General features: G+C 36.2%; 1 protein-coding gene, 1 long non-coding RNA gene and 1 pseudogene across 9 annotated transcripts; 1 reads left to right on the top strand and 2 right to left on the bottom strand.

Moving 5' to 3' along the window:
• Positions 1-24158: 24158 nt before the first annotated feature.
• Positions 24159-47985, bottom strand: SULT1B1 (sulfotransferase family 1B member 1). 8 transcript variants are annotated; one of them, XM_077137027.1, is made up of 10 exons: positions 47928-47945; positions 47713-47832; positions 43193-43245; positions 40688-40874; positions 40304-40432; positions 38192-38289; positions 33847-33973; positions 33012-33106; positions 27759-27939; positions 24166-24582 (listed from the first exon to the last, which is right to left on the bottom strand). In XM_077137027.1, the coding sequence occupies exons 4-10, from the start codon at positions 40833-40835 to the stop codon at positions 24449-24451; spliced, it is 912 nt and encodes a 303-aa protein (XP_076993142.1). In that variant the 5' UTR covers positions 40836-40874; positions 43193-43245; positions 47713-47832; positions 47928-47945; the 3' UTR covers positions 24166-24448. The 8 variants fall into 8 exon arrangements, with proteins under 8 accessions (XP_076993147.1, XP_076993142.1, XP_076993140.1 ...); XM_077137025.1 differs by having other exon boundaries at positions 47713-47985; XM_077137029.1 differs by lacking the exons at positions 47713-47832; positions 47928-47945 and adding an exon at positions 47278-47330.
• On the top strand, positions 47413-51638 carry LOC143663306 (uncharacterized). Its single transcript, XR_013165898.1, has 3 exons — positions 47413-47603; positions 51311-51395; positions 51525-51638. It is a non-coding gene; the product is annotated as an uncharacterized LOC143663306 (long non-coding RNA).
• A 5660-nt stretch (positions 51639-57298) lies between these two features.
• On the bottom strand, positions 57299-60472 carry LOC143663417 (tubulin alpha-1 chain-like; annotated as a pseudogene).
• Positions 60473-66480: the final 6008 nt, after the last annotated feature.

The raw sequence follows: 66480 nt of genomic DNA on the forward strand, positions 1-66480 counted from the left end.
GTAAGTTCTTTGTGACTGTCTTCTTCCTGTGGTTAGTTTACAATTTCTTATTGAGTAAGTATCTGCTATGCATTTGCATCCACTAATGACAAATGATTTTTAAAATTATCAGTGATTGTCAGATGGGTATTTTAAACTTATGAATTCTGGTCTAAATTTAGAGAATTCTTATACTCTACAAAGCTGACTGTGGTTAGCACTAAAGGAAATATATCACCTCCTAATTCTGCATACCCATGTTCATTATCTAACTGGTCCCAAAATATTTCTTGCTTAAATATTCAGCCTTTAATGTGGCTAATTTAGTTTCATGTATACTTACATTTCCATAATAGAATATATTCCTGTCCCTCTCATGTGTAGAATCACTCAGCAAAAACATGGCAAGCATAACACTAAGTAATAACAACAAAATATAAAGCCTTTTATAGAAATTAGATGATATTCCCCATGGAGGTATTAATAGTTTCCCTAAATGGAAGCTACTCTGCCAACAGTCTTTCTAGAAACCTTTGGATTTCCTCAGTTAGTGGTTCTATCTATTCTAAAATATGAAAGGCCCATTGTGTATCATAGGTATCAGCTCATTCACTATAGTTTGTGAGTACAGAAACCACATGGGTATCAAATTTGGGTTTTAGTCACTCAAGTCTTGAATACTGCCAAAACAATCAGAAATCGTTCAGGAAAGTCAGTCTCAGTATCTTCAGTAGTGGAATTATCGAAGTCTTTGGTGCCCTATGTTGGCATTGGACATTCCCTGTCACTCCATTCAAAGCCCAGCGGTACTTTGCCACAGTTGATGCTTTGCTCTATGGTTTCTCTTAACAGTTCTGAATTTATTGTGCTGTAGGACTAGAGCATTAGAAGGTATGTGTATAACTTCAGATCCAAGAGAGGTAAAGTTGTTTGGTGGTGTGACAGATAGTGATGTTGTACAAGTCAGAGGATGGAATAATTGCCCCTGATTCCTCTCCCATTCTTGCAGTATATTTAGCTTGCAGTATGTTTATCAACTAACATGCAGATTGAAAAAATTAATAGATTAACCAGGATTGCAGGAATCAGTACCCTGCTACACATCTTGCAAACTAGATACGCATGGTGTTAATTTGTTCAACCTGAACTAAACATCCTTTTCCTAGTGTTAGCCAGTTAAGTCTTGCATGAGGTTTGTGCTATAACTTCTCTAATATCCATAGTTCCATCTGTGCTTCTAACAACTTTTCTTCTATTTCTTTTCTAGTCTTTTTTTTCTTTCTTTCTGCATTACCTAGTATTTTTATTTCAGTCGTGGTGTTCTGATCTTATCTATAGAGCTAGGTGATTTTAACCTTTTCCTATTATTAAGGTTTAGTGGTCTTCCAAACTTGTTTAGACTGAACTTGCAGGTCTGCATTATTTGTTAAGATTCTCAATTTTTCTTGTAATAATTCATTATATCCATCTATGCTTCCCACTGCTGTGAAGTTGTATGCTAAACGGAAATTCCAGCCTATTATTTCATTCTCTGCCTGTTTTTGTACTTCTTTTCCTGTAAAATGACTACCTTGATTTGATTCCATGATTAAATAGTTTCCAGAACATACTATCCATGTTTCAAGAGCTTTAATAGTTGACTTCTGATCGTTTGTTTTATGTGGAAAAGACATTTCAATTCCCAGCCATGTGTCTACTATATTAAGAGAGTAAGCTTTATTTTCTGGTTGTGGCATTTGATCTATAGTCCAAATTATGTACTCAATACTCAATTTGTATTATTTGAAATGTTGTATCTCATTTATGTTTGTCAGTTATAATGCTTTTATGTTTCCATGCTTTAAATTTTATACAGATCTCACATTTATGAACAATTTATCTTACAATGTGGGCAGATTTTTATTTTATATCCATTTAATTACACCATGTTATCCTTGCTGTCCAGTCCATATGCCCATTCATATATTTTCCTGCATGGTTTAAGTCATCTCTTTGTATTTTCCTTCTGTCTCTTCTTTCTTTATTATTACCCTAGGTATACTTGTTCTTTATCCTTTTTCTATCCTAGTTAGCCTGTAGGCTGCACGATTATGTTCTGTTGTCTTAGCTTTGCCCTTTTCATGTGCTGATACATGTGTGATCATAATATCTATTTTCAGTCAACTACTTTTTATTTCAAATATCATAGTTATTAATTTGCCAATTATTAAGTTACCATGATCCAGACTATATTGCAACCCCATTAACTACCATTCATGAAAATCTATAAATATTTATGTAGTTTGTATACAATACAAAATGCATATTTTTCTCTTTAAGTTCTGTTCAATTGCCAGCCTAATTGCTACTAATTCTCTACATTGTGCTGAATGCCCTGTACCCTCACCAGTTAGGGTCTTTGTATCCTTGTATCTCAAGGCCCTAGCTTTCTGGTGTACTCCAGAGGAGATCATGATAGCTCGGTTATCTGTAAGCGCATGCATTCTTGAGTGCCTTGGACCATTGCACTTGAGTTCCCATTTCCCACCTTCTTGTTCTTGGATTGGCTCACCCTTCAGAAATTCTAGCAAGTCCACATTTGACAATCTTGGCATTTCCCAAGTTAATGCAGACGGCCAACTGTCCATGTGAACATCCTGGTTAGAAATATATAATTTCTAATTGAGAAACTGTTAAGCAGATACAGATCCTTTGGGTTCATTTGCTGTTTAATTAATCCATGCCAGTATGAGCTGTGGGAGTCTTAAACAATATGCTTTGTTTTCTGTTAATAGCTCTATATGTTTCAGTGCTTCATACAGTTCCCAGACATTCTTTTCTAATAAAGTATATTTAGTCTCAATTCATGGAAATGTTTTAGTCAGAAAACTACTGAATAGAATTTAGTCTTTTGGTGCTTTGGTCCATAATGACCACATGGCAAAGCTTTGTATAACTGCACATTCTAGTCTAAATTTGGAAGTAAAATAAAGTTTAACAAGTGTGGAATACAGGTCTGATGTGGCATCAGATCCATGGTGGGAGGCAATACTCTGTCCCCAGGGAGTCAATAAAAAAAACAGCAGATCTCATAGTATGGCACTGCTGTCAGGCTTTAGAGATCTTCAGAGAAGTGCCCATCTGTTTGGCATTAAGCCAGTCCATATCATTTATTTGCACAAATATCTGTTTTTCACTTATCACAAAAGCATATTTTTCTCAATTTGTTTACATTGTATTTCTGGTCAAAATGCTCACAGGTTTTGGGATTCAAGATCATTAATATCATTTCAATATATAATATAGAGTGCCTTTCACAGCAGGGAAACTTGAAGAATAAGGAAAAAAGTGTTCCCTATTAATATTCTTTCAGATCCTTTTTGCTCAGCTCATTGTGCTTGTGCATTAAACTATAATAAGCTAGCAGTAGGGTAATTCCCCTTGATTAATCAGGAGTGTCCTGCTACCAATTTCGCAGGTCATTCCTTCAATCCCAGCAGGTAGGTTTTTCCCATAGAAAACTATAAACTGACACAAAATAGCATATTAATTAAATCAACTCAAAGGCCATTCTATAATTTACTCCTTATTCTATTTATCAAGTAAATTATGTCCAGCCCTGGGTGGTGTGATGGTGGCACAGTGACAGGATTCTCACCTGCCATGCCTAAGACCTGGGTTCGATTCCCAGTACCTGTTCACGCAAAATAAAAAAAAAATTAAAAAAAACCTTATATATATATATCCAGCCCTGTTCATCAAAACAGGTAATCAGAGACTCTGCAATGAAAACACATTACACTATTAAGACAAAATGCAAAATTATTCCAATACTTAAATGCCACCAATATAAAAATACCCAACTCTGAAAAGGATCTCTCTCTTTTTCAAATTCTTAGGGGAAAAGTCAAACATTAACTCTCCTTGAAAGTCCAAGACCAAAGATACTAAAAGTCAAAATCAAATTTATTTGATTTTATGAATTAGATGTTCAGAATCCAAAATTTCTAAGATATCTTAATGTGTTATATTTCCCTCAGTTTCCTAATTCTCTTCTTTCACAGACAGATTGATTCTTGGTAATTAGATCGATTCAGAGTTTTTCAGCTACTGCCTCCTAAATTTGTACTCAATAGAATGAGCTAGATCCTTCAGGGTCTCAAAAATTGGAGGGAAAGTTTTTGATGTTCCCTATGATAAAAAATTGAAAGAGTTAGTAAGACTCAAGAACAATCATAATCCTGCTACCACCCCCTATTACGTTTAGAAAAGAAACCGTTCCCTTAAGGACAAAATGGTGTTTCCAATATCCAATACTTCATTCTCAAGAGCATAGCAGAACCTCAATGTATCTGAGGAAAGAACAAATTATTCCTGGTTTTAACCTTTCCAGGATACTAATTGGTTTACACAAGCGGTCCAGATACTGTGAACTGTAAACTTAAATTCAGCTGGATGTAACTGCCCAGTAAGATGTTTTGACTAAAATTATTTTGATTCAAGGGAGTATTTAGAAGAATCCATCTATGCACCACCTGATTAACAACTGAAGGACAAATTTAAGGCTATGTCATGATTGGAGGGTATCTTTTGAAACTGTATTCAAGGCCACTTGAGTCCAAAGTTATCCTTTTGACAGCTCCATCCTTGGATATACCGAATAAAATACAGAATGAAATTTGGGTTAATAGTTCTACTGATGTTTAGAGTCTACTAGTGACTAATAGCATTCTGTAACACAGGAAACTCAACTGCTTTGCAGTTTTGAAGCCTATCAAAGCTTAAAATTTACCAATGCTTAAAAGGTCTTAAAGACTCTTTTCCTTATATTGATGTTTACCTCATGTGCTCTAATTTAGCAAAGCAAGAACTGTTAAAGGTCCTCAGCACCATACTTTGTTGAACCCCTGTCTTTAATGTTCTCCTTGTTTCTGAGCCTATAATTGAATCCTTGGCTCTTCTAGGATACTTGTTTTATTTTTCAGTGTTCTCAGTCCTTGCACAAATGAGGTTTTGGGCCTGCAATTACTAACACACACTGCTTCCTGGTCCAGCTTCTGGACTATTTTAAGGATTAAAACAAAAAGTTGAAGATGGAGCAAAGTTATCACCATTATTGACAGAGGCCAGGCTGGAAAATATGACTGCAGGTCTCTTAGCCAATTATAAACCCTGCAATGAGACAGAATTTACCTCATGAGAAGTGAACATAGCCTCATTTCCTGGAGAAGAGACTAGAGATGAATAAAATATGTAAGCCATTCTCCCAAATTTACCATGTAGATAAGACATTTCACCTTCCCAGGGCAGAGCAGGTAAAAGTCAGAAGAGTGCTTCAGAACTAAAACAACATCGCATCCTTCATGAGAGAAAACCCCAAGAGAAGCATTCCCATTACCACTGAGCAATGCATAGCTGTTGCGTCCCCCAGGTGGTTAGCTTTCTTTTATTTTGTATCTGGCCAGATCTCAATGATGGCACCGCCTCAGTGTGAGGAAGTATTTTCTGGTTCTTAGCTGCAAAGTACCAGGAACATTGTAATGATAATTGTACAGTTGGGCAGAATTCTGAAGTTAACATGTTCACTTGTTACTTCTTCATCCTTGTAAGGTTTTATTTATAATCTATAATCCAATCTAAACATCATACTTAAACAAAAGCAGGTTTTAAGAAGAAAGGAATAGAAGAAAAGGATAAGGTTTATGAATTTCATTCTCAGGCATAAAATTAAGTGTCAAACAGTTCTCCCGGAGAGCATCTAACCCGAGAATTCAAATAGAACTTAGGCAGAAACTATGAGAATGATATGACATTTCTTGAACTGGTTGCTTTCTTTGCTATTCCTATCTGTTCCATTGTAGTAATTATTTTTAAAAAAGACAAACACATTTAGTCAAAAATATCAATTTGAGAAATTGTGAATAATAGTAATGATAATAAATTGAGAGCATTTGGATACAATCTGCATCTCTCATCTATAACAGATGATTTACAAGTGATATAAAAATGGTGGTTATTTTTAAAGCTGTGTTAGGTTCCTTTGAAGATGAATTATTATTTCTCAGATGATAGTTCTACTGTATATGTTCAGATTCTCTTTTAATTCTGAACATAAATCTAATTACAAACAATTGCAAATGAACAGAGAGTGAGAAAATAGAGTCATAAATTTACTATAGGTGAGGTAAGTAGAGGTTTGCTTGTTAGATAGGTCATTTTCCTCCTTTCTTTTATGCAGACTCCAAAGAGTCTTGAAAATAAAAGTCATATTTTCACTGTGGAAATGCTACTTAAGAAAATAACTTCAGGCCTCAAATGCTCTTAATATGCTCTCTGACATATTAGACAAAGAAAGTTATTATTTCTACATATCATTTTACAGATAAAAACAAAGACATAAACTAGTATCTGTATAAACATGTGAATCCATGCTTATATATTTCAGTTATTTGTTCTTCATAATAATGCAGAATTGGAAATTGATACATTCTAATTTCTTTTGGATACTTTTATCCTTGTTGGTCTACATTCTGTCTGAATAAAATTATTGTATAAACAACAAAAATACAAAAACATATACACTGACAGATATGTTCAGAACAAGGCACACCCTTATTTTCAAATTGTAAGAATTTATTATTATTTTTCAACAGCATATATCTACTCTGTCTATTTTGAGCTGAAATGAGTTTCATGAGAGGCTTAATTTTCTCAGAATCACCTGGGATGGGGGTTGGAAATGGAGAGCCAACCATGAGCCTGAAAAAATTTCCCAAATCATTCCATAGAACTATTGCCAAAATAAAGTACTGGTACTGGATATAATGGCTTCAGTGTAGAGAAGTTTATTTCTTCCCTGTGAAATCATTCAGAGCAGGGAAGCATATTAACTTCCTAATATGAAGTTAAATCGTTTGATATTTTCCCACAGGTTATTGAAGCTCTCTTTTCCTTTTTATCTGTCTGTGCGTCAGTTTGGATAACTTTACTCTTTTTTGTGTGTGGTGTGGAACAGTTGTAGGTTTTTAGAAAAGTCATACAGAAAATACAAAGTTCCCATATATCTCCCTTCATATACACAGTTTTCCCTATTATTAACACTTTGCATTAATGTGGTACTTTTGTTATAATTGATGCATCAATCATATTATAATTATATGATTAGCTGTAATCCGTACTTTACATTAGGGTTCACTTTGTCTGGTGCAGTTCTTTCTTTTTAAAAAATATTTATTCTAGTAACATATATAAACCTGAAATTTCCCAATTTAACCACTTTAAAGTATACAACTGAGTGGTTTTAATTATATTTACAATGTTGTGCTACATCACCACATCAATTATCTAAATTTTTCTATCACCCCAAACAGAAACTCGTTTCCCATGCCCACGCCTGGCAATCAGAATTCTAATTTCTGATTCTATCAATTTGCATTTGCTGATTATTTCAAATGAGTCAGACCATATTTGTCAATATTTGTCCTTTTGTGGCATGGTTTATTCCATGCAACATAATGTCTTCTACCTTCATCCACGTTATAACATATATCAGAACTCCACTCCCTTTTATAACTGAATAATATCCCATTTTATATATACATACTACATTTTGTTTATCCGTTCTTCCAATGATGGACACTTGGGTTGCCCCATCTTTTGGCAATTTTAATCAATACTGCTATGAGCATGGGTTTGCAAATACCTGTTTGAGTCTGTTTCCAGTTCTTTTCAATTCTTTCACTTCTATATAATTAGAAGCAGCATTGGATTCTTTTCCTCTTAACTCTAATTTCACTGATTTCTTCTTCTGTAGTGTCTAGTCTACTTTTAAGTCTATCCAGTGATATCTCTTTTAACTTCATGTATTTTATTTGTTCAGTTCTAGGATTTTTCATTTGGTCTAGGTATAGTTTGGAAACCTCCGTTAAATTCCACATTTCTTCACCCAGGATATTCTTCTTTCCCCATAAAATCTTTGGCATATTTATGATGTTTATTTATAAGTCCTTGCATAATAATTAGGTTTGGAACTATATTGAAGCAAGTGAGGTGCCTAGTGCACAGCCCTGCACTTGCCCAAATCCTGAGGGTTATTGTCTCTTTAAATTTTGTGCTCTGACTAACACTGACCCTGCTTTTAATTCCAAATTCTGAGTAATCTGTGAGTCTCTTTATAATGTTTAATTTTTCTTTTAATATAGGTCACCTTTTCATACTTCTTCAATGTCTAGTAATACTTTTTTTGTCCCAGATATTAGGGAGATAGAAATGTAGAGACTCTGTATTCTGTTAACTTCCTCTGCAAAGAGTTGAGCTCCAGTTATAGCTGGAAATCAAATTGTTTTCAGATACCCTTAATCCTGTGGCAGCTTTAATACAGGTTTGGTATGGTTTGTAACTTCAATTTTTCTTTTAGCTTATAATCTATAGATAAAATGGGTATCATATGGAAACTGACAAGCCAATTCTAAGAGGTATATGGAAATGCAAAGGGCCAGTGACAGACAGGGGATCTTGATGAAAAATGATGGTGGAAGATTTCTGCAATCATTCACTTCTATAATTAAGCTATATTAATTAAAGCATTATGGTGCTGATGCAAGAATAGAAAAGAAAACCAATGAGAGAAAATAGAAAATCCAGAAACAGACCCACATACATAAAAACAACAGATGTATGACAAACATGGCTGCAGTACAGTGAGGAAAAGATTGTTCGTTTAGTAAATTGTGCTGAGATAACTGGGTATCTCTATGGACAAAAGACTTATCTGAAGTCCTACCATGGAAATATTCTTTCCAGATGGATTGTAGTTCTATATCTGAAAAACAAGCAATATATTCTTTAGAAAAAAAGTAAAATATCTTCATAACCTAGGAAAAAGTAAAGATTTATTAAACAGAATGCACATTGTTTACAATAGAGTGAGAAAATATAAATTGCACTATTTAAGTCTGTTAAAAGACACCATTGACAGCTGAAAAACTCAAGTCATAGAGACAAGGAAGATCTTTGAAATACACAGAACAAATGGAAAACATAACCAGAACACACACACACACACACACACACACACACACACACACATGTATGTATCCTTCAAATCAATAAGAAAAAGACAATGCATAGACTATTAGGCAAAATATTTGCACAGGCACTTCACAAAAGAAAATATCAAAAAGACCAAGTAACTGGAAAAGTTGCTCAACTTCATTAGTACAAGTTATAAACATGAGCGATACACACTCACCAGAAAGACCAAATTAAAATGATATAATGTAATAAATTAGAGAATAATGTAGAACTGAAACCCTCATGCACTGCTAGTATAGTTGTATATTGGTATAACTTCTTTGGGGAAACTGTTGATATCTCCTAAAGCTATGCATGGTCTATGGTCTTGTAATTCAATTCCTAGTCATTTACCTAAAGAAAATGCCCCAAATTATATCCACCAAAAATATGAAAAACAATGTTCATGGGAGTACTATTCGAAAAAAAAATTAGAAACTCTTCACAAAAGCCATCAAGAGAAGACTATATAAATAAGTACTGCTATATTCCCACACTGGAATACTCTATACTAACAAAAATGAAAGTATTACGACTACATTCAGCAAGTGTAAATCTCCCAAACATAATGTTCATTGAAAGGAGTCAGAAAGCCAAAAGGGTCCATCAGTATCATTTTGTTAATATAAACTTCACAATCATCAAAACTAAGCCATAGTGCTAGGAGTCAGAACTGCGGTTTTCACTGTGGGGAATATTGACTGAAAGGAGACACAGAGGGGGCTCTGGTGTGCTGGTAATGTTTCGCTTCATGAAACAGGAATTGATTGCCCAGATATGTGTACTCGGGAAGATTCATCTGGATACCTATGATTTGTGTTCTCTTAGGAGTGTTATCCTTCAAGAAATGCAAAAGTGCACTGACAATGAAAAATTCAGAAGTTAAGATAGAATTTTTGCACCCCTCAAGTACTGTACCTGTTCCACCTGGCTGCTTCGACCAGTTTTTTCTTTATATCTGGAAAAATTATCCTTTCTTGACTCTTCCTGGCTTACGTTCCTTACCTTTGGTTCTGTTGTAGAGGTCCCATTATGTGCTTATTCTAAGACCCCATTATATGACAATAAGAAAAATTCTGGCAAAATGACAGGGCATACAATTTTTTGCACGTCCTAATCTATTCAGAAACATAACTTTTATACAAAAGAAGGAATTATTACTCAGGAAATAAGCAAAAATGGTTTCAATGAAACCCAATCTACATTATTTGTTTAAGTTAATGACTAGTTCACACACTGAGCAAACTGTACTGAGGAAATTAGTCATTTATTTTATTTTAAGACACAGTGTACATTTGGCTACAGGCCCAGGGTTGAGCTGTGTAATTCATTTAACTTCCCTCTTTCTTTCAAATTTTACTTAAACTGTTGGTTTTTAAGTTTTACTTGCTTATTTTTCTCATTTCCAAATATGATCTGAATCAGTATAACAGCAGTGCCTTAGAAAATATTACATCTGTTGATCTATCATATTTTCTATATGGCAGTTACTAGGATTACAAGAAAGTTAAACTTCATCACTTGGAAATAACAATAGCTTTTACAGCTGTCAAACTACCTTTGGTGCTTATATAAGTGTATAATCTGAGGCTCCACTCAGTTTTCTTAAACAGAATTTTCAGAGAGAAACACAAGAATCTTTCTTTACAAATACTACTAATTTGTCAGGACTTTCAGTATACCTGCTATAAGTACTGGAGGAAGGGAAATGATTTAGGTGAATGAAAGTGATGAGGAAATATTTTGTTCTCTCTTCTCATTTTTCTACCATATACAAAGTTGCTCAGAAAATTTCTCCATAAGATTTATGACAGCTTGTTCTCTTCCTCCCTGAATAGCAGAGAACACGGCAGAGTACAATCAGTCCCCAGCTTATGAATAGTCTGCATTGCCAAAACTATCTTATTAGTCATTTCTTTGGGACCTTATGCATTTTACCATAGACATCACTTTCTAATTGGTAAGTTTTAAAACAATACTTCAAACTAAAATTAACCTAGATGAGCTGAATCGTGCTACTTCCATTGTGTTCAAACTGTAAATAAGCACCGTTTTGACATAGTTCATGTGGAAAAAAGCATTCAGAAATCTAACCATCGCAGGTTCTCAGTAGTGTCTCCACAACAAAAGGGCTCCAAGAGTAGACAGAGCTGGAAACTTTATATACTCACCTTAGACACCATTACCTAATTATTTCTAGAATAATATTTGTTCTATAACTAACATATGAAAGAGCTTATTTATATATATTCTGCATAGTGCACTGTAATGGTTAAAAATGCTATTTTGGAGTCAAATTTATGTTTTAATCCCACTGTAAGTCTCAATTTACCTACTTTAAGATGGATATATTTGTACTTCTATAAGATTGTCTGACAGCTAATAAATTACCAATAAAAATAATAACATGATACAAGTTAATAATTACTATAATGGATATTAGTTTGCATAACATAATCTTAATTACTCAGTTTATAAATAGGCTATTTTATTATCAGATAGCATAATTATTAAGAATATTTCTTTTTCTAAACTGATGCGAGTAGGCTGTGGTCAACAAGAGGCATGACCAACTGACTTGGGAGAGATGAGAATGTAAAAGAGAGACCTTGGAAATGTTTAACCATTTCCAAAATCTATACCACAAAATTTGTGATTGTCACAGAGCAAAGAAAATGGGCAATTAAGATCTTCATGCATTATAAAAAATATTTTCTATGTATCACTGAAATTTTCTGTAAAACACTAAAGGATAATATTTCCCAATTGTTACCAAGATGATTCTAAAGTTTTATTACAAGAATATAATATTCTCTCCAAAGACTAACTTTAAAATTATATACTCCTCGTATAATCAAAGTGTTTCTGTGCACTAGCAATGAACAATTGGAAGAAGAAACCAAGAAAAAATCCATTTACAACTGCAACTGAAATAATCAAATATCTAGGAATAAATCTAACCACATATGTACAAGCCTTACACACAGAAAAGTAGAAAACATTGCTAAAAAAAATCAAAGAAGACCTAAATAAATAGATCATCCCATGCACATGACAGAAAGACTAAATATTGCTAAGATATCAAGTTTGCAAACAATATGCAGATTAAATGCAATCTTAATAAAAATTCCAACAACTTTCTTTGAAGAATGGAAAAGTCAATTGTCAAATTTATATAGAAAGGTAAAGGGTCTCGAATAGCCAAAGACATCTTGAAAAAGAAGGAAGTTGGAGGACTCACTTCCAGATCTTAAAATTTAAAGATAACCCTAATAAAAATAGTATGGTACTGGTAGAAGGACAGACCTATATACAATGGCATTGAATTTAGAACTCAGAAATCAACCCTTGCATTTATGACCAACTTATTTTTTAAGATATTTCTTTATTGTGAAACATAACATATATACAAAAAAGCAATAAATTTCTGATTACATTTTAACAAATAATTATAGAACAGATTTTAAAGTTTAGTATGGATTACAGTTCAACAATTTTTTGTTTTACTTCTAGCTGCTCCATGATACTGGAGACCAAAAGGAATTTAAATACAATGATTCAACAGTCTTACTCATTTGTTAAATCTTATTTTCTCTGTTATGCTTCTCTTTTTCTCATTTTTTTTTGTGATAAATAACATATATACAAAAAAGGCCTTAAATCTCAGAGTGCATCACGACAATTAGTTGTAGAAGAGATTTCAGAGTTTGGTATGGCTTATAATTCCACAATTTTACTTCGAGCTGCTCTAAAGTATTGAAGACTGAAAGAAATATCAATATAATAATTCAGAAGTCAACTTATTTTTGACAAGGGCAAAAAGCCAATCAAATGAAGAAGAATAGTCTCTTCAAGAAATAGTTCTGGGAAAACTGTATATCCATTTCCCAAAGACTGAAAATGGACCTCTACCTCAAACCCTATTCAAAAATCAACTCAAATGGGGTCAATTACTTAATTATAAAAGCTAGACCTATTAACTCCTAGAAGAGAATGTAGGGAAGCATCTTTAAACCTTGTATTAGGCAGTGGTTTGTTAGACTTTACACCAAAAAAACACAAGCACAATCAAAATTAAAAGCATTGTGTCTAAAAGGACTTTGTTATGAATGTAAAAACTACAACTACAGAATGAGAGGAGGTGTTTAGAAGCCATATATCCAATAAGAGTATGAATTTATGAGGAAATCCTACAACACAACAATAAAAAGATAAGCAGACTAATTAAAAAGTAAGCAAAAGACTTGAATAGATACCTCACCAAAGAAGATATACAAATGGCCAGAAAGCACATGAAAAAAAAATCAACATGAGTCACCATCAGAGAAATTCAAATCAAAACCACTAAGAGGTAATATTTCAAACCTACTAGAGTAGATACTATTAAAAAAAAAAAGAAAACTAATAAGTTTTGGAGAGGATGTGGAGAAATAGGAACATTCATTCATTGCTGGTGGGAAAATGAAAGTGTGCCGCCACTGTGGAAGGCAGGGTGGCAATTCCTCAGAAAGCTAAGCATAGATTTACCGTATGACCTGGCACTTCCACTTCTAGGTATATACCCCAAAAAATGAGAACAGGGACTTGAACAGATATTTTCACATCATTATTATCAATTCCCAAAAGATGGAAGCAACCCAAGTCTCCATCAGCCAATGAATGGATAAACAAAATGTGGTATATACATACAATGGAATATTATTTAGCCATAAAAAAGGGAACAAAGAACTGATGCATGCAACAACATGAATGAACCTTGACGGTATCATGTTGAGTGAAATAAGCCATGCACAAAAGGACAAATGTCATTGATCTCACTGATGTGAAATAATTAGGATAAGCAAATTCATAGAGTCAGGAGTTAACACAGGATGGGGTGGGGGTAGGGAATAGGGAGTTAAGGCTTAAAATGAACAGTTTCTGTTTGGAAATATTTTGGTAATGGATGATAGTGATGGTAGCAAAAACGTTGTATTGAAACATATATTTCAGCACTGAAATATATATGTCTGAATGTGGTTAAAAAGGGAAATGTTAGGTTGTATTTATAGTACTAGGATAAAAATTTAATTTAATTCCATAGAACTGTACAAAACAAACAGTGAACTCTAAGTTAAACCAGAGACTATAATTAACAATACAATTATAAAAATGTGCTTTCATTAATTATAACAAATATCCCACACCAATGCAAGGTGTTAATAACAGGGTGGTATTTGGGAATTCTGCATTTCATGCATCGTTGTTCTGTAAACCTATAATTTCTCTAATAAAAAAGTGAAGGACAAGTAAACACTTTCCCAAACAAACAAAAACTGAAGGAATCCATTGCCAAAACTGTTCTGCAATTTAAGTTCAATTTTTTTTTCTTGGAGGAGGAACATTCTAAATGCCCAACTTCTACTTACATAAAGAAAGAAAGAGCATCAGAGAAAGAATAAATGAGAGCAAGATAAACTCCTTTATTTTCCTTATCCTCAATTTTTCTAAAAGACAAATGTCTACAGTAATAGTGTGCTGGCTAATTGTCTCATATGGGTACGTGAAATAATAGAAATGTTACTAGAGTTTACAAAATGCATTTTTACTAATCTAACTCTACCTTTGAGTAACGTTAATTGTTTCATGTAAATGTACATTCCTCAGTGATAAAATCCAATCTAAAAGGCATGAATGGTATAATCTCAATTATATGACATTTTGGAATAGACAAAACTATAAACAGAGCAGTGGTTCCCGGGTTTTTTAGGGTAGTGAATATATTCTGTATAATTCTGCAATGGTGCATAAAAATAATTATGTATTTATCAAAAACCATCTAACTTTACTTCACAAAGAATTAGACTAAATGTATGTAAAATTGAAAATATATATTTCAGACACCAGGGACTCTCAGGATGGATTGCAGAGTTTGAAAAAAGAATCTAAATATTACAAATGAAGCAATCTCACTGGAGGGGGTGAGAAATAAGATGCTGACCTAAGTAACTTTGGAAATATGTGTAAACTGTAAGACTAAAGACAAAAGGAATCACACAAAAGCACTGTACTCTAGGTGATAAAGTCCCCCACCCTGGGGATATAGATTAACAAATCTGAAATTCCTAAACATGTGTACTGGAATTAAACAATTAATGAATGATGACCAGTGATAGACTCCAGGTTTTTCACTGTTGGAGTGGGACATTACATATAAGCAAGAGATAACAATGTATGATTCATGTGGTAGTGGCTTAGATTTGGAGGTGTCATCTTAGCTTATTATAAAGGTAAAATAGATAACTACATACAGAAATATTTTTAAATATGTGTGTTATGGCCAGGGTTCATGTGTCAACTTGGCCAGGTGGTGGTGCCCAGTTGTCTGGTCGGGCAAGCACTGGCCTGTCTGTTGCTATGAGAACATTTCATGGACTTAAATCATGATAATATTGGTTGCATCCACAGCTGATTGCATTTGTAGTCAGCTAAGTGAAGTGCCTTCTGCAATGAGTAATGTTTAATATGATCACTGGAAGGCTTTTAAAGAGTATTGAAAAGAGACAGTCACTTTTCCTGCTTCAGCCAGTGAGCCTCTCTTGTAGAGTTCATCCAGACCCTTCATTGGAGCCACCAGCTTCACAGCATGCCGTATGGATTTTGGACTCTTCCATTCCCACAATTGTCCAGCCAGCCTCTCCTGAGAGTTCATGGGGTATCTTCATCAGTGTTGCCAGCTTGTGGCCTTCCCTACAGATCTTGGACTCTACATTCCCATAGTTATGAGACACATATAAATTTTATATCTATAGATAGTTCCTCCTGATTCTGTTTCTCTAAAGAATCTAGCTAATACATCTTGGTACCAGGAGTTGTTTTTTAAAAACAGAATCTTAAAAATGGGTTTTTAATGACTGTTTTTCTACTCTGACTGGACTCAAAGGCCCTAGGGACTCTGTTTCCCATAATCAGAATGACACTGCCAATCCTTGGGGTGAGCTGTCAAAAGAGATAGTCAAAGTATCACCATCGGATTCTTCTAATACTTTGCTTATACAAAGCCAGGCTCTGGCAGATAATGTTTTTGACACCTTTATGGAGTTTTGTGGAAATAGGTGATTAAAGATGTTGGTTAGTTGTTGTTGGATATGCTGTATATATTGATGAGTGAAAAGGATGAGATAAAATCTTCAAATGAGTGTACTGTATGAGGATATAAAGGTTTCTATGAGTTCCCTGAAGGAAAATCTTATTTCCCATAGCTGCAGACTTGAGATCTCTGAAAATGAGACTCAGAATCTCATTGTTAGGGTACAACTTTACAAAGTAAACTGAAATCTCAATATTGTGTGGTGTCTGCCATTAAAGTGAGGACATTGATTGGAAAGGAATGGAACCCTGAAACACGGGATAGTGATATATGGATTGATAATGATGATAGTAGAGAGGTTGAAGCCCTAGATCATGCTGAGTTATTTCTAGATAACCCTGTAATAGCATTCCCTGAGGAGTTGGCCACCCAACATCCACCTAGAGGAATTAATCCTAGAGTGGCCACCCAACATCCACCTAGAGTGATTAAGCCCTGAAGCAACTGGCTTGGAAGATACTTCTAATTCTTTTTATGACACACCCTCACCACCTTCCATTTCTTCCAGACCTATAACTAGACTAAAGTCCCAACAGGCCCCAAAAGGTGAGGTAAAAAGTGTCACCCATGAGGAGTTTGTATGTCCCCTAGGAAAGCCATGTTTTAATCTAAATCCCATTTCATAAAGGTAGAATAATCCTTTTTCAATATTGCATGTTTGAAATTGTAATCAGATGGATACAACCATTCTGTAGCTATTTCCCCAGTTCCAAAATGCATTATTGGAAAAGATATGCTGAGCAACTGGCAAAAGCCCCACATTGGCTATCTAACTCACAGAGTGAGGGCTATTACAGTAGGAAAGGCCAAGAGGAAGCCACTAGAACTGCGCATACCTAACAAACCAGTAAACCAGAAGCAATACCAGATTCCTGGAGGGATTGCAGAGATTACTGCCATTCTTAAGGACTTGAAGGGTGCAGGAGTAGTGATTACCACAATATCCCCTTCAACTCTCCTATTTGGCCTAGGCAGAAAACAGATAGGTCTTACAGGATAACAGTGGATTATTGTCAACTCAACCAGGTGGTAACTCCCATAGCAGCTGCTGTTGCAGATATAGTATTATTGCTTGAGCAAATCAATACATCCCTTGGTACCTGGTATACAGCTATTGCTCTGGAAAATGTTTTTTTCTTAATAGCTATTAGTAAGGACCACCAGAAACAGTTTGCTTTTAACTGGCAAGGTCATACTTTTACTGTCTTATCTCAGGGTTATATCAATTCTCCAGCCTTATGTCGTATCTTGTCTTCAGGGACCTTGATCGTTTCTTCCTCCCACAAGCCATCACATTGGTCCATTATATTGATGATATCATGTTGGTTGAACCTAGTGAGCAAGAAGTAGCAACTACTCCAAATTTATTGGTAAGGTATTTGCATGTCAGAAGATGGGAGATAAGTCCAACAAAAATACAGGGCCTTCCACCTCAGTGAAACTTCTAAGTGTCCAGCGATGTGGGGCATGTCAAGATATCCCTTCTAAGGTTACTGCATCTGGCCCCTCCTATAACCAAAAAAGAACCGCAATGCCTAGTTGGTCTCTTTGGATTTTGCTAACAACATATTCCTCATTTAGGTGTGCTACTCTGACCCACTTATTGAGTGACCAGAAAAGCAGTTAATTTTGAGTGGGGACCTGAACAAGAGGAGGCTTTCTGTCTGGTCTAGCCACTGTACAAACTGTTCTGCCACTTGGACCATATGATCCAGCAGATCTAATGGTGCTTGAAGTGTCAGTGATGAATAGAGATGCTTTCTGGAGACTTTGGCTGACCCTTATAGGAGAATCACAACACAGACCCTTACAGTTTTGGAACAAAGCCTTACTACATGCTGAGATAACTACTCTTCTTTTGAGAAAAAGTTTTTAACCTGCTACTGAGACTTAGTAGAGACTGAATGCTTAACTATGGTCCACAAAGTTATCATGATACCTGAGTTGTCTGTCATGAGCTGGTTGTTGTCTGACCCACCAAGCCATAAAGTTGGGTGTACACAGCAGCACTGCATCATAAAATAGAAAGGTTATTATTCTAGTTTGCTAGCTGCTGGAATGCAACACACCAGAGATGGATTGGCTTTTAATAAAAGGGGATTTATTTTGTTAGTTCTTCAGAGGAAAGGCAGCTAACTTTCCACTGAGGTTCTTTCTTACGTGGAAGGCATAGGTTGGTCTCTGCTGGTCTTCTCTCCAGGCCTCTGGGTTCCAACAACTCTCCCCGGGGTGACTTCTTTCTTCATCTCCAAAGGCCTGGCTGAGCTGCAAGTGCTGAGATGAGGAATGCCGAGCTGCTTAGGCTGTTCTACCTTGCACTCTCTCATTTAAGCACCAGCCAATTAAGTCAAACATCATTCATTGCAGCAGACACGCCTCCTAGCCAACTGCAGATGTAATTTGCAACAGATGAGGTTCAGGTACCATTGGCTTATGTCCACAGCAACAAAACTAGGTATGCTCACCTGGACAAGTTGACAACTGAATCTAACTAACACAGTTATATACAAGATGGGGATAGAGCAGGTCCTGAAGGCACAAGTAAGTTACATGAAGATGTAGCTCAAATTCCCATGGTCTGCTCTCTTGCCACATTACCTTCTCTTTCCCAGACTACAGCTATAGCCTCTTGGGGAGTTCCTTACAGTGAATTGACTGAGGAAGAGAAAACTCAAGCCTGGTTTACAGATGGTTCTTCACAATATGCAGGTACAACCCAAAAGTGGACAGTTGAAGCACTACAACCCCTTTCTGGGATGCCCCTGAAGGACAGCAGTGAGGGGAAATCCTCCCAGTGGGCAGAACTCCAAGCAGTGAACCTGATTGTTCATTTTGTTTGGAAGAAGAACTGGCCAGAGATGGGTTTGTATACTGACACGTGGGCTGTGGCTAATGGTTTGGTTGGATGGCCAGAGACTTGGAAAGAACATGATTAGAAAATTGGTGACAAAGAGGTCTGGGGGAGAGGTATGTGGTTAGATGTTCCTGAGTGGACTAAAAACATGGAGCTATTTGTGTCCCATGTGATACCTGAGGGTGACTTCAGCAGAGGAAGGTTTTAGTAGTCAAGTGGATAAGATGGCCCATTCTGTGGATACTGGTCATCCTCTTTCCCCAGAAACTTCTGTCATTGATCAATGGGCTCATAAACAAAGTGGTCATAGTGGTAGGGATGGAGGATATGTATGGGCTCAACCACAAGGACTTCCACTCACCAAGGTTGACCTGGCTACAGCTACTTCTGAGTGCCCAATCTGTCACACTCCAAGACCCACACTCAGCCCATGATATGGCACCATTCCCCAAGGTAATCAGCCATCTGCAGGGTGGCAGGTTGATTATGTTGGGTCACCCCCATCATGGAAAGGGCAGTGATTTGTTCTAACTGGAATAGACACATACTTTGGATGTGGGTTTGCTTTCCCTGCTCACAATGCTTCTGCCAAAACTACCATCTGAGGACTTGCAGAATGCCTTATTCATTGTCATGATATTCCACACAGCATTGCTTCTGATCAAGCAACCCACTTCACAACAAATGAAATGTGGGAATGGGCACATGCTCATGTAATTCTCTTGTCTTACTATGTTCCCCATCATCAAGAAGCAGCTGGATTGATAGAATGGTGAAATGGCCTTTTGAAAACTCAATTATGGTGCCAATTAGGTGGCAAGGTATTGCCACCTAATATGTTGCAGGGCTGGAGTGATGTTCTCCAAGAGGCTGTATATGCTCTGAATCAGCATCCACTGTATGGTGCTGTTTCTCCCATAACCAGGATCCATGGGTCCAGGAATCAAGGGGTGGAAATCGAAGTGGCATTACTCACTATTACCGCTAGTGACCCACTAGGAAAATTTTTGCTTCCTGTCACTGTGAGCTTGAGCTCTGCTGATCTACAGGTTATAATTTCAGAAAAGGGAGCACTTCCAGCAGGAGAAACAACAATGATTCCATTGAACTGGAATCTAAGACTGCCACCTCGTCTCTTTGTGCTAGTCATGCTCCTGGATCAACAAGCCAAGAAGAGGATTATTTTACTGGCTTGGGTGACTGACCCTGACTCTCAGGGGGAAATAGGACTGCAACTACACAATGGAGGTAAAGAAGTGTTTTCCTGGAGTATAGGAGATTCCCTAGGGTGTCTTTTCGTACTACCATGCCCTATGATCAAAATCAATGTAAAACTGTAATAACCCAATCCACACAGGACTACCAATGGCTCTGAAACTTCAGGTATAACAGTTTGGGTCACCTCACCAGGCAAAGAACCACAGCCAGTTGAAGTGCTTACTGAGGATAAAGAGAATGTGAATGAATATTGGAAGAAGGTAGTAATAAATATGACTACGACTACAGAAATAAGAACTGCAATACTGTTTTGTTCATGTATATCAAGTTTAAGAGTTAATATTACCCAAAGACTTGCACCTTATTCTGGAAATATTTAATGCATTTTTGGCTGTATGTGGAACAGTTGAGTATTGTTAGGCGAGGAAAGATGCATCTGTTATTGTTTTCTATTTAGAGATTAAATGTGGTATAAGGTGATGTGCATAGCTGACAAGCTGACAAAGGGTGAACTTTGGTCAGGGTCATGTGTCAATTTGGCCAGGTGGTGGTGCCTGGCTGTTCTGTCAGGCAAGCAGTGCCTGTCTGTTGCTATGAAGACATTTCATGGATTTAAATCATGATCACATTGGCTGCATCCACAGCTGATTGCATTAGTAATCAGTTAAGGGTTATGTTTTCTGCAATGACTCTTAATCTGATCACTGGAAGGCTTTTAAGGAGGATTCAGAAGAGACAGTCATTCTTCCTGCTTCAGCCAGCTAGCCTCTCTCCTGTGGAGTTCTTCCAGACCCTTCATCAGAGCTGCCAGTTTCACAGTCTGCCCTACAGATTTTGGACTCTTCCATTCCCACAGTTGTCCAGCAACCTCTCTTGAGAGTTTGTTGAGGACCCTCATTGGAGTTGCCAGCTTGTGGTCTGCCCTACAGACCTTGACTCTACATTCCCATTGTTACCTCAGACACATTTATAAATTTTATAAATACGGATAACGCTTGCTGATTCTGTTTCTCTAGAGAACCCTAGCTAATACAATGTTTCTTTACATGGGTAAGTATGCACACATATAACTCCTTCCTCTGTCAGCTGAAAGGACCTAAAATCAGTTTAAATCCCAGTAGCGAAGAGCACATCTAGGACCCACATCTTGGACCCACATCTTGGTTTCTAAAACCATTCTCCAATAAAAGGAACTAGGGCTCCTTGGGAAAATGGCAGATTCTAGGACTGCGATATTGAATATACAAGATAGGCCTGGAGCATTTTGTGGTGCCAGAAAGTAGGAAGTGCTCAAAAAAAAAAAAAAAACCACAAAAACAAACGGAACCCTTGATGATGTGAGCATGTCAAAGGGATACCAGAGCAACTTAAACAGCTCCCACTGGTGAAAATTGGAAAAAAAAAAAAAGCAAGAAAATAGAGTAATACTGCATTGTAACCAAAAGTGTAAAATAAATAGCCATGAGTTCATATTGATGTAAATAAGTGATTACAATAATGGCAAATAGACAAATCTCTTGTCAGAGAAACTCTATGTAATTTATGTAAATACTTTTCCCTTCAGGAGTTGGAATATAACTCATTTGTTGAGTGTGGACTATGCACAGTGACTTAATTCTAAGTGTAGAGTTAGAAATGGAGAAAAAAAATAGAAGGAGTAACTTTGCAATTGAGAAACCTGACAAACACTACCTCAAGCCAGGTTATCAAAGTTAATATCACAGTGATAAGCCATATTGCTAGTTTGTATTCTTGATGGATGTGATGAGACTGGTATTTTACTCTGTAGTCTTCCTTCCCATGTCACAGCAACAGGGTGTTGGTGAGTAGATGTTCCATTCTCATTGGAAGGTTTAGATTCTTACCAAATTCCCATTTCGTCATAGGACATTGATGATTTTATTACAAAGGGCCCACTGAGTGGGGAAACAATCTGATTCTGCCCCTCACCCCAGGGCTTCTGCTGGAAGACATGATTGAATGGATTTATCATGCCCTCCTGCATAGAGCAGGGGTTCCCATACTGGGAAAATGGCCTCCTTGGTGACTGGCAGGGGAACCAGGCTAGCAGGCTGTGGGCACATCCCTGTTTAAGATCCCTGATGGGTATTAAAACTTGTGGGATAGGTCAACAATAACCCCTTCCTCTCAGGGCTCTATTTGCAGTTTTATGTTCTTGTGGCTACTAGAGCAAGGTCTCAAATGACACCATAGATGTGATCTCTAATGAAAGAATTTTAGGAAAAAATATAAACTGAAAGGAGGTGCTCCTGCTGCATACCTTTCCCAAAACCCCTAGATGTGGGACATAGAGGAACAAAATCTGCAGATCTCCTGCCTCTCCTTTCTATCAGAGCTTGAATGCAGAAGTGACCAGTTTAGCCCCCATCATCCCAGACATTACATTATCTGCACATGGGTATCAGCGTATTTCTCATCTCAGTATCTGTTGAAAACCCCACTATAAAGATGAAACAAAAAGTGGGTGCTTTCCAGTAAGGAAGAGAAGAGGACTGGACCTTGTAGGAGGTAAAGGCAGTTGTTTTACCACCCTGCCTCTGGAGCTTTTGGAGCTAGAGTTTTCTGAAACCAGATCCATGCCAACTGGTCTCTCTGACAGGAGGCGGGAGCAACAGGAATTCATATACCCCTGGATTTTTGGATCAAGAAGCTACCAAACATAGCTCCATGACACTACCCATTCAAGAGACAATTTCTGGTGAGCTATTGGACCTTGGTAGAAATGGAAAAAATCACCAAAAGCTCTCAGGTTCTCTTGGGACAGAAATCGCCATCATGTCTTGGGTCCTAGGTAAAGAGTACACTCATCAAGGCAGTGCCCATAACAAAGTTTCATCAAATAGAGGTGGTATTTGTAGAATCATGCTACCTGGGCCCCCAGGGAAAGATATTCTTTCATGATCAAGTGGTAGAGGCTCTCCTCAACTCTGCTACTGTTGCAACACTAGATGAGCACCTTTCTCTCCCTGCGCTGGCATCTATTGTATCTGAGCCAGTTCCCATGACATACTGTGTTGCAATACACTCCATAATTACTATCTCTAGTTATGTCTCAAGGGGTCTATAAGGTATCATAACTCCCCTCCAGCACTAAAAGGAACTCTCTAGCCATGCTTGAATTCTGGAACTGGGGTTTGACATGTAATTTGGTACAAGACATATAGTACGGGCAAAATATTTTGCTGCACCTGGTGATTTAAATTACTGTTTCCAAGGCAAAGCTGGAATTGAGAAACAAAAATGTTCCAAAGAAACATCTACCAAAGAATCCAAGCATATAGAGATAAGTATGGGTCAACCAACCAGTAAATGGCAGGAAATTAGGTCAGGAAGGTACAGATTCAACCCAGGAAGTCTCCTTAAGGCACCAGAGTGACAGAATTTTAACAGGAGCTATGGCCTTATCTGGAGCACTGAAGGTGTGACTAAGGAATCCAAATCTGTTCAGACTCAAGATGATTTAACTGATTTTCCTAATTGGCCACTAGACCATAGCCATAGGAAATTTTCAGGAATTCACAGGAATTCTACTGTAATCTAGAAGGATTCTGCACAGTTAACATGTCCTAGATTTCAGCCCTGGCTCTCAGAGCTGGGCTCCAGTTCCCAGTGAAATGCCTTAAAGACATAATACAGGTGTTTCCCACTTGGAGATAGGACATTAGATGAGGTATAGAAACAAAATTTCTGAAATCTGAGCTACATGACCTAAGACATGCACATGTTATCCAAATAGAGGCACTACAAGGAGGATGAACTATGACTCAAGAACAGCTTGAAACCCAGCAGACAGCAGTAGAACACAGTGTCCTGAGTTCAGATTTCAGCCAAGATCAAAGAGGACTGAGCTAGGAAATACAGTCAGTGGGTGAGCAACAGTTCTGGGGTCAGGCTAATAGGGAGGGGGATTTAATTCTAAACCAAAATATATACGAGATTGAGTAGGATAAATATTTCCTTCCTTGTTGGCACTTGTCTAGGAAAACAAGGGGTTAGCTTGAAAAGGGATAACAAATTGGTCCTAACTGGAAAATCTGGAAACTGAGAGTCAGAGTTACAAAAATGGACCTGATTAATGACACTGAAAAAAATAAAAATTTTAAAACCATATTTTCTCTTTTATAAATCTGTTTGATTGCCCAAGTCGTGACATAACTGCTCCTGATTCAACAAACTGCAGGTCATCTGTTCTTTTTTCAAATCTGTGACTTAGTCCCTTTAATCTCCGTGCAGAACTGAAGTGAGGTTCCAGACATTTCGTTCTTATAAATGGTATCAAATTTCTCATTTTGGGCCACTGTGAAGTAATTCTTCCAGTCACCTGTAACTCCTAAAAATAATAAATAAGAAAACATATGAAAGAATATACTATTTCCATTTTGAATGAAAACTAATAGATACCAAGAAGAAAAGATTAAAGAAAGACTTTTCTTGTATTTGGATACTTATAAAATGCTAGGTTTATATGTTTTCTTCCTATTTAGGTAAAACAAATAACATTGAAATCAAACATTATATAACATGCTCGACCATCTTTTTAAAAGTAAAACTTTGGGAATATAAAGTTACATTTAATCACCCATACTTGGATGCTTATAAATATTCATTGGAAAAGTGAAAAACTTTTAATGCAATACCAATGTAACTAGAGTAAAATGTTTATATTTTGTTAAATATTCAATTCATCCTATTGGTTTATAAGCTATACTAATCCATGATGGTTGGACGATTCTAAATTCTTTTAATGAAAATCATTCCCATAGACAACTTGTTGTCCTGGCAACAACTAATTTGTCCTGGCAAATTATACTTACTTCTATGTTCACCAGACGGTAATAACTCTTCATAATGTATGTGAGGGACCAGCCCAAACATATTCAAATGTCATTAAAGTCAGAGGTAAACACAAGTTATAATAGAGAATTATATATGAAACCATTTCAATGATCTTGTATTTTGAGTATAAATTGCACAATAGTACAAACATGTTTGGTTCATAGGCATAAGAAAAGTATGAAAACTCCTTTTGATAAAATAAATGCTGACCAAAGCCCAGAGTTTTCTGTTTTTTCATAATTTAGGACAAACCTTACTGTTGTGTGACTGATGATGGCATTGATTTATCCAATTCAGCATCATTCAAGACTGCATGTGCCTGGCTCTTTGTTCATACTTCCCATCCAGCCCTTAGCTTCCATTTATATGCATGCCTCTTGCATTAGAATGTCAGCTTCTTGAGGCAGATATATGTGTCGTTCGTATTTGCTTGTTAAATGATATGTGCTATATACAGATGTTCATGAAGAGCTTTATCAATAGGTGAAATGAATGCATGAATGGATAGTCTTCAAATGTAATTTTTATTAGATGCTTGATTAAATGGATGAATCTTGAACTATTTAAACTAATGATAGTTTCTACTTCTGTATGTATTACTGATGGTGTGAAAATATCCTAAATATGCTAAATGTCATTTAGCATAATCCTACCCTAAAACTTGGACATAGGTATCATTATAATTTTCTCCATTTTGTCAGTGATGGCTAATAACCGGATATTTGGGAGTAACATGCCAGTGGACAGGATACATCCCATATCTATCTAACCACAAAGGCATGCTCTTTACCACCTCCAGATATGATGGGAAGACAGTATCCATTATTAGAGCAAAGTGTATTATTTTCTCTTGAAACTGAAGCCAGCCACAGAATCCAGATACTAAGCTTGTTTTTTTCTATCTGTACATCCTAGTAAGTTATTGTGTTAGTTAGATTCAGTTGTCAACTTGGCCAGGTGAGCATACCTAGTCTTGTTGCTGCAGACACAAGCCAATGATACGTGAACCTCATCTGTTGCTAATTACATCTGCAGTCGGCTAGGAGGCGTGTCTGCTGCAATGAGTGACGTTTGACTTAATTGGCTGGTGCTTAAATGAGAGAGCACAATGTTGCACAGCCAAGCAGCTCGGCAGGCATTCCTCATCTCAGCACTTGCAGCTCAGCCCAGGCCTTTGGAGATACAGAGGGAGGTCACCCCAGGGAAAGTTGTTGGAACCCAGGGGCCTGGAGAGAAGACTAGCAGAGACCATCCTGTGTCTTCCACGTAAGAAAGAACCTCAGTGGAAAGTTAACTGCCTTTCCTCTGAAGAACCAACAAAATAAATCCCCTTTTATTAAAAGCCAATCTGTCTCTGGTGTGTTGCATTCCGGCAGCTAGCAAACTAGAACAGTTGTCATGGAATGTATCAATTTTCATATGACAGAATTCCCCTGGAAGTTACGTTCATTGATCTGGCATAATGGAAATTTGCTGCAATTGATAATGGAGAGATTTTTTCCTAATTCTTCCACCAGGAAAACAAAGTGTGTGTGTGTGTGTATGTGTGTGTGTGTGTGTGTGTGCACACTGACATGTGAACACATGCACATACATACATATACATGTGCATATACACATAAGTCTTCTTTGTTCAACTTTATAATGCACGATTTACACATACACTTTTGTCTTGCCCTCTAATACCAGAAGCTGTTTTTGAAAAGTTCAATACAATGTTTTTGGGAAAAAAAGACAAAATTTGAGAACATTAGGAAAATTTAATGTTTTAGTAAATTGTAGAGGAAAAGCTTTTAGAAACAAATTAACCATTTAACTTTTCAAAATTGAGATTTTTGATTGACAAGTTCATGTACAGAACACATTTCCAGGGTTAGTTTACTTCCCAGAATATTAACAGGAATTCTACTCCTTTCTCTCCAACTCAATAAAGAATATTGAAAATAGAGGCGGGCATCATTAAGCAGATAACTGCTCAAATTTATTTGTTAATAATTTTTTAAATATATTGTTTAATTATTAATGTCACATTTTTGGAACACACCACATACTTTAAACGAAAGAACAGAATTTGCTTAAATGAAGGTTAACTGGTATTTCATTAGTTAATGCCGTATTCGTCATCTTTCTGAGTTTAATTGGAAATATGTTTCCTATAACACAGATTTTTTTTAGCAAACAAATACTTTCTACAGGGTAAAAAAAAAAGTTTCCTCCTTTTGATGATCCTTAATAAAATGGCCAATGCTTTCTGAATGTTGTAGAGACTTTAAAGGAAATGGTGCTGGATTGAGTGATACTAATTATCAGTAAGGAGGTGTGGAAACCCATGCCAATTCATACAAAGCTTTTAGGGAGCAGAGATGACAAATTCGAGTGACGTGAATTGTTGAAACAACTTCCACTTAGAAGAACAGTAAAAAGGAAAATAAATATTTCTCAAAGACTTAAGGTATTTTGTCAACAGCTTTATATGAATTATTTCATCTAATAATTCCTAATCTATTTCAGCAATTTTTTGTAATAGGTATTTTTAGTGTCCTTATTTTACAGATGGAGAAATTGATGCTTAGACAGGTTAGTGACTTGGTGGAGACCATCAGCTAATCCTTATTGACTGGTAATTCATAAGAAAGTGAAAAGAGAAATTAAACTCAGAAAAATATTCACCTTTGCGCATAAAAGGGGATTTGCTGTGATCCATCACTGTACTTGGTAAGTGTGTATAATTCACCAGAGGGTTTTCCTTCATCATTTCAAATGAGGTATGATGGATAATCTTATCCAAGATCTCATCATTCAGATTCTTCTCTAGAAATTGAGTAATCTTCTTGATTTCCTGCTTTGGATTCTATCAATGGTTAAAGAACATGCCAAAGAAAATGGTAAACAAATAAGTTATTAACACAATTGTGCTGGTTTGAAAGGAAGTATGCCCCCTAAGAAAAGCCATGTTTTAATATAAATCCCATTTCTTAAAGGTAGAATAATCCCTATTCAATACTGTATATTTGAACTGTAATGAGATCATCTCCCTGGTTGATGTGATTTAGTTAAGGATGGTTGTTAAACTGGATTAGGGGATGGAATGTCTCCACCCATTTGAGTGGGTTTTGATTAGTTTCTGAAGTCCTATAAAAGAGGCAACATTTTGGAGAATGAGAGATTCAGAGAGATTCAGAGAGAGCAACACTACAAAGCAGAGAGTCCACCAGCCAGCGACCTTTGGAGATGAAGAAGGAAGACGCCTCCCGGGGAGCTTCATGAAATAGGAAGCCAGGAGAGAAAGCTAGCAGATGACGCCGTGTTCGCCATATGCCCTTCCAGCTGAGAGAGAAGCCCTGATTGTGTTCGCCATGTGCCTTCTCACTTGAGAGAGAAACCCTGAACTTCATCGGCCTTCTTGAACCAAGGTATCTTTCCCTAGATGCCTTTGATTGGACATTTCTTTAGAATTGTTTTAATTGGGACATTTTCTCGGCCTTAGAACTATAAACCAGCAACTCATTAAATTCCCCTTTTTAAAAGCCATTCCATTTCTGGTGTATTGCATTCCAGCAGCTAGCAAACTAGAACAACAATAAAAATTATAAAATATTTATAATCCATTTTCTTAATTGCTGACCTTAAATATTGAAGGAAATCCATTTTTTATTGGACCCATCCCTCATAACTTTTTTTTTTTTTTTTTTTTTTTGGCATGGGCAGGCATCGAGAATTGAACTCGGGTCTCCAGCATGGCAGGCAAGAACTCTGCCACTGAGCCACCATGGCCTGCCCCCTCATAACCTTTTAAGAAATAAATAATAAAAATTAAAATGAAGAATTTCTGTTTAGCCAGAATAGGGATATCTTGTTTAATCTAACTCCCATATTTTAAATTTACATTCAAAGCCCAATAAGAGTAATTCATGTCCTAAATATTAAGAGTATTTAGAGAGAAAATTTGTTACAGTAATTTTAAACTCAATTTGGAGTCAGATTTGAATTGTGAATATTTTAGGGATCTAGCATCTTTTTATTCTCCCTGCCCTTATTCTTCTGTTCTTAATAAAAAATTCTTTGTTGTTTGTTGATGACAGTATTCTAAGAAAGCTAATAAATTCATGGAAAACTTCACATATTTTTGTTTTGAGATATGAAGGCTGTTTAGACCTCGCTTGAACAGACTGTTAAAAAAAAAAGAAGACTCCAATGAAAGTGCAAATGTATTCTGTCCTAAATTACTCATTAACCATTGAAAATAAAAGGAACCAAATCTGGATAACGGATCTTTTTCAGATTCTAACGATACAAAATTTAATATTGTAGCTTTTTAGGAAGTAGCTATCTGCATGGATATGTCCAGAAAGATTTGTGGGGCATTGACACCTAAGCTGAGTTGGAAAGGAGGAGTCAGAATTTACAAGGATGTATGGAGTATTCAAGTGCTGGAGAGTGAATATCTGTAGAGGAAATAGAAGTTAAAATGCTTGAAAATAAGGAGTCTTAATGTAAGAAAAATAACATTGGTAAGGTTGTGTTCTTCCTAGGAGTGAGAGAGGCTACAAAAGTGGAGCGATAAGTTGGGGCAAAGTTGAGAACATTCTTGAATTCTTACTCAAGGTTTTGAACTATGTAATTTATACAGGAGGGAAGCAGCAACATTTAAGCATGTATATGATTAATATGGGGTATATGTATATATATGTTCATGTATGCCACATTCGTTTTGACAAGGGAGTTCCTTGTAAGAGAATTTGTGGTAATGTTTTATGTATCAGACCTCCGTGAGAGAAGGAGATGGCTATTTAAAGGATGTCAGTGGTTATAATTAGTGAGAGGGCAGGAAAGAGTATACTGATGAAGTAGAGAAAGAAAAGGTAATAGTGGTACTAGGAAAATATACAAACCAACAGACGAAGAAGTAATTTTTGTTAGGGATCCAAAGTATTTGGAGAATAAGACTGCCAATGCCAAAGTTTCTAAAATGAAGGTAGTCTATAGACCAGCAGAAAATAAAACAGAGAGTGCTGGTGCCTGTTGAATTTTTCTTTACCTCAGGAAATAAGAATTTATACAGATACTCATAAACCTGATGCAAATTATTAGAATTCTTTCTGAATTTTGTTCTGAATGTGTAATCTATAATTTTGTCTTTTTGTTATTTAAACTTCTTTACATAACTGTTTATAAACTGTCCTGCATGACAGCAAAAAATATATTGTCTATCACTCTGAAGTGATGTAAGTAACTGGCTTGAGTGGAATCCAACAAATCTAGACATGTTGATTTCGTTGTTTAGGCCAGACCACAAATCACTGCTAATGAGTTCATTGTAATAAAGAATTTGGCTGACTATGAAGAGAATTGTTTGGATAGTGTTATGTGGGAGACAGCATGATGTCTGCCTCAGAATTTGGATACTAGCCTAGCCGGGGAAATTTATTTTTCAGCCCAATGGCGAAAAAGAGCAATTGCAGATTCTGAATATAGCTTATGGAGAAAAGAAGCTATAATCAGAATCTGCAATTGCTCTTTTCATGAAGCAAATAAGTATTGTGTTGGTGTCTGGGAAAATAAGTAGTTTTAGAGAAGAGTGGCAATTTTCTCTTAGGAAGAATTCACAGCATGACCCTAGTTAACCAAATACTCAAGGAACATCACCACTTTGCTAATGTGGTTTCACAAAACCATTAAGTTTTGTAGCTGTCTAGTGCCAGGAATTTGACATTAATTGCATTTAAGCAAGCCCTGGGTCGTGGGACAATGGCAAGGTTTAATAGTACAGAATTTCTATTGGCTGCAAATAACTGTTATGGAGGACAGGAACCTAGGCAGAGCAGAAGAACCCAGAGCAGTTTTTTATAAGATGTGAGAAATGCCCTGGGAATTTCTCAGAAATACTTAGAGTAAGGGTAATTTGCATGGAACACAATTGCTGTGTGATGTAAAGTGAAATTGATGCCTCTGAAATGTTGGTTATTACCATTCACTTACTCCTTCTCTCAAGCAATTAATGAGTCTTGCAATAAATCATTAGCAAATTCCTCTTTATGCATTAGTGCTGTATTAGTATTAGAAATGAATCTACAAAGATGATAAAAATTATGGTACTATGGATTCAAAAGCCTAAGAGGTATCCTCATTTATATTTTCATGCTTTTACAACTGGAGGAAATTGATTTTCCAATTTTTTTATGGGTTGCTTTTTGCCAATTTAGTTAAACAGCCCCAAAATAGTGGCCTGGAAATTTGTGGTAATAATGAATTAACATTGGTTCATACAGCTAACCAAATGAATGATTACCAATGCCTGAACTAAGAGAGTGTGAAAGCTAAGGGGTGGGGGTGGGGGGACGACATATTTCAACTACATAATAGATGGGATATGTGAATTAATTGGATACAGAATGCAGGAGAGGAAGCCAATGAGGACAATTCACTTTCACACTCTGAAAAACTGAATTGACAAATAGCAGCATTAACTAAGATTAAAAGAAGAAACATACCATGTGTTAGAGTAAAAAATAAAATAAAATAAGTTTCGTTTTGAGCATGTTAAAATTTGATGGTTGTTTTAATATGAGCATGAATTCGAAATTTGTGGTAGAAGTCAAAATGTTGAAGTACAGATTTGGGGGTCATCAGCATATAGATGGTTGTGGAAACAGTAAACATGGAAGTGATCACCCAAATGTAGCACACATTTCAAAAAGAAAAATGACTAAGGGAATGGATACAGATCCCCAGGAGAACCATGAGAGTGTGATAGCCTGGTAAATGTAGGGAAGAATTCCAAAAGGAAAGGGTGGTTAAAATACTCAGCAGGGAAGTTAAGGGAGAAGAGGAATAAAACTGTCACTGATTTCACAATAATGAATACGTTAATGACCTTAGCAAGATCTAAGGAAGTAGACCTGGAGGCTGGGCAAATCAAATCTTTTTTTTAATTTTGGGTGCATGGTCCGGGAATCGAACCCAGGTCCCCTGCATGAAAGGTGAGCATTCTACTCCTGGACCACCCGTGCATCCTGGGCAAATCAATTTTATCATTTCAGACTCCATATGACTAAATTTAAAAATGAACATTAATCATTTTACTTCAGAATATAGCTGGGAAAGAGAGCTCTAAGCCAACCTGGCAGGTGAACTCACTGCTCTCCTCCCAACATGGAACATGACTCCCGGGGTGTAAATTCCCCAGGCCAATGAGTCAGGACTCCTGGAGATGAGCCAGGACCTGGCACCATGGGACTGAGAAAGCCTTCTTGACCAAAAGAGGGAAGAGAGAAAAGAGACAAAAGACACTTTCAGTGGCTGAGAGATTTCAAACAGAATATAGAGGTTATCCTAGAAGTTATTCTTATGCATCATATGGATATTCCCTTTATAGAGTATGGCGTTTTGAAGTGGCTAGAGGGAAGTACCTGAAACTGTTGAGCTGTGTTCCAGTAATCTAGATTTTTGAAGACAACTGATTAAAGATATAATGTTTAATATTTTATTAACATTAAAATATTATTTTCATATATTGTGAGATTGTGAGATTGTGAGAACATTGTGTCTGATGCTCCTTATATCCAGGGTATGGACAGATGAGTAAAAAAATATGGATAAAAATAAATAAGAAATAATAGGTGGGAAAAAGGGTAAAATAAATTGGGTAGATGGAAACACTAGTGGTCAATGAGAAGGAGGGGTAAAGTGTATGGGAGGCATGAGTTTTTTCTTTTTTTCTCTTTACTTCTTTTTCTGGAGTGATGCAAATGTTCCAAAAATGATCAGGGCAATGAATACACAACTATGTGATGATATTGTAAGTGCCACTGATTGCATATATTGGATGAACTGTATGTCTGTTAGATATCTCAATAAAATCTTTTTAAAAATAGATTATAGTAGGGAAAGAGGATGATCTAGAATGTATTTCTAGCATTTTACCTCTTTCATATCTTCATAGTACAGGAAAAGTATTGGGTGTTCTTCCTTTTTGTTCCACCAGTTCTTAACATGATTAAACCAGGAGCCATAGGTCACTAAAATCAGAGAAATATTCTATTTCTATAAACATTCATCAAATTAAGAATGTTTTTAAACAATAGGTAAAATTTTAGAAACATTGTGGTAATGTATTAAACAAGGGAATTGAGAACATTGGGTCATTTATTAAACAAATAAAATCAGCCATTATTTTAAAATGTATACTCATCAGATAAAAAATGCAAAATAAAGTGGCAGCATTTCAGATGAAAATGCATTCAATTCTAATTGATGATACTCAGAGCTTCATACAGAAAAGGCACTAATCTCTTTTATAAAGTACACATATTACGTATTAATCCAAGGACTACAAATAAAACATAAAAGATTTAACTAATGATTTGGGCGTATTATACCCTGTCTATTGTGAGAAGGAATTGAGAAAAGATTTTAGCAACAAAAAAGGGATTTCATAATACTTTAATTAGCCCAATGATTAATACCTGATTCATAAATATCACACTAAAACATTAGATATATTTGATTTAATTTTCTAAATGATTTTTTAATGTACTTTTCACTGACTGGTAAAAATAAGTGTTTTTTGTTGTTTGTTTTTGTTCTCCTTTTTTTTCCATGGGCAGGCACTCAGAAAAAATAAGTGTTTTGAAGGGGAAATGAAAATCACACCAGGAACAGTTAACAGTACTATTTAAAAATAAAAATAATCTATTAATTTCTATAATCTATTAATTTAAATTATAGATTATAAAAAATAATCTATTAATTTACATACCATTTCCAGTCATGAATTTCTCCAGATATTCTTCCCAAGAGCCAGGAAAAGGTTCTAAATTATTCATTAGGTCAAAATGGTAAAATGAGACAGCAACATCCTTGGCATTTCGAGCCATATAAATAATCTGCATGGGGGAGGAAGAAGAAAACTTAATGTAAGGCATTTTATTTAGGCAAAAATAATTGATATTAAAAAAAAGCCAACAAAGCACTTTTAACCTGGAAGCTGTGCAGACTTAAAGGCCTCTCCACTAGCACCTCAAATATGAAATCAAATTAAGTGATTTTCATTATAGCAATGATTTTATGAGAATAGAGAAACAGAGATCTGTGGGTTCAAAAAGAAGGTGATAGTTCCTGATTCCCTTAAGACTGTGAATCAAAAATAGACAATGTCTTCACAGAGAACCACACAGTCCTAGAATCTTCCTTATTATCAAGAAGATGACACTATGACTAAAGAAAATGTGAAAAAAAAATTGGGAGGAACCAAAATTTGAAGGGAAAGAAAGCCTCACTTCTATCAATTAAATATCTAGGAAAACATTAGACGTTAAAAAAATCTAAAAGTTTCCAACTCTGGAATAAAATGGCATAGACTCATTTTTCCCAGCTTTTCTCCTCTCCATGCATTTAAATAGTCTGGAAATTTATTTAGCAATGATTAAACTATCTCCTACAGCTAGAAAGAAGGCGGCAGATTGAATAGGGACCTCATGACTTAAGAAATGAGAATACAGTGTGTTCCCTGGGCCTTCTTTTTATTTCTATCTCTCAAGGCTGTGCTGCAACTCATCTGCCACCCAGAACCAACAACCGAGATAGCCAAAAAAAAATCCCAAAATACCTCTGTTCTCCCGGGTTAATCCCAAAATATGGCTGTTCCCCCTGGGAATGAGAAAGCCTAACAAAGACGTAGTAGGATTCCCTACTCTACAACTGCCTGTGCTCTACAGCTGCGGGCCTGCTAATATCGTGTTAATAAAGCCCTGGGATGTCCACGACCCAGTCCACAATCAGAGCCCCTGTAGGCAGTCCCATTTGTCCAGGGTGATGGCACAGCAAAGTCTCGTTGCCCCCCTGCCCTCCACCCAGGGGCGTAAGGAGAACTTGGCCCAGCAGCTTCTGTGCTCCATCCCAGAATGTCACCCAGCAACAGCCAGCACCCCAGGAAACAGTTTATGGCCCTGCAGAACATAGAGGGCATCAGCAGAGATGGAGCAGAAGCCCTAAAGGCACCAAAAGAAAGAAGCAGACCAGAATAACACTGCAGGGGCTCAGAAAACTAAACTGCCGTAGGAAAGTACAGTACAAAGATAAAGGTCAGAATCTACATTCGCAGCCTAAGCAGGGTGACAGCCTGCTAAATTTGATGATTTAGATAGGATTGAGAGTCTGTTAACAATTCCCAAAATATCCAGAATACAAGTGAAAATCATCATACCAATAATTAAAAAACCACAATTTCAACAGAAACCTACATCAAGATGAATCAGATGTTAGAATTACCAAGGAATCAGATATTAACTATTAATGCAGCGGTCATTAAAAAGCTTTACCCATCGTTTACAAAGAAAAAAATCAAAAAACAGGTAAATTACTCAAACAAATGAAATAAAATAGGTAAATTTGGCAAAGAGAGGTTATAAAAAGAACCAGATGGAAAGTATAGAACTGAAATTTACAATAATTCATATAGAAAACTTACTGGGTGGGGCTAATAGTACATGGATGGTGACAGAAGGTAGAATGAGTGGACTTGAAGACAGATCACTAGAATGCGCTTAATCTGAACAACAGAGTGAATGTACACTAAAGAAAATTTAACAGGTATCTTTCAGACAATAACAAAGAATCTAACATTTATATCATTAGAGTCCCAGAGGAGAGCAGAAAGAATGTTTGGAGAAAAACAGCTGAAAATTTCCCAAATGTGTTGAAAGATATAAATACACAGATCTTAGAAGTGAAGTGAACTCCAAAAAGTATAAACCGAAAAAATCATCAATTAAAAATCCTTAGAACAGCCAAAGATACAATGCATTACACCCAAAAACATCAATTTAAAGGCAAAAAATTCCTCATCAAAAGCCATGAAAGCAAGAAGTGATAGCACAGTATTTTTCAGGTGCAAAAAGAATAATATTGTCAACCCCAAATCCTATATCCAGTGACACCATCCTTTAGGCAATAAGGGAAATAGGGACACTCTCAGATGAAGGAAAACTAAGGGAATGTGAGACTAACTGACTTATTTTAGAGAATAGGTGATGGAACATCCCCAAACAGAAAGAAAATGATAACAGAAAAAGGCTGAGACCTTCAGAAAAGAAACAGCAACAGAATGCATCAAAGTAGAAGTAAATATAAGTGACTATCTTTCACTTATGAGTTTCTTTAATCATGTTTTAAGGTTGAAGTAAAATTTATATCACAATCAGATATGGTGCTCAATATATGTACAGGAAACACAAGACAATTATGTTTAAAATGTGGGGAGTGTACAGGGACTTAAGGACAAAGGACACTTTGTCACTAAGGACAAAGAGGAACATTACCTAATCATAAAACAATCCACGTACCAAGAATATATAACAATCCTAAATACGTATGTTCCAGAGTTTCAAAATACATGAAACAAAAGCCAAGAGCCAAAATTAGCCGTAAACAAACTCAGAGTTGTAGCAGGACTTTGGAGCCCAACTCTCAGAAATCTATAAAACTGAATAATACCATCAAACAAAAGGGTCAAATTATAACATCCCACCCTCAAACAGAAGAATGCATATTCTTCTCAAGTGCCAGGACAGATTAACGAAGTAAACCCAGATAGACAAATATAGAAGATAAAAATTTTAATTCAAGTCAAGAAGAGTGTGATGATCTTGATAATGCTATCAAACTAGAAATCAACACATAAAGACAGCAGAAAAGACACACCTGTCAGAATGATTAAATTATAAAATGTTGATAACACCAATAACTAGTGAGAAACTCCATTATTTAAATGGGAAACAAACTCCATTACACATACGTTTCTGGTTGGATTGTAAAATGGTACAGCCATTCTAGAAAAAAAGTTCAGCAATTCTTCTTAAGACAAAGGAAGGATTTACCATATGACCCCTAAAAAACTCTCTTAGACATATATCACAGAGAAAGTAAAACCTATTTTTGCAAACAAACTGCACGTAAATGTTCACAGCAACTTTATTCAAATAGCCAACACCTGGAAACTACCAAATATCGTTCAGTTGGTGAATGGTTAAACAGAATGGGTACATCCATACCATGGAATAATACTCAGTAATTAAAAGTAAATGTTGATACATGCAACATCTTGGATGAACCTCAAGGCAATTATTCCAAGTGGAAAAATTCAATTGCAAAAGGATGCATAATGCATGACTCCATTTTTACATATTCATGAAATAACATAATTATACAGATGGAAAATAGGTTAGTTATTGCCAAGAGTCAGGAATAGGGTTGAGGAAGGGGTGAATGTGACTATAAAGGGGTAACCTGAAGGGGTTCTGTGGTAATGGCACAGTCAAATAGCTTGACTGTTAAATAGTCAAGATATTTGGCACTGTTAAATATCTTGACACAAAGTTACACATATGATATAAGTTCATAGAGCTATACACACACTCACACACATAGTAGTGTGTACATAACTGACAGAATACAAATAAGCTCTATGTGTGTTACTGATTTCAGTTTTCCTTGTTTTGATATCTTTGCTATGAAAGATGTTTACTTTTAGCGGGGTGCAGTGCTAGGTGAAAGGTGCATGAGGCCTTGTGTGTGTGTGCGTGTGCACATTCCAATGAACGTATCATTCTTTCAAAATAAAATGTTTAAAATTAAAATGAAAAGGCATGTCTTTGAGAACTGATCATTCTTAGGCTATTACCATAACTGATGACCAAGTCATGTTTACAAGATCTCATTCTCAGAGTGAAACTAACCACGATGCACTGTCCCTCAATACTCTCATATTCTCCAGTCCTACAACTTCACTGTTTTGTAAATTTTATACCCCGTTTCTCCATTTCAGTCCTTATGTTGAGTTTTCAGGGAAGTTCAGGATTAGAGGCAGCTAGAGAATAAAAATAGTAATATTTTGTGGGATGAAAGTTCTGTTGCTACTCAAGTTTTGGAAACTTCAGTATGTAAGATTCACCCTGAAAAAAATATTCTTTTAAAAATGGAACACTTTCTTATCTAGTTCAGTTCTCCCGGTTTAAAGAAACAGAACAGTCGAGTATTTACTTGCTATATGTGTGATTAAAGGGATAAGGTAGCACTGAAGAATTTACTTGCAGTCTAGAGTATACCTTGCAGTTGTTCTTCCAGAAGGATTTAGGAAGAAGATCAGTTGGTAGATGTGTCTTCACAATCCGGGGTGATGGATTCTTTTCTAATTGTTCTATACCTGGGGAAATTTAATTTTGATATTTACAGATATTAGAGTTTCCAAGGAATCTGCATTCTCTTATCTTTCCAGCCAACTTTTTCATATATTCTTTGAGCAGTGTACAATGCTGCTAAATATTGAATCAATCAGAGGTATGACTTTGCTGGGTTTTAACAGGCATAATAATGTAATAGTTAAGGACATTAAGTTCTGAGAGTAGTCTCCCTGGGTTCAAATTCTGACTATAATTTAAACATTCTGAGACATTTACAAAGTATCTCAGATTCTCTATGATTCAGTTTACTAATATCCAAAATCACCAACCTCACTAATCTGGGGATTTACATTCAGTTGGAAATTTATACTGCTTATGCATTATTATAAATGTTTATAAAAATGTTTCCTGTACATCAAAGAAATATCAAAGTACTTCTAACATCAGCAGTTGTGTTGCATCAACTATTGGAAAATAGATGATAATGTTTTCTGTAACTTCAGCTATTGTAGCTGATTTTTAAAAACTTATTTCCCTTGGGTGTCACATCTCTGCATTTTATCACCTATATTCCACTCAAGCTGAACTAGACTCAGAAAGGGTAGGGAGGTTGAGCATTGAATGTGGGGAGGGTCCAGTGGCCCCCTGTATTCGCCATATTTTATTCCCCCCACCCATTCTTAACATTTTCCTGTAGTTAAGTTTACTAAACAGCAAATATATATATATATATGCATATATGTGAAAAATTAAAATATTGTATAAACTTTAGGTATTAGCTGACCTCATCCAAAGTCATAACAACCAATACATAGTAGAACTTGGTTTCAAATTCAGGTCTTTGGAGAAGGGATATATGAACATCCCTGAGACAGAAAGTATCCATTTATTTTCCACTTTCAGAGCTGGGAGATTCTCAGTAACTTAGATCTCACTACATCAGTGATTTGGCCAGTGTGAAGGCACTTTAAGGATAAAAGCATACTTAAAGTAGTTCTGACTCAGACTAAGAAGAGCTGGGCTAACTCTTTAACTTCTTACTCTTTTTAATGGATGCAGTTGCCTTTATCACAACCCAGGTACATCTGTCAATGATGCCGTCAGCAAGTCTAAAATGTATCCTGTGTGGTATTTTCATTTCCAACTTCCCATAGCAGCATGAGGTCTTGGTATTAACAACAATGTTTTTAAAAGATAGTAACCCTTCCTTGCCTAAAATCCTTCAAAGCCTTTCCTGCTGTGCTTTTAAGAACTACAAAGTACTGAATAATCTATTGCTGCCTAATCTCCAATTGTTTCGTACTCAACTTTCCCTACTTTCATTGGTCTTTATTTAGTCCGGACTACATACACAAAAATATATTTTTACATCAAGGCCTTCAAACCTAAAGCCTCATCTTCCTGGAATATGACTCCCCCAACTCTTTGTATAGTTTTAGGTCTTATTTCAGGGTAGATTTCCTTGAATATCTGCTCTAAAGTAAGCTCTCTCATTTTTCTCTTTATCATAGAGCCCTATTCTTTGGATAGTTACTTGTTTATTGTCACAATATTGCTGTGAAGTCTTTGGGGTTAGAGCATCTAATTTACTAATCACTTTATATCTAGCTCATAGTATAAGTGCACAATCTTTAAGAAATATTCAATCATTATATACAAGATAAAAATTAATTTTATTAATATTTAATACTATATTTTAAGAGTTGTATGGTACTTCTTCACTTGAACTGTAGCAATGCCCTAAGTTAGGAGCTGACTGCTTATTGCAATTTGCTGAATTTTATGCAAAAAGTCAATAAAAGATAGGGAGCAATCAAATGTTCAGGTGCTTTCTGCTATAAAACTCGTATCTTTGTTTATCATACATATGCAGTGAACTAAATTATAGTTTCTCCATCTGCCTTGACATTGTATTGCTTGCCAACTTCCATTTTCTGTTACCAAATCTACTCTAGGCTCTTTGAATTGGAGCTGCAAATAGCAAAATGAATATACTATGTAAATAATATAAAATTTTAATTACCAACTGACAGTTACCTGATGTTCTTAGTCCAGGGAGATACATTTCTAACATTGGAACTTTAACATCAATAAAATCTCGTTTACATTTTTCAATGTCTCCATCGTTTAATATCATGTCCACAATTTCACACACCCAGGTAGTACCTGTAGCAAAGGAAAATTGTTATAACCACCAGCCAAGTCTGTGAGGGGAAATACCAGTTAGAAGCCCAGCATCTTAATACATTTGATTGAAAATTATGCAGAGCCTCCCTTTCTGTGCTCCAAATACCTATCTCAGTATACTGCAAGGAGATGACTGCACCAGCTCAAATGAATATAGACACTGCTTAGGATGGTAATGATTTGATAGAGAATGCGTAACCAGAAAGAAGGTCAGACTTGCATTTGTCAACTCACCTGCTTTGGGGTAGGTAGCTATCACAATGTCGTCTGGTCTGCTCTGGAACTGTTTAATATTTTCCCAGTTCTTTTCATAGGCATAAGTCATGGGATAGCCATGAACCATCGTCAGATTTTTTCGCAGGAAATCTTTTGGGGAAGTCATTTTTTGTGCCAGATTGTACAAATGTTTTATAGAATATTTACTAACATTCAAAACATGGAAAAAATAAAGAGAATAAAAATCAGAATTTGAGTAGTAGTGCTATTCTTAAGGCACTCCAATTTCCTATTAAGTAAAATAGCCCTTTGAACGGAGTTCACAGTGATCTAAATACAAAGGGCATTTTGGTGCTTGTAAAGCTGCAGACTGCAAAAGCAGCAACTGGCTAAATGACAACGAGAACAAAGGTCTTTGGTGAAAGCTTTGGAAATAAATGGAACTGCACATCTCACTTTGATTTAAAAATCACATTTCACAGTAAAATGCCAACAGAAAAATCAGAGCTTATAGCAAAATAAATCTATCACTTACCATTAGCACTTCATTTGTACCTCATTTTTCTTCATAGGGAATCTGCCTACATTCTTATCTTTGTTCCTCTATATGTAATTTGTTTTTTCCCCACAACTGAATTTTTTTTAGTGTTTTTTTAAATTAATTTTTAAATTAAAAAAGAATTACAAGAAAGAAACACAAACATTCTTAACATATCATTCTGTTCTACATATATAATCAATAATTCATGATATCATCACATAGTTGCATATTCATCATCATGATCATGTCTCAGAAAATTCAGAAAAAGAAATAAAAGACAACAGAAAAATAAAACGAAAACAGAAAAAAAATTATACGTACCATACCCCTTACCCCTCCCTCCCTTTCATTGATCACTAGCATTTCAAACTAAATTTATTTTAACTTTATTCCCCCTATTATTTATTTTTATTCCATATGTTCTACTCGTCTGTTGACAAGGTAGATAAAAGGAGCATTAGACACAGATTTCACAATCACACAGTCACATTGTGAAAGCTGTATCATTATACAATCATCATCAAGAAACATGGCTACTGGAACACAGCTCTGCATTTTCAGGCAGTTCCCTCCAGCCTCTCCACTACATCTTGGATAACAAGGTGATATCTACTTAATTCGTAAGAATAACCTCCAGGATAACCTCTCAACTCTGTTTGGAATCTCTCAGCCATTGACACTTTGTCTCATTTCACTCTTCTCCCTTTTGGTGGAGAAGGTTTTCTCAATCCCTTGATGCTGAGTCTCAGCTTATTCCAGGATTTCTGTCCCACATTGCCAGGAAGGTCCACACCCCTGGGAATCATGTCCCACGTAGAGAGGGGGAGGTGGTGAGTTTGCTCCACAACTAAATTTTGATCTCCTTGGTGTAGGTGTGTTTTGTGTGTACATGTTTTAGTGAACCTAAACCTCTTACATTTGTGGATGTATGATTTCATAAAATTTGGAAATTTTTTTGATCATTTTTTCTTTACATATTTTTTCTGCCTCCGCATCTCCCTCCAAGACTCTAGTTACATTTACACTAGGCCATATGATGTTTTCTATGGCTCACTTATGCTCTATTAATTTTTAATCTTTTTCTCTTTGAGTTTCATCATGAATAGTAGCTGTTATTACATCTTTGTATTTACCAACTTTTCTTCTGCAATGTTTAATCTGCTGTTAACCTCATTCAGTGCGTTTTTATCACAAACACTACAGTTTTCATCTCTGGAAGTTCAATTTAAGTCTAATATTTTTTATGTATCAACTTTTTGAACATATAGACAGCAATAACAACTACTTTAAAGCCTTTAATTACTAATTATAGCATCTGTGTCAATTCTAGGTTGTTTTTAATTGATTTGTTTTCTTTTCATTATGGGATATAAGCTTCTCCTTGTATACATGCCTGACGACTTTTTATTGGATGTCTGGTGTTAAGAATTTTACTTTGTTGGGTGCTCACTATTATTCTTATAAATATTTTTAAATTTTGTTCTGGGACACAAGTGTGTTACTTTGTAACGTTTTGATTCATGCTGGTCTCATTCCAATCTGGGCTAATATTTCTCACCTACTGAGGTAAGATCCTTCTTAGTTCTCCATCCTATACTTGTGAATCATGAGAGGTTTTCCAATACAGCTGATGAAAATAATAACTTTTCTGGCTCTCTGTGGGTGCTTGACCCTATTCCCCACAATTCTCCAGCGGACTTTTCCCTGCCTGGAGTAGTTTCATAATATGTACACATTCTGGTCATTACTCAGATAAAGTATGAAGGTTCCTTCTGAAAATCTCTGGAATATTCTCTCTACTCAGCAATTTGTTTTCCAGCATTTTATCTTATGAAGTCTTGTTGCCTTTATTTCCCTGAAATATCAACTCTATCACCTTAATTTAGGGAGCCCGCCAAATTCTACCCAAATTTGTCCTCCCTCAGCTGTAAAAAGAGAATTCTGTCAAAGCAATAAACTGAGTAATTGTAGGGCCCAGCTTGACTGTTTCCTGTTTCTCAAGGTTCTCTGTCCTTTGTTGCTTGATTTTCAGTTTCTTAAAGAAAAAACACAAGGAAAAAAAACATCAATTCATATATATGTGGTCTAGTGTTTTGATTGTTTCAGATAGAAGAGTAAATCCAGTTCCTATTATTCCATCTTTCCCAGAAGCAAAAATCTGCTTTCATTTCTAAAATCTAGTAAATGGCAGTAGTTCCTAAATGCCTTCTCATTTACAATGTAATAAGTGCAATTATAAAGGAAGTTTTGCTTATTTTATAACACATATCTAGGGTATTTTCTAATTGCAATGATATTTCCACATTTTTAAATAAATTTGACTCACCAAAAGCATTTCTGTTAGTGTCTTTTGTATGGCTATTCGATTTCGCTTTAATATTTGATGCAGTTATCAGTATAGAATGTCTAATGTAACCAGAGAAAAAAGCTGAGGTTAAGCAACATTTTTAAAGGGGAAATGTTTACTTGATTTTCTCTCTCCTGGGTAGTTAAATCCTGACTACAGTACTGAAGTAATCATCATCTAGTATGCATTTCTCTATCTCTCTCTATCCCTATATCTTTATATAAAGTATACCTAGAGAGATGTTTTTGGAAATGGTCATTATAAGACACTAAAATGGATAATTTTGATTATTGTAACTCATTTAATAATTAGAACTATATAAAACTGCTATACTGTTCATTAATATATAATGATATATGATACTCTAAAAGATATACAGTGGGCTATTGATATAAACTTCTAATTTTTTCCCATTAAGAAACTGTTGAAACATACCTTCATTATTTTTTTCAGGAAAAACAGTCACTTTTCTTCTCATCTTCAACAAATTCTCTACTAAAACCTTACTTTTTATTTCTGATCATGCTTATTTTTTATACAGTAAAGGATTCAATACTGAGCAATTGGACTAATTTAGACAAAGGGATTCTAATGATCAGCGCTACTTTCTCCCCTCTGTGACATGTGGTACATATAGCATCACTTATCTGACTGAGGATTGTCTTGCCTCTGCACTTCCCAGGTATCCTTCTTGGTAATTCCTTGGAAGCACCTAGAGCTATGGCTAAGCTAATCTTGAATGCTACCTTCCCTGGGAGCATCTTGTTTTGACAAAAGAGCATATACTCAAATGTTTTCTCAAAACTTGCATGCAAGCCTCTGCATTCAGCTATCTCTGTCCCCCTGCCATATAAAACCTGCAAAACAGTAGCCATAGGTGTGGACATATCTGAGGGTGCTCTTGCCAATGTTACCATCTGTGACAAGGTAGCTGCTGCTCTCTGTATGTAATTTGACCCAGTAAATGCCTAAGAACTGAACATCCTGGCATTTGCTGCTTTCTTCATAATCTCACAGTCCCCATAGCAGGGCCGTTTGGGGTAGTCCTGGCTGGGTCACCCCTATTCCCTCTTTCAGGGTGAGACCTGCTGCTGGTTCAGTGGAACACCACACACTAATACACTGTACAAATTTTTATGCATAACATACATGAGAAAAGGAAAATACACCTCAGTTTTCTGTCATTTACTAAATCTCTTGAACTATTCTTCAGTAAAAAAAGTCTAGTCTTAAGTAAAAAATATTTTAAATCAACGTGTCAAGAAAAAACTCTTCATACCCCCAATAAATAATAATAATAATAATTAAAAATTAGAATTTCATTGACCTATTAAGCTCCTCCAGAAAATTTTGGATCCTATAAGAGCTATTTATTATCTTTCTTCCACCTCATCACCACTGAACTTTGTTAGTGAATTTGCTTCAATTTGCTCTTATTAAATTAAAATTTTTCTCCTTTGACTTCCCCTATACTGAAAGGAAACATCCCAGAGATAGAAGGAAATGTAGAATGTGTGAATTATAGGATCTTTAAGAATCTACTTTTCTTTTCGGTTCTGGCATCTTTCAATAAATAGCACACAATGAACACTAACGAATGGAAGGAGAAAGTTTGAATTAATAACAATCTGAATTACATAATTAGAAGTACTATAATTAGAAGTTGAAGACTGACAATAGTGTTTTTTTTTTCTTTCTTTTGCATGGGCAGGCACCGGGAATCGAACCCGGGTCTCAGGCATGGCAGGTGAGAATTCTATCACTGAGCTACCGTCACATCTCCCTGATAGTGGTTTTTTAAATGATTAATACTATCATTTTTATCAAACTAATGTTTTATAAGTAAATTAGTGATTCCAAAATTCCTTGAATGTGTAAGTAGTGGTTACGCTTAAGTTCCCAATAGTAACTTGTACAATGGAAGCAAGAATAGAAAAAACAAGAAACTAACTTAAAATATAGTTGAAGTTTATACTAGTTAGAGATCTAAAATTAGCTTTCATGGAAAGAATTATATTTTTGATTGGGAAAATATGTTGATGTAACAGCCTGATGTTTTTGAGGTAAGTAGCTCCTCCATTCTGCCCTCCCCCACCCCACAAAAAAGTCTCGATAAGAGAACTTCAAGTAAAATTTTCTGCATATTTTATTCTAAGACATGCATTATATGTCATATTTAAGTATATATATACTCTATATATATGCAGATGCATATAATCTATCACATATTATAAATAATATTTAATGGATATGCACAGAGAAAGAATGCTTCTTTCTGCTTCTCCTATGAAAGTTTTTACTAAATAATGTTTGTCTTAAATCTATGGAATTTTGGGCTAGAAATACAGTGAAATAAAGTAATGGGAATTTTGCATCTTCATTTATCACTCAAGATTATTGAGGATGCACATTCCCTTATCATATTGTTAGCTACAAATCTTATAGACAATTTTGGTCCTATATAATAGATAGTTAACATTAAGTTAGACACTTATAGCATCATTCTTGGTTCCACTTTGTGTCTTAACTATCATTTTCCTTCTCTTCATTCACTTTTAATTTAATGGACATTACTGTTGAATATTCATATAATTTATCAGTTGTTATTCAAAGTGCAATCTATGTTCTAGAACCATGTACCACTGTCATCATCTGAAAGCTTAATACAAATGCAGAATATTAGTCTCCAATCAAGCCTCAGAGCCTATATCTTAACAAGTTCACCAAATAATGTGTAGCACAAGAAAGTCTGAGAATCATGGCTTTAACCACCTTAATCCATTATGTAACAGTAGAGGGTGTATACAAGTGGTTTATTGAAAGGAGTTCAATGTCTTCTAGCAAATAAAATGTATCAATTGTACTTAATAAATATTATTTCTAACTACTACCTGCACTGAAGATAAGGCTTTCTTTCATTTTGTATTTGGGATTAAGAAACAACTCCCTGAGAATCCATTCAGACATACAGCGAGTGTTGATAACCCAGGAATACACCTCAGATTTGTCTTGCTCTACTCACTTGGTCATACTGCAGATCCACTATGAACCAAAGTCTGAACCAGAATCAAAAATGTCCAAGATTTTTATCATTTAAAGTGTGTTCACATTTTGTAAGGGATTTTTTATTTGACAAAACAAACTCTGTCTTGCAAAAATTTCATAAACCTCATGCTGGAAAAAATGTTGCTGGAGAAGGATGGAATAAGTACCAGGCAGAAAATAAAGCAGCTGATGCTTCATGCAGTTTGGCCAACCTGGAAAGCAGGTATGACCAATTCAGGAATCTCCAGGTTAGTCTTGGATTAGCATTACTTCATCATGACAAGTAGATGATGATGGTTCAAAACTATATGTAGAGAGGGCTGTAGTTGTGAGTGGATGACATGCTATGACTAATATCATTGAACCAAACACTCTGAGAAATGGTTTATGAATGACATTTACCTTAAAATATAAGAATTAGTTCACAAAAAAACCTTTTAAGCCCTATTGGAAAGTGGCAGATAATTCTGTATGATAATAAATTATAGTCTACATTACTCCTCAAGGCTGCCTGACCATGTTGTGGTAAACCATAGGCTAAAATTAAAGTGTCCAAAATTTGTCTTAAATAAGATTCATGGAACGAAAGAGAACAACAGGAAACAATGTCTTTCCTAGGAGAACAAACTGACCTTGAAATTACATTTTCCTTCCACTTATTTTTCTCCCACCTACCTGTTCAGCCTTATCCGGCCTGCATCAGAACCCAGATACTGAGAGCAACAGAGTCTACACTTTGGAACATTCTTAGAGTGGAATGTGTATGTGTAGTGGTGTGTGTAACAGTGGAGGCCAGATAGGAGCAGAAAAAGGAGGGTGTGACGTGGACTCCCTCTTCCCTTAGGCGGCTTACAAGTGAGAAGTCTCCTGATCTTGGCACGCTTCAGAAAAGGGCTTTTGTACCCAGAAAAAGCAAAGTGAGCATTGAAAGCCTGAGAGATTAGGCACAACATGAACAACAATACTGAGTTTCCCATGGGAAAAATGGAATTACGCAAAAGGTATTCAAATGACAAACATATGTTAGAAGCGGAAGTCATTCTTAGGAGCACAATGTACTGTGGAAGTAAGATAGAAACTTCAAGAAAGGGGATTTAAAAAAAAACTCACCTTACAGTTTAAGCCCCTAGTTCAGTTTTCTTTTTCACTCAGTAGTGCTGCTGAAAAAGGAACCCTGGAAGTAGGTCATAGAATTGAAAGGACACGGCAAGGAGAATAGAGAGGCTGGCTCTTGTAGTGGGAAAAAAAAAAGTTCAAGGATTTGATCTGAATTCAGCAGCCAGTGACTTTACAGGTAGTAAGGGATAAAAGTCTTAATAACTCACACACACAGACTCACACAAAGGCAGGCCCTGCTGTTTCAACAGCTGGCAGAGCCCGGAAGCACTGAGAACGAAACGGATTAGGGTGGTGGCTAGGAATAAGCAAAGGTACAAATTGCTTTGCTTTGAGGCTTCCGAAAGACTTTAAAGGGTTGAGAGAAATGCATAGGGAAAGAACTTGAAGGGTCAGTGAATAGAAACATGTTGCTTCTCTACAACGTATAAAAAGGCGTTGAATAATTTGACTGTAATTAGATACTAAGAAACCTTTTCTGAGAGCCTCCCGGCACTATCAAGTTAAGATTCAGTGCATCTGCACTGTTATAGAGCCAAGAGGAGTGCTTTGTTGTTTGCATTTGAAAGAACCATGCCTTTCTAATATCATGGAAAGGGCCGACATAAACTAAAGATGTTATGTTTAAAGTGGGTAAACTTTAGCAGCAGAAATAGGGTAGAGCTAGCAGTCTCCCAATGCACTTGCTTTTGATTTTTTTTTTTTTATTAATTAAAAAAAGAATTAACAAAACAATTAGAAATCATTTCAATCTACATGTACAATCAGTAATTCTTAATAACATCACATAGTTGCATATTCATCATTTCTTAGTACATTTGCATCGATTTAGAAAAAGAAATAAAAAGACAACAGAATAAGAATTAAAACAATAATAGAAAGAAAAAAAAAACAAAAAAAACAAAAACAAAAAACCTATACCTCACATGCAGCTTCATTCAGTGTTTTAACATAATTGCATTACAATTGGGTAGTATTGTGCTGTCCATTTCTGAGTTTTTATATCCAGTCCCGTTGTACAGTCTGTATCCCTTCATCTCCAATTATCCCTTCTCTTTTTTTTTTTTAATTAACAGAAAAAAAGAAATTAACCCAACATTTAGAGATCATACCATTCTACACATGCAATCATTAATTCTTAACATCATCACATAGCTGCATGATCATCATTTCTTAGTACATTTGCATTGGTTTAGAAGAACTAGCAACATAACCGAAAAAGATATAGAATGTTAATATAGAGAAAAAAATAAAAGTAATAATAGTAAAATCAAAACAAAACAACACAAAACAAAACAAAAACCTATAGCTCAGATGCAGCTTCATTCAGTGTTTTAACATGATTACTTTACAATTAGGTATTATTGTGCTGTCCATTTTTGAGTTTTTGTATCTAGTCCTGTTGCACAGTCTGTATCCCTTCAGCTTCAATTACCCATTGTCTTACCCTGTTTCTAACTCCTGCTGAACTCTGTTACCAATGACATATTTCAAGTTTATTCTCGAATGTCCGTTCACATCAGTGGGACCATACAGTATTTGTCCTTTAGTTTTTGGCTGGATTCACTCAGCATAATATTCTCTAGGTCCATCCATGTTATTACATGGTTCATAAGTTTATCTTGTCTTAAAGCTGCATAATATTCCATCGTATGTATATACCACAGTTTGTTTAGCCACTCTTCTGTTGATGGAGATTTTGGCTGTTTCCATCTCTTTGCAATTGTAAATAATGCTGCTATAAACATTGGTGTGCAAATGTCCGTTTGTGTCTTTGCCCTTAAGTCCTTTGAGTAGATACCTAGCAATGGTATTGCTGGGTTGTATGGCAATTCTATATTCAGCTTTTTGAGGAACCGCCAAACTGCCTTCCACAGTGGTTGCACCCTTTGACATTCCCACCAACAATGGATAAGTGTGCCTCTTTCTCCACATCCTCTCCAGCACTTGTCATTTTCTGTTTTGTTGATAATGGCCATTCTGGTGGGTGTGAGATGATATCTCATTGTGGTTTTGATTTGCATTTCTCTAATTGCACTTGCTTTTGATTATATTAATTGTTTCCATAACCTCTTAACTCTTTTATATGTGGGGCCACATCTATACAGAAAAGAAGTTAAGAAGCTATTAGTGTGCAGGAAGGGCAAGAATATGCCTCTGTCCTGTATCCCTACTACACTTTATCAAATTCTCTAATGGTTACATTGCTAGAATCAATCTTTTTACCAAGAGTACTAAATTCAAACAGAGATGATCCTACAACCACCAAGCCCCTGTCCTGGCAGGAATATCTATGCAGATTTGGGAAAATCAGAAAACCCAGATGGAAATCAGGCATTCTTTTAAACCATCAGTTTTACTTGTAGATTTTTTGGGGAAATTTTAAAGTGTTTGTGTTTTTAAGTCACACTGTTAACAGATTCCCAGTTATTTCTTTTCCAGCCAACATTGTCTCTATAGAGTTACGTTTTTTTGTTGTTGTGGGAGGGAAGGGAGGAACAAAGGAGTGAGAGAGAATACCGGGTAAAAGTCTTTATGTGTAGCTGGCATAGTTATATCTGATGCTGTTATGGGTGCCACGATCCTTAAAATTGTTAGGCACAAATCTTGAAGAGGATTGTCAAATATGGCTTTCTTGGGTTGCAGAGTTGAGATGTGTGATGAGATGCCATGTAAGCTAGTTTGTTCATTTTTAACATGGTGTTTTGATTCTGTAAACAAGATTGTCATTTTTTTTCCTTTTGATGAGATAAAGCTACTGGTCCTACAAGTTACCTCTCCTTCTGTTCTAGTTTGCTAGCTGCCGGAATGCAATATACCAGAAATGGAATGGCTTTTAAAAGGGCTGATTTAATGAGTTGCTAGTTTACAGTTCTAAGGCTGAGAAAATGTCCCAATTACAACAAGGCTATAGAAATGTCCAATCAAAGGCATCCAGGGAAAGATACTTTGGTTCAAGAAGGCCGATGAAATTCAGGGTTTCTCTCTCAAGTGAGATGGCACGTGGCAAACACAGTCAGGGCTTCTCTCTCAGCTGGAAGGGCACATGGCAAATACGGTGTCATCTGCTAGCTTTCTCTCCTGGCTTCCTTTTCATGAAGCTCCCTGGGAGGCATTTTCCTTCTTCATCTCCAAAGGTCATTGGCTGGTGGACTCTCTGCTTCGTGGTGCTGCAGCATTCTCTGCTCTCTCTGAATCTCTCATTCTCCAAAATGTTTCCTCTTTTATAGGACTTCAGAAACTAATCAAGACCCACTCAAATGGGTGGAGACATGTCATCCCCTAATCCAGTTTAACAACCATTCTTAACTAAATCACATCAACCAGGGAGATGATCTCATTACAGTTTCAAATATACAGTATTGAATAGGGATTATTCTACCTTTAAGAAATGGGATTTATATTAAAATATGGCTTTTCTTAGGGGGCATACTTCCTTTCAAACCAGCACACCTTCTATCAACTTCCATGCTATCATCTGACGTGCTCCAAAGGTGCAGGGTGAATGCACTTCTACCTCTTGCAGCAATGAACTGCCAAATAAAAATAAAATATCAAACTCAGGAAATTTTATTTTTGATTGGATATACAGATCTGTGATTGAAAATGGACTTCTTCCGTGTACGATTAAAACCAGATATAAGAGCATAATGGGCATCCAGACAACCTGAAATCAGGTAAAGTGGAATCAGTCACCTCTGGAATTATACCTCAGGTTCCCTGAAATAAAGCTATTTGTGAAATAATTGGCTATAAATTCTAACAAAAATATTTTTTAAATGTGCCTTTCCTGAAACCAATTTTAGAATCATCTTGGAAGATGAGTTCATTAAGTTAAGGAAAAAATGTGACAAGACTTCATTCTGCAAATATGGATTAAGCTGCGGGAGTTGCAAAGGAAAGGGAGAGAAAGACGATATCTTTATGTAAGGACACCATCAAATAACTCAATTGATGTCTCAAATATATGGAATGAAATCGAAAGCACTGATGACAAAATTTTCCATGTATTTAGCTTTTGTTCTCGTTTGATTATTTGTTTTCATGAAAAGAATATCATAATTAATGGAAGCGCATGTGCATATACACAGACATAATGAAAGGATTTTGTGCAGATGCCAAACTGTGAGTATCAGCCTTCATCACAGTATCCCAGAAAAGGCACAAGAACCACCTAATAACTAACTTCCAGATGTTGGTTTCTTGGTATATTCAACAGATTTTTTTTTAATTACACTTTTTAAAAGGATTCAAAACACTTCTTTTTCAAATGAGAAAATCACTAAATACTTACTCTACTACAACAATATTAGTGTGGTGAGGTTTCTTCATTTGAGCTGAGTTGGTAACTTTTTACTGGTAACATATATACAAACTAAAATTTTCCATTTTGTCGACTTTCGAAAGTATATAATCCAGTGTTGTTAATCACATTTGCAGGATTGTGCCACCAAACATTCTCAGAATTTTCCAGCATCTCAAACACAAACTCTGCAGAGTTGGGATGTGTGATGAGATGCCATGTAGCTTTTCTCATGGAGAAAAAAAAATATTCTAGCAAAGGACAAATCACTGAAACAATAAATTAATTTGTTTTTAGAAAGTATGTTTATTGAGCATTTTACTCTTTAAAAAAAATAAAGTCTTAATCAACTACTGCAATGTAAACCTAAGTTTTCTTTTGCATGAGAAAATCACTGCAAAGACAGTTCAATTAGAAGTTTGGAAGAAGAGATCTGGTTGTGGAAATAATGAGATGTGTTAGATAAAATTTACAGTATCATGGTAAAATAGTGTTATTTTCAACAATCTTTCTTCCCTGAAAAAAAATTGTTTTTCGTAAACTTTGTACCAATTTAATTTCTCATCAGCAGAGTATCAATGTGCCTCTTATCCCTCCTCGTTACCAAACATTTAATTTGGCAGACCTCTGTGGTGGTGTATAGTCTTATAGACCAAGTCACCTCCTTTTAGTTAACATTTCTTTACATCAGATGTTGACTATCTTAAATTACTAGTAATTTTTGAAGGTGGAGAATTGTTATTACTCTTTTCCCATTTTTTCTGTTGAAATATTTATGTTCTTACAATTTTTAATAATTCTGTTTATGTTAAAGTCATTAATGTTTTTTCTTCCATAAAATGGACACATATTTCCTCAACTTTCCATTTTAATTTTATTTTCTTTAATTTAGCTTAATATTTATGGGCTGTTTTTATTTTTGTCATTTATCTTATAAGCAGATAAGTTCTCTGGAGTCAGGGACTGGGTCTAATGCTTTCAAAGTTTGCATAAGCAAGGCAAATACAAATGAATGCTATGCATATAGAAGCTTTTTAAAGTGTATGCATTGGTAAGGAAGGGGCCTATAAACTTCAGCAACATAAGCTTCTAATTACTGTATTTAATTTATTTTTAACTACATGTTTATAAAACTAATATCTTCAATTTTATGAACTATAGAGTAGAATTGAATAACTGTTCTAAATGTTTGAATGAGCAGAAGCAAAAAATAGAATGGAAAGTAATATTGGCCCTGGACGTGATGTTTTTGCTCTAGGCAAAATTGATGGCAATTTTTTTTTTTCAGATTAAGATGGTGTTCCTAGTTCCCTTTTAAATTTTGAAGATGTGTGTTTTTTATTTTACAGATCTAGGAGAATGCATTTGAATATCTTAACACCTGTCTAGGTTCTCCAAATGGTTTCATGTGTATATATATATATATATATATATATATAATTTTGCATATATGATTTTTTGTAGTTATACTTCTTATGAATGCATTAAGTCCAAAGAAGAGGCCAATCTTTTTTTTTTTTTTTTTGCTTCCCTGTAAACTCCTGAGCACAGGGCTACCTTTTCCCCCTGTGATAGAAATAATGATAAGCATCACACCCTTGAAATTATTTGTGTCATCCTAGCTCATTTACTGGAGAAGGTAGGGATTAGAAAGAGGATGAACCTACTTCCCTCTGTGAAGGCGGGTTACACAGACATGTGTCACCAACAGGTTTTTTCCTGATTTCCCTCTTCAGAATTGGAGAAGTCCCTCATCAGAATATTGACATCCCAGCACACCTGAATCATCTATGATGAGGAAGAAGGATGTTAACAGTGAGAAACATTACTGGATAAAGTAACATCTGAAAGAAATGAAAAGTTCTTGACGTGGAGAAATAAGTAAAAATATCCAAATCTGGATCTTCCTTCCTTAGATGTCTTCAGAAGCATAGGATTCTACTTATTCTATATTAGTTCAGAATCCTTTGCTAACAATGGCTGTGGCTTATTCCTCTTCCTAAACTCATTGCCTTTCAAGGTCCCACCTAAGGACACGCAGGTTGTGTGTTGTAGAATGAACGATACCTCCTGGAATTTGCAGAATGCACAACATATACAACTGCACTTGCTATAGTGCTATAGACTAGCATTGAGCCTGGCCCTTAACAAGCATTCAGTAAGAGTTTAGATAAATGAAGTCTTTTAGATTTATGCTAATAATCATAGAGGCATGATATATAAGGAGTTTTTAGTACTAGATAAAGGGAATAGATTATTTGTATTTAGTCAAACATGCCTGGTAAAGACTAGCGTATCATTATCTTTCAAATGTTTTATTCATAATTGTAAATTTGACCAAAGTCCATGCAATTAGCCTTCAATAAAGAACACACTACAGAGTTGAGGTCATAAAATTCAGTATGAGAAAGATAAACTTTGAGCTTAAATCCATGCTCTCCCACTTACATTTGATAATCACTATTGAAAACAAAATGAACACAAAGTCTTATATACAACTAGCAACCAAAAGTGTTCTCTTCCTCAATTAAGGAAGGCATTTGGTTAGGAAAGACACGGTTCTTGAACTGAGAGTCTGGGTGCATATTCTTTTATTTCTTTCCCGTTGTTAATAAAGGTGAGTTTAAGGAGCAATAGACAACCTGACTAATACAGTGTCTTAGCACCAAAATTGTAACAGTCTTGGGTCCTACGAGAGTGCATTACTTTTTTAGCTGCCAAAGAGAGAAGCCCTAATTGAGGAATGTGTGTGTGTGTGTGTGTGTGTGTGTGTGTTGTTCGTTTTGTTTGTATTTACTCCTGACCTCCGTCCTGCTCCCAGGGAAGAAAACAACAAAGTTTGGTCTCTGATGTTCAATTTCCTTCAACTCATACACACACACCCCACCTCAAATTCAACATGCACAATCACACATACAGACACATAATCCCTTTCTAGGTAGAAAAAGAGAATCAGAGAGTTGCTTTCCTGGGAACCAGACCAACACACTCATTCTGACTCACAGCAATACAGGGAGGATAAAACCCACTCCTGTTTAACATTAGAGTTAAAGAACTTCAATTGTGAAACCATTCCATCTTCTTATAATAAGGTAAAAGAAGCAGGTGGATATGAACGTTGGTTCTTTCTTCCCTTTAGTAGCCTTGGGAAAGGTGTATAGCTGCTTCTACTGTCCATACTTCTCCCTGTGGTTTCCATTTCCTGAAAAACAAACAACAAAAGCTCTCTTGAGGGAGCTCACCTTTGACCTGAAACCTCATAAGCTGACTCATCAAATGTAAAAGGAAAATATGCTTTATCATGTAATTTACACTTTAATACCCCTAACTTTACCCTATTGCTCCCCTGCCGTGAACTCCACAGCTTTAGAGACAAAAGCCCAATCATTAATCCTCATCTATTATGAACCTAATAAAGCCTCCAGGCAGAGTTCCAGTTGAATTATTGCTTAGTACAAGCTTTTTAAAAAGAATAAAAAATTGTTCATGCTTTAGATTCAGTGCATTACTTTGTATATATGTGAACAACTGAGTCAAAAGTTGCTGTAACTAAGTTTCTAGAATCACGTTTTGAGAAATTGTGATCTCATAGTGTAAGTGAGAAATTAGGATTTAAGGGATGATTTTGATTACTGAGTCATTATATAGATAATCTTTTTGCTTTCTGGTATATCGAACTAGACAGAGAAAAATCCCTGAAATCTCTTAATTGTAATTCAGTCACCTTTATCTCTGATGATTATATAGCCCCTATCTTTTGCCTCTGTGATTGTAAAAATCTTGTGACAAACCTTCATTTGTACCCAGTTATCCAGTCTTTCAACTTTAGAGTCTGGAATCACTGAAGGCAGCCCCTGATGTTTATTAATGAAGGGACTTCAGTGGACCTAGAACTAACCCACCACAAGCCCAAAGATCTTGATGAGCTAGACTGGTTCTGACCAAAGTGGCCCTGCCAGACATACACAGTAGCTTAGACTTTAACTCCCAAGTCACCTATACCTCACTTTACTATTTTCTTTCATACACTCGGTGACCAAGCATATAATTAATCTGTGCATGCTCAATAATCAGAACACCTCTAATTGCATCTTCTGGGGCTACTTACCCTAAGCTCTGCCCATTTTTTCCTCTAATGAAACTCTCTGAATTACTGCAGTTCTGGGAGGCAGATTTTGGGCCATTAGACCATCTGCTCCCCTACCAGGCACCTAGTAATACATTCTTCCTTCTTTGAAACCCCGGGGCCTCAGGAATTGGTTATTGGGTGTATCTGGCTAAAGAATCCATGACTTTTGTCTGATAACAATTTGGCAACCCTCCAGGATGAATGCCCAAATCTCTGGAGCCCCGGAGAGTACCAGCAGAACAGATAAACTGAGCCTATTGCAGCTGCTGGACTGAATTTAGTCTACAGGCTCTGCAACCAGGGTTCTCTGTTCTGCTGGCACTTCAGAAACTTTTGGCACTTCCAAAAAGCTTCAAAGAGAGAAACGGTTTCCAGTTCCACGTCCAGACATCTGACTGAGTAAGTGGGTCATCAGGGTAAAAGTGGATTGGGGACTAAACAGGCAGTTAGAGTCCACTTGACCTAGGCCTGGGTCATGCTTCCAGGATGATCCCCTTTGCTCTGACTGCTAGACCTTCTGATTTTGGGTACTGTGCTGTACAGGGTTTGAGGCCCTGACCTAAACTGTTGACTATACTTCTGAAAAAAATAAATGAGTAATCCAATAACTAATTGATATTTAATGAAATTAAGTAAGCCTGTTCAAATGCTAACTGGTGTGTTACCTGGGTATAGTAAGAGTTGATGTTTGTTTAATTGTTAATCTGTGTGCCAAGCATTTAATGCTTGTTTGTTAGTTGGTGTGTTCAGTGTAGTTATTAATTGGTGTGTTACTTAAATATAATAACTGTTAAGTGTCTGTTTGAATTTGTTGATTGGTCTGTTCCTCCATTTTTATTGGTCAAATGTTCCTAACTGTTTACTGATCATGTAAATTCTTTTAAAAGAGGAAACTTTGGGCTGTATTGAAAATTGAAAAGATTCCGGTTATTAGTCTATTAAAAAAAGGTTTTATTTCTTTAACATAATCTGGCCTCAATATGGTTGTAATTATTATAAACAAGCCTGGACATTTGAAAAAAACTGCCCCTGGAATTTCCTTAAGGCAGCATAAAACTGTCAAAGGGCTGCCTCTGGAAAAAGCAAAGACCTTTTCATATGATCCTGGTCACAGCTTTTAGTAAAATAAATCTAATAACTTGAAATAGTTAAAGAAGGGAAAGGTCTTTGTGGCTTAGCCTGAAGACTGCCTGCTGTACCTTAGTCAGCTCTGCCCCAGGAACCATTGTGAGGGGCAGGTAGCTGATGCCAACCTTGGAACTCGTGGGACACCAGTACACAAACCAGATGGTGCATTTGTTCTTGATAATGGTGATGAAGGCATTCATGTCCTTGGGTACCACATCCCCATGTTAGAGCATGCAGCAAGCCATGTATTTGTCATGGTGAGAGTCACACTTGACCATCTGATTGGCAGGTTCAAAGCAGGCATTGGTGATCTCTGCCACCAAAAGCTGCTCATGGTCCACTTTTGCTCTGCCACCAAAAGCTGCTCATGGTTGAGATAATCAACAAGTAGGTCACCAGTGGAAAGTGGATGTGGGGGTAGGACATTAGGTTGGTCTGGAAACCAGTGAGATTCACATTGAAAGCTCCATCAAAGAGCAGAGAGGTGGTCATGGAGGGCACAGTCTGGCCAATGAGAGGTAGGTAGTGTGCTCAATGTCCAGGGTACAGCAACAGATACCATAGATGGCCTCACCGTCTACCATGAAGTCACAATCCGAGTGCTCCAGCATAGTGTGGTCAACATTGAGTTGTAGAGTTCTACCTCTGCTGTGGATAATTTGGGGGCTGAGTAGATGGCAAAGTCCAACTTGGACTTCTTGCCATAGTCAACAGAAAGCTGTTCCATCAATAGAGATGTAAAGCCTGAGCCAGTGTCACCCCCAAAGCTATGGAAGATCAGGAGGTCCTGAAGCCTAGTGCACCAGTCTGAGAGCTTTTAGATTCAATCCAGCACCAGATCAATGATCTCCTTTTCCACAGTGCAGTGGACACAGGCATAGTTGTTGGCAGCATCTTCTTTGCCAGATATCAGCTGCTCAAGATGGAAGAGATGCCTATAAATGCCAGTTCTTACCCCATCTATAACAGCAAGCCCCAGGTCCACAAAGACGTGGTTATTATGATAGGTGAAGTTTCTGGAGGCTTGTTGACTGCAGACATGTTACAAGTCTCCAGTAAAGCCATGAATCCTGTTAGTCAATGTTTTTTTAAAACTCTTTGTAATTTTAAGATATCATGAAAACAAAGAGATTTTTTTCCAACCTCCAATAAAAGGAATTTTATGATAAATTTTTAATTGAACAAATGCAATTTTATCCTGCTTGGGTATTTCTCCCTAAATTTATATAAGCTTACTGAAAAAACAAGCTAGTATTTATAAAATTCCTTTTAAAATAGCCTAACTACATAGGTTAGGTTACGTGAACTAAGCAATGTACCTGGTAATAAAACTTGGGTAAAGTATAATAAAATTAAAAATAGTTAATGCTTCAAATATACCCTATTTAAGAAATTGATTAAGTTTGGTAAGAAATATGAATGGTTTTTTTTTATAACCTTGATTAGCTGGATTTCAAAGAATTTTGCTTTTGGTTACTTGGACATTTGTTACTTCAGTATGTGAAAGAATTTTAATTTGCAGTGGCTTTGTTAATGTCAATCAGAATATTTCTGTTAGTAAATGCTGTCATAAATAGAGAAAACAATTCTCAACTTCAAAGAATTTATATTTTAGTTAAATATACTTGCACAAGGACATAGTATAAGACAATGAATAAAATTGTCTTATAAATTGTCTTCTGAAATAAAAGAGGAGAAGCGCAAAAGATATTAACAAGGATATTATTCTGATGTAAGATCTTTGTTTTGTAGACAGAGACTACTTAAAAAGAAAAACTTTTTAAAAAACTTTACATTAACAGCAGACTAAAATAACATGTCATTTTAACAGGGAGAAAACTAAATTTTAGTTCTGTATGAATACTCAGCTTAACACAAAAGATTTCTTTTTTTGAAATATATGATAAACAAATTAAGATCCACAAAACTTCTGAACCTGCATACTTCCTTCAAGTAACGGTATTCATGAAGGGGAGAAGAGATGAGATACTACAAAATAATGGAAGAAGAAATTTGTGCTTGGGTTTGGAACACAGCCAGGCATTTATAGACTATACGCAGAACACACAAATAATTACTTTACAATATGCCTAAAATTTCTCAGTCAAATTGAGCTTCAAAGGTCAGGAAAGCCCCAAGTTTGAAACATAATCAGCTTTTTGATATTTAAGGGATTTATATCCAGAAAAAACTCAAATTTTCAATAACATCATTCCTAACTGCTAAATAATACCAGGAATATATTAGTTTACAAAATTAAGGTGTGGCTTCTAAAAAACCTAATCCAGTTTTATTTATTTATATGCTGCTTTCTTATTTAGGTCTTATAAGTGTCTACAAGATATTCTTAGGTCATTCTTTATTTATTTTCTAAATTCTTCCAGCATTTTTATTCCTTTTATTCCTTTTATTGGGAAGTATTACAGTGATTAAAAGAGATTTTCTATCCTGTTACTGGTTAAATTTGTAGAGGTAAAATAATATTAGATTGCATAAAATTCCTAAAATCTGACAATGTTTTCACTAACCATGTTATATCCTGATACTAATCTGTATGATGTTAAGCAGTGTTGTGTGGTGTTGTTAGTCATGGTTTTAGTTATTCTTAAAAAAGCTACAGGTCCTCCTTTTCATGGTGCCTCAGGGGTAGTCAGCTGTCTTACCATGAAGTTAAACATCTCCTTCCCAGCTACTGGTTGCCAGAAGCTCATTGAAGTGGATGATGGATGCAATCTATGTACCTCTTATGAGAAGTGAATGGCCCCAGAAGTTGCTGCTAATGCTCTGGGCAAAGAATGGAAATCTGAATCAGTGGTGGAAATGACAGGTATCTTGACTCATGGCTGTGTCTGTCTCTTACTGAGTAAGGGGCATTCCTGTTATAGACCAAGAAGAACTGGAGAAAGAAAGCTCAAATCTGTTCAATGTAGCATTGTGGAGGCCAATCTGAGTGTTCTCAACTTGGTTATTGTGAAAAAAAAGAGAGAAGGACATTCCGGGACTGACTGATACTACTAGGCCTCATTGCCTGGGGCCCAAAAGAGCCAGCAGTATCCACAAACTTGAATCTCTCCAAAGATGATGTCCACCTGGTTGTTATGAGAAAGCCCCTGAGCAAAGAAGGTAAGAAACCCAGGACCAAAGCACCCAAGATTCAGTGTCGTGTTACTCCACATGTCCTGCAACATAAACATTGACGCATTGCTCCAAAGAAACAGTGTACTAAGAAAAATAAGGAAGAGGCTGTAGAATATGCTAAACTTTGGCCAAGAGGATGAAGAAGGCCAAAGAAAAATGCCAGGAACAGATTACCAAGAGATGGAGGTTGTCCCCTCTGAGAGCTTCTACCTCTAAGTCTGAGTCCCATCAAAAATTAGATTTTCTAAGAGTTACAAATAAATAAGATCAGATGCTGGGGGAAAAAAGCTACAGATCATAGAAATAGCCAAGTTGTCAATTGCACTGCTTTGCCCTAAAAGTAGTCAACTATGGTTTGGGGCTCCATCTGTAACAAGGAAAGACTTTAAAAGAAAGGCAAGACAAATATATAAATTATATTTTATCTGTTAATTAACATAACTCTGGTAAATGTGTAAAAGTAAATCAGAACAAAACATCAGCTATGGTTAGTTAATATAAAACAAATATCTTATATTTTATCTCTGAAAGCAGCTTCATCTTAATGTGCATATAAAAATTACAGCTTGGAGTGCATGCTCTGAGCTGCTTTACTCTTTGTTTAGACCAGGAGTTCCCTGGAACTTTGAATGTCTGCTTGACATTGAAGCTTAGATTTGGTGTCCAGCTCTAAAAGTTAGCATGGGTCCATAGAGCAACTTTAAAAAAAAAAACACTGAAAGATATATAACTCTGATTAAAAATGTGGTGAAGCTGATCTGGTTAAAACTAAGGTAAATCAATACACAAGGCAAAAAAAAATTGCCTGTATTTTAAAGCTTTAACATTTGTGTGAGACAAAAAGAAAAATGTTTGTTTTGTCCAAAATTTACATTATCTAATTTAATCTGTCTAGTCAAACAACCCAATTCAGCTTTATTTGATATAGAACCTGAATGAAGGAATAAAATCTTAATGTTCTGTACAAGTTAATGTTATGCAATAATGCATTTCAGGGTATCTGGGACAGAAAATGAAAAAGTGTTTGCAAGGTCCCTTAAAGGCCTGGCAAAATAGGGAATTCCTGACATTTTCTTAAGCAAGAGGGGCTCCCAATTTAGTAAGCCAAGGCCTCCATCTTGAGGCTTGTCCTTATGAAACTTATTTCTGTAATAATAAACTGAATTTACTTTTGATTAGTCCCTAAGAGACATCTCCAGAAAATCTTTGCTATTGCTCAAATGTGGTCTCTCTGTAAGTCAAACTCTGAGCTTTTCCCAATGTGGGACATAATTTCTAGGGGTGTAAGCCTGGCCCTGGGAGCATGAAATATAACTGGCCCTGACATCATGGGATGTAAGTTCCAAGGATGAGCCTGGCCCTGGCATCATGGTTTAGTTGAACAAAGGGGGGAAAAGAAATAGAGTTTCTTGGCTAAGAGATTTCAAACTGAGTTGAGAGGTCACTCTGGAGGTTAGTTACTCTTATGCAAGTTTCAGCCACATATTGCAAATTGCCACAATATTGTAACCTCCAACCAACAGTGTCCCTGGAATCCCTGAAAGTTATCCTGTGCTCTATAAACTTTTACTTAAGTTTGGTTTTTTTCAGAGTTGAAACCTCCATATTGTTCCAATGTGAGAGAAGCTCTGAAACCCAGAGATACTGGACTCTCTAAGAATAAAAACTGGTTTCATTATTTTATTCCTTTGCCCCTTAATAATAATGTCCCTTTTCAGCCTTGAAGCAGTTGGAGAGTTGTTGCCCAGATATCCCTCAAGATTCAGAGTTAATTATCAAATGAGAGGGAGGAATTGTAAGCAAGGAATTAGGGATGATTTTAATTACTGAATCACTATATAGACATTCCTTTTTGCTTTCTGGCATATTGGAGTCAACAGAAGGATGTTCCTGAAATCTTTAGATAGTAATCCAGCTGCCTTGATCTCTGATAATGATTGTATAGCCCTTATCTTCTGCCTCTGGTATTGTAAAAACCTAGTGACAAACCTTCATTTGTACTCAGTTATCCACTTTTTCAACTTTAGAGTCTTGTAACCACTAATGACAGGCCCTAATGTTTATTAATGAGGGGTCTTGAGTCTACACAGAACTAACCCACCCAAAGGCCAAAGATCTTGATATACAAGACTGATTCTAACTAAAGTGGGCTTGTCAGACATGCACAGTAGCTTAGACTTTAACCTACAAGTCACCTATTCCTCATTGCACCATTTTCTTTCATATGTTCTGTGACTAAGCATGTAATTAATTTGCACATGTTCAAAATCAGATCACTTCTAGTTACATCATCTGGGTCCACTGTGTTCATTATCCTAAACCCTGCCCATCTTTTTTCTAATAAAACTATCCAAGTATTATAGTTTGGGAAGACAGATTTTTGGCTACTAGGCCATCTGCTCTCCTGCTATCCACCTACTAATAAACTCTTTCTTTGAAACCCCCATGTCTCATGAATTGGTTATTGAATGCATCAGGCAAAAGAATCCATGGTCTTGGTCTGGTATAATAGTAGGATGAGTACTTACACTCTGCTGCATTTATGCAAACTATCTTCTAACTTGTTTACCCAAAAATGCTTTGGTGGGTGTTTTAGTCTGCCAAAGCTGCCAGAATGCAATACACCAGAGATGGATTGGTTTTTAATAAAAGGGGATTTATTTAGTTAAAAACATATAGTTCTTCAGAGGAAAGGCAGCTAATTTTCAACTGAGGTTCTTTCTTACAAGGGAAGGCACAGGGTGATATCTGCTGGCCTTCTCTCCAGGCCTCTGGGTTCCAACAACTTTTCCTGGGGTGATTTCCTTTCTGCATCTACAAAGGCCTGGGGTAAGCTGCAAGTGCTGAGATGATATATGCTGAGCTATTTGGGCTGTACTACATTGAGCTCTCTCATTTAAGCACCATCCAATTAAATCAAACATCATTCATTGTGGCAGGCAGGCCTCCTAGGCAACTGCAGATGTAATCAGTGACAGATGAGCTTCACATGCTATTGGCTCATGTCCACAGCAACAGAACTAGACACCTTCACCTGGCCAAGTCAATACCTGAACCTAACTACCACATGTCCACCCCTTGTCAACTTGGCAGCTATATACATCACCTTAAATGATATGAAAGTGGTAAAACTTCTTTTTTGGCTGTGGACCTATGAATCTCAAAACAAGTTATCTGGTATCAGTGTGCAAAGGGGGACGGTCACAAGATACATGTTTTCATTTCCATAGGGAGAAATTGGAAGGAACACAGGAGTTACAAGACCCAAACAGTTCTAAAAACCTGCAGGGCAAATTCCATTGGATTTTAAAGTCTGAGAGTCATTTATCCTTTGGTTTTAGAAAGGGGCAGACCCACCCTTTCCAAGGGCCTATGCACTGGTCCACCTCTTTATGAATCAAACTTGGAGGACATTGAGGAGACCACCTTTTTCTCAGGTCCACCCTATCCAAGCATCAGGGAACACCTGGACTCTCTGCCATTTCCAAGGCATGTGCTCAACCCCTCCATGCAGTGGCAACCAGGCTCTTCCCAGTCCCAAGGAGTGTGCTATACCTTATCCAAGACCTGAGGTGGCACTGAAACAAAGTGGAAGACTCAGCCTCTGCCTTCACAACAAACTCACCCTCTCCATGCATATGGGTGGGTCCACTATCCTGGCCCAAGGTTTCTTGACTTTAGACCTGGGTGTCCATGGTATCACTCTGCAAACTACAATTTGTCCCTTTTGTGCCCCCCTTTGTCCAGATCTGCAGTGGTTCTGTTTGCACCAACAGTCTCTTCAAGCACTCCAAGACTTCTCCATCATTATCTTCACAGTTCCTCCAAAATCTTCCCCTTATCCATCCAAAAAACTGTTGCAACATATCTGGTGTTTGCAAACTGCAGCAGTGCCACACCTCTGGTACCAAATCTGTTTTAGTCTGCCAAAGCTGCCAGAATGCAACACACCAGAGATGGATTGGTTTTAATAAAAGTGGATTTATTTATTTAAAAATGTATATTTCTTCAGAACAAAGGCAGCTAACTTTCAATTGAGACTCTTTCTTATGTGGGAAGGCACAGAGCTATCTCTGCTGGTCTTCTTTCCAGGCCTCTGGGTTCCAACAACTTTCCCTGGGATGATTTCTTTCTGTGTCTCCAAAGGTCTGGGCTGAGCTGTGAGTGCTGAGATGAGGTATGCTGAGCTGCTTGGGCTGTGCTACATTGAACTCTCTCATTTAAGCATTCAGTCAATTAAATCAAACATCATTCATTGCAGCAGGCATGCCTCCTAGTCAACTGCAGGTGTACTCAGCAACAGAAGAGCTTCACATTACGTTGGCTCATGTCTACAGCAATAGAACTAGGCACCTTCACCTGGCCAAGTTGACACCTGAACATAACTACCACAGCAGGTGATTGCCATCATTTGCTTGCTTTAGAAGAAGTTGAATCTTAATATTTTTTAGATTTTGACTTTCATAGCAGGATGAGGTAAAAACATTTCAAAGAGCAATTGATCAAGATTGTTTCTTGACAATTTGAAATACAAGACAAACATTTACTTTCCTTTTACTTGTACAGCATAGAATGATTTTATTTTATTTTATTTTGCATAGGCAGGCACCGGGGATCAAACGTGGGTCTCCGGCATAGCAGGCGAGAACTCTGCCACTGAGCCACCATGGCCACCCATTTTATTTTATTTGAAAGATATACTAATAATGTTCATTTGGATTTTAATAAAATTAAGGTGATATTCTACATTATAGCTTTTGAACTTTCCAAAGTTCAAAGGTAATAAGAGTAACCTGAAATCTGTGATACCCTTTGAGATTTTGTATATTTTAAAAAGAAATAAAGAGCTGAATCTAGGGTTAACTTCATCTGACCTGTCTATGCTGCATGTTGATTGACATGGCTAATTTCACACACACCCTATAAATATTTCAGTTTAATCATAAAGAAGGGAAATTTAACCAGGAAATAAACACAGTATAGTGATTCAGACTCCTGTAAAAAAATGGTTCATGGTTTTGCTATTCTTGGTAACATTTTTAACCTTACCTAAAGTAAAGTTACCTAACTTTATGAAATAGATTAGATAAAGCAAACCTGGGTTACTAAGGAACCTTATCTAACTTTACAATACAGGCTTAATCTGAAAAATCCATAAGGGCTAATAACATAGAAGTCATGGAGTTGTGTGTGACAACTCACCCTGCTACACCATGCACACCCTTCATGTATCCTTTCTCCAGGATGTGGCTAGCTGCATTTAGTTTGTCACATCTTCATTTTAATATCTCCACTCTCTGGTCTGCATAACTTTGGGGCAGTTAATATAGAAACTTATGGTTGAAAGTCAGAACTCCAGATACTTTCTAACCTGGTCTCTTCTACGTTGCTGTCAGGAGAGACTGGAACACAGCTTTAGGGTGGAATATGGAGAATTTTAGGTTTATCCACTGTCCATTTTTAATCTGTATAACACTGAATTTAGTTGGAATAATATGTGGTTTTATAGCAAAGCAGAATTGCTTAGGTTTGAATTCCAGCTCTGTGGGATCTTGGACAAGCTACAGAGTATCTCTGTAGTTCAGTTTTATCCTATATAAAGTGAGCTTAATACTGTTTCTAATTTACAAGTAAAGCACTTTCTACTGTGCCCCAACTATAATCAGCGCTATGCAAGTGTGAACTAGAATCATGATAATTCCTGCCCTCACTTCCTGATTCTATGGGAGAATAGGCTAGATCTATGGATAAGGCTTATAAGCAGTGATGAGACAGGGATTGTCTCCTTAGTAGAACCCTTAATGAGTCAGATGCAGTTATGGTCACAAAGAGCTTTGTTCACAACAAAGTTGACCAGTCCTCTCTCCAAGAACAAACAGGGGCAGCAGTCAATCTAAGATAAGCAGAGAGGCAAGAACAAAAAATATTAATAATATTCAAAACCAAGAAAGATAACAAATTCAACAAGTGGAGAACCTTAATCCTAAGGAGGTAAAATATATTGAACAATTAGGAAAGGATACCAAGATAGATCTATTTAAAATTTTCAGAGAAATGATGAAGC

Source organism: Tamandua tetradactyla, chromosome 19 (genome assembly GCF_023851605.1).
Source record: "Tamandua tetradactyla isolate mTamTet1 chromosome 19, mTamTet1.pri, whole genome shotgun sequence".
Taxonomy (NCBI): Eukaryota; Metazoa; Chordata; class Mammalia; order Pilosa; family Myrmecophagidae; genus Tamandua; species Tamandua tetradactyla.

Coding starts and splice junctions, on each gene's coding strand:
- SULT1B1 (XM_077137028.1), bottom strand. CDS start 40,835: ATGACTTCCCCAAAAGATTTCCTGCGAAAAAATCTGACGATGGTTCAT. Junction 40,433..40,687: donor AGCTACCTACCCCAAAGCAG/GTGAGTTGACAA, acceptor CCTTTGCTACAG/GTACTACCTGGGTGTGTGAA. Junction 27,940..33,011: donor ACTATGAAGATATGAAAGAG/GTAAAATGCTAG, acceptor AACCATTGATAG/AATCCAAAGCAGGAAATCAA.